The sequence below is a fragment of the Momordica charantia genome (assembly GCF_013281855.1).
Source record: "Momordica charantia cultivar OHB3-1 chromosome 7 unlocalized genomic scaffold, Mcharantia_2.0 BLBB01000007.1, whole genome shotgun sequence".
NCBI classification, from domain to species: Eukaryota; Viridiplantae; Streptophyta; class Magnoliopsida; order Cucurbitales; family Cucurbitaceae; genus Momordica; species Momordica charantia.
The window spans coordinates 9,622,752-9,693,944 of record NW_028275165.1 but is presented as its reverse complement, the minus strand read 5'-3'; the positions used below and the strand labels follow the sequence as shown (position 1 = coordinate 9,693,944).

Here is a 71,193-nt window from a genome sequence, read left to right as displayed (position 1 = left end):
CTAAACAAGAGAATTATCTTCACAACAAAACTAAGCAATAAAGCTACCACGCTTCTCCTGCGCTACTCTAATTTTCAACACTCAGGAGAGCTTGAACAATTAGAACAACAACACTAAAAATTTAAGAGAAACTCACATCCTATACGGATAGACCATTTAATACCGACTTCACAATAACCAAACCCTTCAAGGAAACCTTTACTAACTATAAACCATCCACTAAATGAACATTAACATCTCGAATGGCAATGAAGCAAAAACTAAATCAAGTACGATCAACTTAAACAAATGTATTCATAAATATCCTAAGTAGGTTACAATCCCGTAGTTCAAGAAGCTAACAAAATTAATGCTCTAAAAAGAATAATGAATCAGCAATCTTACAATATCCTTTAGACAATAAAACTAAACCAAACCAACCACTAACAACTCAACTACAAGATTAAATAGCCACAACTATCCTATCTAAAGGAAATTAATTGCACGCAGCATGGCTAATGGTCTTTCCGATCAAGCCTCCTCCTCGCCATCACCATCCCAGGAGCTAGCTCGATACCTACAAACTGGAGGGGAAAAAGAAGGATGAGCACAACCACAGTACTCAGTAAGCAGCCCTTATCTGAAGGGTCACGCACAAACGGCATACTTATCAAGAAACAACGTGTCATGCTCATTAAAGGATCAACACACACACATCATGCTCAACCAAATCATGAAACATTCATAGTCATGTTTTTCATCACATTATGCATCAAAACATAAAATTCGGTGACAACCACAACCAGGAACACATTAACTACAAATCTCTAGCCTCTCTAACCTCTCGAGTACCTCTACGCTTATCACAGCTATCCTAGCCTTCCACAGTTAACTCCTTCGAGTAGAGTCGGCCCCTGACCATTTTTATCGAGAGCCCCGACACTGCTGCATCGGCCCTCGACCATTTATACCTGAGGCCCCGATGACTTCACCATCTATTGGCCCTTGACCATTTATACCCAAGGCCCCAATAGTATTCCTTTCAAAAGACTCCTCGCATCGACCCTCGACCATTTATACCCGAGGCCTCGACACTCATCCTTATCAAATATTGGTGTATCGACCCTCGACTGTTTTTACCCGAGGCCTCGATACCCAATTAGTGGCGTATCGCCCCCGACCATTTATACCCGAGGCCCTGACACCCACCCATTCACTTTCTCCAAGAATCCAACTCTCACCAGAGTCTTACTATATACTTTCTTAAGCCACTACCCCTGCATCTTTCAACTCACAAATACAATCCAGCATGCTTCCACAACATAGACAATTTTCTAATAATGAGATAATAACCCAATCATGCTTAATATCCAACATCATTATTTAACAAGCATTACTAAGTATAATAACTCACAATACACGCCGAACAATTCATGCATATCCAGGCAACAAACATTACCACAGCAATACTCAACAGTTTGGCAAAGCAGAAATCTCACCATTTTCATCGACAAATATCCAACACTACTCCAAGTATATCGACTAACACAACGAGAATTATTTAGCACAATGACGTAACAAAATTAGCATTAAACGCCATAAAAAAATCAGCACGTTAGAGACCATTTAGTATACATTAACGCACGCACACGCCCCTTGTCTACTTACTTTGTTATGTCTCAAAACTCCCACAATAGTCCTACTTGCTACTACGCCATGCCTCATGCATCAACAATCTCATAACAGTCCAATATGCGACACACCAAAATGATCATATGTAAAACCAATCAATTTAAATAGTCCAACGTGACCAACGGCTCCAACAGGCTTTGTTCACAGAAAAGGCACAACCAACAACTTAACCAAAATATAATTGATAGATACCCGGCATACATCAAACACACCCGTCTTCTCATAAATATTCAATATGCTTTCGAAACAACAGATTATAGTACCGGTATACCAATTTCATCATGAAAACCAATTAGAACATAACAACAATTCAATCATAGTCATCCAAGATTACTTGGCTAAAATTTATTCACACAACCACATAATTTTCCCAAGATATATCAACAGTTTTATCAACAATGACGTTTACTAAACGATAACAACGACAAGCAACATGCAAATATCACGCATGGGCACACGAGCAAACAACTATATCATATCAGCACACAACAACCAATCCCTCCAGTAAGAAACTACTTACACAAGGTCCCAAACTGCTACTAAGCTCGTCGAAGGGTTCCTAAATCCAAAAGCATCCAAACTTGAGTAGAGTTCATACTAGAAACACTTAGTTTGCATCAAAAGTAAGTTTAGATGATCCGTTGCCTACTATCTCACCATAAAACCTCTTGGGTAAGGAGTGGGTCGACGCCAAGGAGGTTCGGGTTCCCAAAATCGAGTTCCAAAGGCCAAAAGCTTGTTGGTCCGACGCCAAAAAGTGATGGGTAATGCTGACTTGGGGTCTGATTTGAGGTCGGTCAGCGCCGAACCAATGCCGAATAGAGTGGGTATCTTGAGTTGAGCGTCGGTTGAGTGTGGGTAGGGGTCAAAAGTTGTTGGAATGAAGAAATCCTCACCAATCCACCAATGTTTTCGTCAGAACCATAGCACAGGTCGTTGGAGACGCCGATTCGTGTGCTGGCCACGGAATAAGCATCGCCACCGTTGGGTTCGAGGTCATCGAAGTTGCTGCATGCAAAGAGAACAACACTGTGGGTCGTGGGTCGTCGGGTTTTGGTGCAGACCAACTTCGGAGGAGCTGTCGCGTACGAGGCCGTCGGAACCAAGACGCGCCACCGCGAAACTGGTGCAGGACGCCGGAGTTGCCGTGAAACTGGTGCAGAAGTCGCCGCTGTCGCCGAAGGGCGTCGGGTCTGCTCTTGGAGGGCGGCTCCTCTTGGAGAAACGCCTCAAATCGACGTTGGCTGAGGCTTCCAGTCGCTGCTGCAGGAAGACGTCGGCCGCTCGAGCTGTTTAGCTGCAGTCGTCGAAATGCGTCGAATGTGCTGCTGCTGCCGTGACGCCGTGAGGCGCTGAGTCGTGAGGTTGCCGCCACCGTGGAATCGCCGGAGAAGAGAAATCGGGGGAGTGCGGCGGCTGGTTTGGGGAAGAAGAGGAAGAAGAAATCGGGGGGGGGGCTACAAGGAGAAGAAGGGGGAAAAGAGAGGCCACTTAGGGTTTTCTTTGTTTTATGTTTATTTTATTTAATTTACTTTTAAACCAAAAAGCCCACATTCCCAATTTTTAAAGAATCATTTTAATTAGCTTTTAAAAATGAAAAGCCCAACTCCCAACTCTAATGGAAAGCCCATGGGCTAGAGCGAACTAGAATTCTATTTTCAAATAGTTCTAACGGCCCAATACAAGAAACCCGAAATTTCACGTTAGTAGTTAAAATAAAACTCACAATAATTCGAGATAAAATAATTAACTTCAACTCTAAGACCCAAGAATAATAATTCAAAGAAAAGTAGAATTTATGAAGGAAAATCCTAAAACCCCTGAATTTAAGATTTAACTAAAAATCTCCTACACGATCGAGAACTCAAATTATCTTAATCCAATGAAATTAAACTTAATTCCAAAGTTAGAAGATCCAAGAATTAAAGTTATCAACTTAGGGAAAAATTCAAAGACACTATTTATCTCTTAAAATAAACGAGTCATAGAACGCGGGACGTTACAACTTCTCTCTCGTTCAAGCTCTCAATCAAACTCTCCCTCACCTTGAAAATGAAACGCTCCCACAATCGTGTTCTCGAAACCCAAGAGGATAGCAAGGAAGACTCGGTGGTGCTGTTCGGGTGGAAACCATTGAAGAAAAGTTCTTCAAAGGTAATGGTTTTCCTCTGTATTTTTTCTTGCACTTTGTGATTTTGTTTCCCAAATTTCATGAACAACGGTCCACTTCCGCTCCGGGATTCATATCCCTTCAGGGACAATCTTGAAGAGGGGCATTCTCGACACGAGCATGTTCGCCTTGGGATAAATGCACGCTTTGATCGCCATTCACATCTTTCTGCACGTTCTCTTCATGCACGTCTTGCTTGCACAACAAGTCACATGCATGTTGCTTCAAATATGACACATGCAGACCTCATTATTACCGGATTAAGAGTTATAATTTGAAATGGAAAAGTAATAAAATGTAGCTCTCATTCTGGTGTGTGATGGCCACCCGATGTAGCTTCCAATTCAGCTTGCTCCCCCTCATGATCACAATGAGGTGATTCTTTCTCATGCACGCCTAAATCCGAAGGATCAATGTTCATGTCATCGGTATATTCTTTAAAACCATCACCACCACTGGGCCATCACCGCGTCCATCGTCACCGAGCCCATCCAGTCCGTCACCCCGTCCGTCACCTGATCCAGTCTGTCTCTTGTCGTTCGGATCTACAGGTAAACCCTAGAAAATGTACTGGCATATTAATAAGAAACAAATATTCAATCGTACGTTAATTATTATAAATGACAAAATACATTACCTTAGCTATTCGGCGAAGAACTTTTCGAATGGATTCAATTGAGCCCTCCATACTACCCATCCGATCGTCCATACGCGTGTCCATGCGCTTCAAACGTTTTTCCACTCTCCTCAGACGCACACTGGACATGCGTCCCTTCTTGTCACTCTTACTCCTCTTTGTCTCATTCTCCTTAACCTCCACATCGATGTCATCAACCTTCTCCCCACTCTTATCCTCCTCATTCGCCTTCTCTTTCACACCCTGATCAACATTCACACCTCGTCCCCCAACGACGTTCTCATTTCCTCCGTGTGGGGTATAGATTTTATGGGTCCATTTCCATCTTCTAATGGTAAGCTTTATATATTGTTAGCAGTAGATTATGTTTTGAAATGGATAGAAGCCATTGCAACTGCTACCAATGATTCCAAAGTTGTCATTCGTTTTCTGCAAAAGCACATTTTTATGCGTTATGGAACCCCGCGTTGTCTGATAAGCGATGGGGGGGCTCATTTTGTGAATAGGTCTATGCAAAAGTTGCTGACTAAATACAATGTGCGTCATAGGGTTGCAACAGCATATCATCCTCAGTCAAATGGGTTAGCCGAAATATCTAATAGGGAGATAAAAAACATTTTAGAAAAAACTGTAAATCTTAACCGTAGGGATTGGTCTTTTAAGCTTGATGATTCACTTTGGGCATATAGGACAGCATTTAAGACTCCCCTCGGCATGTCCCCCTATAGGCTAGTTTTTGGAAAAGCATGTCATTTGCCTCTTGAGCTAGAATATCAAGCATTTTGGGCTACTAAGAAATTAAATTTTGATTTGTTGGCTGCAGGTGAAGCGAGGAAGTTACAATTGTTGGAATTAGAAGAACACAGGCACTTTTCTTATGAGAATGCTAAGTTGTTTAAGGAAAAAACTAAACAGTGGCATGATAGGCGTCTTCGGCCGAACAATCTTCAAGAAGGTGATCTGGTTTTGTTATTCAATTCTAGGTTGAAACTTTTTCCTAGGAAACTTAAGTCTAGATGGTCTGGTCCCTTTCAAATTTTTAAAGTCTACCCATATGGGGCAGTGGATCTAGTTGACTCTAAGGGAAATGTTTTTAAGGTAAATGGGCAGAGACTTAAGCCGTATTTTGGAGAACCAGTGGATAGAGGAAAAACCTCTATTCAACTTTCAGGTCAATAAATTTTTGCGAAAAATGTTTTTTCCTTCTTATCCGTTTTTGAAAGAATAAAAGTAAAGGAAGGAAGTCTTTGTATCTTGTATTTTATTTTTGTTTAATTATAAAGTTTTTCTTATTAAGAGAATGTTTTTGAAAACGTTGAAAAAAAAAGAAAAAAAAACGTTGAAAAAAAAAAAAGAATTACGCAGGCGCCTGGCGCCTGCCCTTTGTGAAAAATAAAAATCACGCAGGCGCCTGGCGCCTGCTCTGTTTTTCAGAAGTTCGAAAATATTTTCCTTCACGGTTTGGGTTTTAATTTTGAATAATATGGGCTTTATTTTGGGTCAAACATTAATCCTCTATGATTTAACTTTAAAAACTTCTCTTCAAACTCAAATTTTGTTTCCCTAATCCTATTTTGTATTCAAATTTGTTTTCTTTTCCTTTTAGGTTTAGGAAACTTAGTTGAACTTAAATGTCAATCCCTTTCCATTTAGGATTTAGTTTGGGGAAAGCTTAAATAGACCCATTGCCTAAGCTTTACAACTCCACCAAAACCCACACAACTTTCTTCTTCCCCTTGTTTTTTTCGGCAAAAGCCACTCCCTTCATCACCCTTGTTTTCGATTTTCAGCCACCACCAAAAAGAAGAAGAAATTTCCAGCATTTGCTTACATCTATGGCTTCTTCTTCTCAACATACTTCACTTCCTACCTCTTCTACTCAAGCTCCAAATGCCACAAGCATTCCTTTTCTACCATTGGAGAACTTCCAACACCACATGGGTTCAGATTCTAGGCTAGCTGCTGTTAGGGGAGGAAACCCGCTTCAAACATTTGAATGTCCTCCATCCCAAGCTCCTACACAACATCCTATAATGAGCCCACATGGTTATGTTAATTTTCAGCAACTACCCACCTTTAATATACCTCAAAACAGTGAGTTTAGGGCTGAAAATCCTCAACAACTTCCTCCAATGATCAATCCGGGTATGTACCAACCGTTTATGTTTAACCCGGTTCCTTCCTATCATTTTCCCTTGTCCCAAATGCAAATTCCAGCTAGTGTTCATCCTTATGGAATGCCAAACCCATCTACTCTATTTCCTAGCCTTCCACCTTATTATGGAATGGGTCATTGGGTACCTCCACATAATTATGGTATGATTTCACCTAGAGTTTCTCCACCACCTCAACTTCCATTCCTAGAAAGAGGACCTCAAGCACTCCAATTGAATCCTAACATATTGAGTACCTTCAACATGGGACAACTAAAACCCTTAGAGCCTCATAGGATGCCAACCCCAACCAATATGCCAATGGATGCAGGAGATGAGCATGGAGGAGAGCAAGACAAGAGCCATAGCCATAGGCTAGAGCCCGGGGTGTTGATAGGACAAAAGAGGGAGGGCAAGAAGGTGATGATAGACCCAGAAATTGAGGAAGATGGGAGTAGTAGGCGTCTGACGCCTAAGGATTCGACTATGGAGAACAAGGACGAGGAGCAGTCTTATTCATCTCCATTGATTATTACACCGGAAGATGGTAATGATGATTTTCTACTGGTTTCACGAGGCAATTGTTCAAATATGCCGGAAACAGAGGATACCGACAACGAAGTGGTGAGAACAGATACTCAGGAACCTTCCCCACTGGATACACCTACAGAAGGAGCGTTTTGTAGTCACCAAGAGTTGCCTACTGGGGCAACTGGATCTACTTCGTTGGCAACGGATGAATATGTCACACCGATGGCCACGCTACCAGGGGTAAGGGATGCTCACACTATTCCTTCTAATACAGTTAACCCGCTCGGGTGTGATACAGGTAGATCCAAGGTTGGGGAGAATAGTACTCAAGAACCTACCAGCGAAGAAGATCTTGAGGACACGCAGACGATAAGGGAAATGTTCCAATACAAGAGGCGGGAGAGAAAGAGTTCAAAACGTCGTGCAGTTCAGGCTAAGAAGCCGACAGTGCCCGTGAATGAACCTAAAACGAGAGCTGCGAAAGCTAAAGCAGTTGAAGCTAAGAAGAAGGTAGTGGCACCTTGGCCAGTTGATACAATTGAACTGGACTTGTCTGAGGGAGAGGAGGTCGAGACGAAATGGAACGCGGCAAATTTAGCCACTCAAACTTCATTAATGAAATCCCGTAAGATTATGACAGAATTGGGATTCGATCTCACTCTAGGAGATGTGCCTGATGATTGGAGGGAGACCGCTAGAGACAAAGAGTGGAGACCACTCATTCAGCCCATACAATGTGAGGCTTTGGAGTTAGTTAGAGAGTTCTATGCTGCTGTCCATCCCCAGTCACATATAGCCATAGTGCGCGGGAAGGAAATACGGTTTGATGCCACTCAGATCAACTACACCTTCAACATTGAGAATATCAGAGATGCTGTGGGCAATAAGATGTTAGTGACTCCGACTCTAGCACAGCTTGATGAGGCTCTAGCATGTGTTGGGAAGCCCTCTGCTACTTGGGATTTGACTACTTATGGCAAGGTACGACTAAAACCCGAGGATGTTTCCCTAGCTGCTGCAGGATGGTTATACATAGTCAAAAACAGAATTCTGCCAACGGAGCATGATGAGCATGTCACTCAGGATAGGGCACTGCTGGTTTATGCCATGCTAAAGGGCATAGATGTGAATTATGGAGAATTGATCAATACTAGTATCCATGAGTGTGCCCACCGAACACGTGGTAAGCTTCATCACCCACGATTGGTCACTTCTTTATGCTTGCGACAAGGTGTACAGCTTCCTGAGGATCAAGTTAAGAGAGATGCCCCAATTGTGGAAGAGAAGAATATTTGGCGTATTATCGCCCATGCGTTACAAAGAAGGGAAGGTACTGGGATGTCTCCTACATCAGAGATCCGTCGTCTTCGAGAGGAGAACCAACAGCTGCGAGATCAGGTTCGAGAAGTCGTGCAACATATCTACAACTTAAGGGCTTCATTGGATTTTGCGGTTTTACCTTCATGGCCTCCAGCGCTAGCTGCTATCCTTGGTCATCCATCTCCCAGTACTGACACTGACCCTAGTCCACAACCTCCGACTTCATGAAGGGGAGGTTCCTTCTTTGCTATTTTTTGTGTTTTATTCTTTTGGTTAATGACGTAGTTTGCATATTCTAGCATTACTACGCATGTTTTTTTTGTATTGATTATGTTTCGAGCTCAGTTGAAGCATGAATAAATTAGTATCGTTTATCTTCTGATCACTTAAAGTATGCCTTCACTTAACCTTAGTTTAGCTTTTCACATGCCTATTTTGAAGCATCTGTGCTGTGCATGTGATTTCATGTCGATGATGATTATAAGAGATTGTTGAGTTTTCTGTTCTATGCCTGACTAAGCTTTGAGCTATTTCCTTTGTTTATGTGATAAACTCATTTTCTTTTATGTCTTTTTGATCTTTACAGACTTTAAGCTTTTTCTTTGCCCCTATATAGGAAGTCCTTGTCCTTTTTACTGTTAAGCCTTTTTCATCCGATGCAAAAGTCTTTTCCCAGTGAGGACACTGTCTCTCTTAAGTTTGGGGGGGACAGTCGTTGTGTCAGTCGTTGTTTTGAAAAGATAAAGTGTTATTTATATTTGAAAAATCATGCTATTTTCTTTTGAAAAAGAGTCAGTTGGAAAAACAACAAAAAGAAAGTGTTGAAAAGCACTTTGCTTAAAAAAAAAAAAGAAAAAGAAAAAAAAGTTGCAAAAGAGTAAAAAGAGTCTTGTTGAGAGAAAATAAGAGTAGGGAAAAGACTTGTGTTAGAAAGAAAAGAGTGGTAAAAACAATGAGAGTTAAAGAAAATGTATTTATGATTTCCGAGTCCTACTGTAGACACCCATTTAGTTTTAGGTTGGGTGTTGACTTTGAAAATAGCAATAAAGATGGTGATAAGTGACTTCGTGTTTCTCATTGTCGTCGTCTTATGACCTAGCTGTTAGTTTCAAAGTCTTTCTACGAGTAGCTGTGGTTGAAACCGATGTTAGTGTGTGGAAACCTCAGGGGCTAGTAGCCGGTCTTTTAGATGTAAAAGTCTTAGTGTAAGGAGGGAGTGTGCAGATTCCTTAGGGGTATTTGAAAACGTTTTCTGTTTTTGAAAGGAAAAAGGATTTTGAAAGAGAAAGTTTTTATCATTTCAAACTTGGTTTATAGTGACTAAGCTTACAAAGGCAATAGAATGGTAGGCTTTGACATCATTTCCCTGAGACAATTTATGATTGAACATCTCGGTTGCTTTTGCTTTTCCTTGTCCATGTGTTAGAAAGCTGATTAAAGTTGCTAAGTTTTGCTTGAGGACAAGCAAAAAGTTAAGTTTGGGGGTGTGATTACGCTTGTTTACATGCGTAAAAAGAAGGTTTTAGATGCTGTTTTTACTATGTTTCAGCTTTGTTTCGGATTTTTTTCGGTCGTTTGAGTTCCAATTCATGCAAAATTCATATATTATGGTTTGTGGTTGGCTTATATTGTATTTATGACATTTTAGGATCATTTGGGAGTGGAAATTAATCAAAAGAAGCAAAAAGACGAAAAAACATCATGGGAGGCGCCAGGCGCCTGGGAAGCCTGCAGAAAAACTGGTTTTCTTCCAACTTTGCCCTTAATGAAACGCGTCTTCCAATGCGTTTTGGTGGTTCCAACCGATGCATACGTGTAGAAGAAGTGTTCCACTATCAGTTTGAGCACGATTTGGTCAGTCAAAAGAGTTGGAAATGGGTGATTCACCATCGTTTTAGGACCTACCTAACCAATTCTGCACAGCTATAAATTCCAGCAGCTTCTCCACCAAATGCATCAAGCCTTGCTTCCTTCTCTTGATCACTTTTAGTGTTTCTTTGTTGCTTTCTAAGTACTTTTTAGTTGCTTTCATTAGTTGCTTTTGGTTTTTAAATCCCGAGCACTTTACATTCCTTTATTGAGATTTGTTTTGTTTCCATTTGTACTTAGTTATTTTCTACTTATTCAAATATATAAAAATCCAGCACTTTGCTTATCTTCCGTTTGCCTTTACTTATTTTTTAGTTAAGAGAGTTGTGTTTTTGGAGGAAAGAGCACGTGACATTCCCCCTTGCTTGAAAGAGAAGGGCGAAGCTCTCAATCCCAATAAAAACTCTCTGTTAGTTAACTTTTGTTTTTCACACATGCATTTCAATTTCAACCACTCTACTTGCTGTATTTTCTTCAATATGTCTTTCTAAATTCCCGTCTCTAGCCCGGATATGGATAGTTCGCCATTTATTTCTAAAAAGGGTTGCTAAGAAGTAGTGTTTTTGCTTTCCATTCATTGCTCAACATGTTTTCTCAAAAAGTTAGGATTTAGAGAAGGCCACTGTAAGTCTTAACAAGTCAATACTGAAAAGGTTGCTTATTTGCATTGTTGAGTGGTTAAACTGAGGAGAGGAGCGCCTTAGACATAAGGGTTCCGCTTAAGTAGCCTAGACATAGGACCTTAACCCGAGGTTGCGACTATTTCCATCCTAAAACTAAGATATATCTCATAATAGACATATTAGAGAATGTCTTAGGACTTTGAACTTGCTTAGACATAAGTCAAGTGAGAAGCGTAGTCGTTGGTTTCTAAAGTAAAATGCATATTGTCCTTAGCATGTCCTTGATTCTTTGTTGGCTAACTTGAAGTAATTCGGGCTAGGTTTTATCATTATAAGTCCAAATCCCAAATCCAAAACCATTATTTGTGACCACTTCCCATTTTACAAGAATCACTCATTCCAACATTCACTATTCTTTAAAATTTTAGAGTTTGGAAATTATTTAGAAGTCCTTGAGGATCGATACTTGGACACTCCATCCATTTTATATTACTCTGACAGGTGTGCGCTTGCATCTATATAATTGTTACCACGCTTAGTGCGTGCGTTCAGCAAACCGCCAGTCAATGTCATCAACCTTCTCCCCACTCTTATCCTCCTCATTCGCCTTCTCTTTCACACCCTGATCAACATTCACACCTCGTCCCCCAACGTCGTTCTCATTTCCTCCGTGTGCTATCGATGGTTCAGCAACATCACTTCCATGCAAACCTTCGACCATAACTTCGTTGTCCTTCGCTTCGGGTGGATCGAAGGGCCTATTAAGGAAGTTCGTCTCCGCATCGGTTGGATTTAATGTTAGCGTTCTTGGCTACAGAAACGGTAAGTTATCGATGGAGTGAACATGAGAACTAATTAATAAATAGTTATAACGTAAATTCAACTTACAATAGAAGATCGAAAAATCTCTCTGGCCAGCACGTGATATGCAGTCGAATGGCCACACCTCCACCAGAGAATGCGTGGCACGACGTCCTGACTTACTATAGTCGCAACACGCCCCGAAAGAGAAGATATAGTCTCGTACGCCCATACCTGTACAAATACACGATGGATGTAATAAACCACAACATAGAAAAAAAAACAGCGAATAATAGAGTTTTTATGTCCGTACCTGGAACGCCCATGGAAAACCATAAAGACTATATGATTTCCTCAATCCTCCCTTCTTCAACTTCTTGGATGTGCCACGCTGCAGACTATAGATTGTTTTCTCAAACGACAACAATGCCCAATCGTGGTTGCATCAGGCTTCCCAATCATCTACTATTCCCAGCAAATTATGGTCAAACTTCATGCTTCTCTCTCTCCCCAACAGTACTAACTCTACGAAGTACACTATTGGCACCTTGACTGCATTAAAGTCATCCTCGAACCGAATGGATATATACATCTTCTCCAACTCACTCAACAACAGGTTCGTGCTATTATTGAAGTATAGGGTCCTAAGTCTTTGAGGATACGTGATTTTCCTAACTGGATTCCTAGAATAATTTAGACCGCTAATGATGTCAAACTCTCTCCGACCGAACGACACCTTAGTCTAAAAAAGGTTGAAGCTAATAGTGTCTGGCGTACTCTCTTCAACCTCTCGAAGCAATACACTATGTATCAGGGGCCCGTTAAATACAAGGTCCACATTAAGGAGGTGGCCGAAGACAATTTTCCTAAACATAGCAAGCTGTTTTGGGGTCAGTTTTGTCTTGATATCATTGCTTGTTTATGCTATATACGATAGACAAGTTAGGTTGGCAGAGGCGTAGGTTGCAGGATCGATTTTAGGAATCATTTTACAACACTTGGACGAAGAGTCAAGAATAAAAACAACACAATAATAAGAAAGAACCCAGAAACAACCAAGTAAATAGTTGACATATCAAAAAAAACCAATTTTGTTCACGTGCTGATAAGTTTCTCAGGGTCGACCTCGGGTGAAATCGATCCCGAGAATTAAAACAAAAAAATACATACTGTACACTTCCTCGGGTCTAAATTCGGGTGAAATCGTCCCTGGGAATTAATTTGCAAACGAAAAAATTCCCGGGGATTTTCGGGCGACGTGTTTCACGAAGAACCTCTAAAAAAATGGAAACCTCGGTCTTCCTCACCCAAATTCGTCCCGAGAATTTTTCCAGAAACTAAACCCCAATTAATAAATTCGAATTCACCAGTTTCCTACCCCATTCCGCTCGAAATCGCCCCGATTCTTCACCTTCTTCAACTTAAAACCACTTCAAACCCAACATTTACAGACCCATAACCCTTCTAATCGTAACAGATAAAGACGATGAGCATAAAAACCTTTCAATCGATGAAAACTAAACCCTAAAAACAATGAAATCGATGATAATAGAAAATGAAATTCTTACATGCTAAAATCGACAAACCCTAACTACACAAACTAACGAAATCAACTTACCTCCAATATTGAATGCCAATAGCGAGGAAGAGAGCTTTTTAGTCAGCTTTGGTACTTGAACAGAGGAAGAAACGATGAAGAAAAAAACGGAAAAGGAGAGGAAGAAGAGAAAGAGGGGGAAACGGGGGAGGCCAACGGTTGTTTTTGAGGCAAGGGTAAATATGTAATTTCGTTTAAGTTTAATTTAACTAAAATAATAGAATGAGTCATCCAAAACATTTATTTAAATGTGGTTATTTGAGCAAGAAGTTCTTCTGGGAGGGTCATTTGAGTCAATATCCCCGGCAAGAGAGGAAGAAGGGAAGATGATTAGATAGAGACTAGGGTTTGTTTTGCTTTCTTTTTACATTCCCTTTTTTGTCTTTTCTTTTCTTTTCTTTTTTTTTAAAGAGAAAACCCACCTTCAAAAGGATTTGAAAATTTTATTTCAGAGATTAACTTCATTTTAAAACCTAAGAATAAAATCTAAATAGTGAAAATTAAATTTCTAAAACTTTGAATTAAGATTTAATTAAAAATATTCCAAAGTTCAAAAACTTAATTTATCTTAATCCAACGAAATTAAACTAAATTGATCTAATTTACCCAAAATTAGAATTCCAAGAATTTAAATTATCGACTTACGTGGAAAATCCAAAGGCACAAATTCAATCTTATAATAAAACTAACCCGAGAACGCGGAACGTTACATTTTCTTCGAACTTTGACCATGTTTTTCTCACATTTTTCCTAAAGTACCATATATTCCAATTTATCCAAAAATGTTCTATGCATGTTCTACTTTAAGAATATGTAATCTTGTAACGACCCAGAATTTCCCACACAATTCTAGGTCACGTTAACTACCAAACTAATTAAACTTAACCCCCAAATACGTCATGCCAGCTCCCTATACAAACGAATTTATAAAATCAAAATTTCCAATTCTCATCAATTTAACGACAAATCAATCTCATAGTATATCATTCAACCACATTCGTGGATCACCTCACGAGACAAGTTTATTATTCAAACTAGGCAAAACTCAAAGTATGGAATAAAACTAAAATAGGCACCCATCCCGAAATGAAACTAACAACAAGGGGAAATATCCCAACTATTCAAATACGAACAAATAGTCTATTGACCCTAACATAATGTCTTAACTAATCACTTAAGCTAAGCAAGAGTGACTAAGCAGCCTATGGTCCTCGCTCGTCATGTCTCCTCCGTCCCATCACCATGGTCGCCCACGAGTCCTTCACCTGAAACAATCATTGTAGATGGGGGGTGAGTATATAAAATATACTCCTCATGCTCAACTACCGTTTTACCCTTGAATTACATCTCTCACCTTAAGTACCATTGATCCACTAATGAACAACCTGTTTATGGTCCGATCATTAAACATAAGTCCCTAATCGGTCAGTGGGAGGGTGAGACCCCTTGTTCAAGTCCTGGAGTCAGCACTTAAGAGAACACTCATCTACTTACCCTAACGTGGGGAATGAGTCAATTCCATCTTGTGTAATTATGTTCTTAGCTCCCCACTCAATCTCGTCCCCAAAATGAAATGAATATGGAGTCGGCAACCCAGGTCACTCTCTCACTAAATTCCATCTTGGGTAGTTTGTTAAACTCCACACGTCATACCAACTTCCCACTCCCCTGCAATTTTGCAGGGGAGTTTAACATTAATATTAATATTAATGATATATAATTAATATATATATATGTATATATCAAATAATTAATTAACCCTTAATTATTTATCACATGAATACAATCATATTCTATAACATTTCTCTCGTATAACCTATAGTTCTAATGTACATCTTATACACATTATTTTTAACCTATAGTCTTAATATGAATCTTATTCATATTAGTTTTATTTGAATCTCATTCAAATAATTTCTCTCATAATATATAGTTTTAATTTATAATTAACTATATATTATAATGTATCAATATACATATAATCCCTTAAGTAATTTGAACAGTTCAAATTCTTCCAAAAACTTGATCCTCGTTTTACCCGTTATGAGCTAGCAAGGGGACCTAATGGACCTACATATCCGAAGCTCCAACGATACGAGATTAATCGGTCAAACTCATTGACCGAGTTAATCAATACTCGTTAACTTCGGGTCACTCCACTAAAGACCCGCAGTTGCACTATTCTCATTGCAGAATGTTTTCGTGTCCATGGATATACGACCATTAATGACGAGTCAATTCTTCACGAGTGCTCGTAACTCAAGTTGGGTCAAATTACCGTTTTACCCCTGAGTTACATCTTACTCCTTAAATACCATTGCTCCTTTAATGAACAACCCAGTTATGGTCCGACCAATAACCGGAAGTCCCTCTCGGGCCAGTGAGAGGGTGGGGCCCCTTGTTCAAGTCTCGGAGTCGGCATTTAAGGGAACACTCATCTACTTCCCTAAAGTCGGAGAGGAGTGAATTCCATCTTGTGAAGTTATGTTCCCAGCTCCCCACTCGGTCTCGTCCCCAAAATGGTAGGAATATTGAGTCAGCATCTCGGGCCACTCTCACCCATACAGATCAAAGGACGAGCCCTCACGGGCAAGAGTCCATAACTCCCTCAGGATTGAGAATGAGTTGCCTGGTCATCCTAAGAAACATCAATCTATTAGTTAACGATGTTACATCTAAATATTGGCTATTTCGTGGTCTGGTCTTATACAAACTCATTGTATAGGATACCCCCACTCGCATGTCTCCACACGAACGACCTAGATCGAGTCGTCTGTAACCTTTAAATAGTGGGCCGTATCCATAGTGTTGGCAGGATAAGGTACCCAGCCTTATCCATATACTATAGACCCTTTAGGTTATCCACGGGACATTATCCACTTGTATATCAGGGTATATCAAATATATACCTGGTATATCAGGGGTATATCAAATATATACCCAGTATATCAAATATATACCCAATACATATACTGTTCCGGTTACACTAAAATAACCTCGGATGTTTAGTTTATTGGTTTTGGACAATGCAATGCTATGAATTCAACAACGAATTTATTGAATATACATTTGGTTTTACATCCCCTGATATACAAGGTATATATTTGATATACTGGGTATACAATTGGATAATGTCCCGTGAATAACCTGAAAGGTCTATAGTATATGGATAAGGCTGGGTACCTTATCCTGGCAACACTATGGATACGGCCCACTCTATAAAGATTACAGACGACTTGATCTAGGTCGTTTGTGTGGAGACATGCAAGTGGGGGTATCCTATACAATGAGTTTGTATAAGACCGGATCATGAAATAGTCAAACTTTAGATGTAACACCGTTAACTAATAGATTGTTGTTTCTTAGGATGATCAGGTAATTCATTCCCAATCCTGAGTGAGTTATGGACTCCTGCCCGTGAGGGCTCGTCCTTTGATCTGTATGAGTGAGAGTGGCCCAAGTTGTCGACTCAACATTCCTACCATTTTGGGGACGAGACCGAGTGAGGAGCTGGGAACATAACTTCACAAGATGGAATTCACTCCTTTACGACTTTAGGGGAGTAGATGAGTGTTCCCCTTAAATGCTGACTCCAGGACTTGAACAAGGGGCCCCAGCCTCTCATTGGCCGGAGAGGGACTTCCGATTATTGGTCGGACCATAACCGGGTTGTTCATTAGAGGAGCAGTGGTATTTAAGGAGTAAGATGTAACTTAGGGGTAAAACGGTAATTTGACCCAACTTGAGTTAGAGTACTTGTGAATGATTGACTCGTCATTAATGGTCGTATATCCATGGACACGAAAACATTCTGCAGTGAGAAGAGTGCAACTGCGGGTCTTTAGTGGAATGACACGTAGTTAACGAATCTTGATTAACTCGGTCAATGAGTTTGACCGATTAATCTTGCATCGTTGGAGCTTCTGATCTGTAGGTCCATTAGGTCCCTTTGCTAGCTCATAACAGGTAAAACGAGGATCAAAATTTTGGAAGAATTTGAATTGTTCAAATTACTTAAGGGATTATATGTATATTGATACATTATAATATATAGTTAATTATAAATTAAAACTATATATTATGAGAGAAATTATTTGAATGAGATTCAAATAAAACTAATATGAATAAGATTCATATTAAAACTATAGGTTAAAAATAATGTGCATAAGATGTACATTAAAACTATAGGTTATACGAGAGAAATGCTATAGAATATGATTCTATTTATGTGATAAATAATTAAGTGTTAATTATTTGATATATATATATATATGTTAAGTAATTATTAATTAGATTAATAATTAATTAATATTTATTAATGAATATGATTAATTAATTAATTATATATATATTAATTATATATTATTAATATTTATATTTATATTAATATTAAACTCCCGTGCAAAATTGTAGGGGAGTGGGAAGTTGTTATGACGTGGGAGTTACCCCACATCATTCTTCTTTTTCTTTGTCAAATGGGTTGCAGAACTGTTCCGCAATTGTTACAGAACCAGAAAAGAAAGAACTCCCATTTTCTCTCTCGATCAAGCTCTCTCAATTAAACTCTCCCTCTCGTTCCAAAGAAACACTCCCACAATCGTGTTCTCGAAACCCAAGAGGATAGCAAGGAAGATCGTTTGGTGGTGTTCGTTGGGAAATCGTTGAAGAAACGTTCTTCAAAGGTATTGTTTTCCCCTGTTTTTCCTTCTTGCACATTTTGATATTGTTTCCTAAATATCACGAACAACGGTCCGCTTCCGCTCCGGGATTCACATCCCTTCAATCATCCATGTGTCATTAGTGCTATAAACTGCAAGAACTCAAGCATCATTGTTGAGCCTCTACCTTCATAAATAAAAGAGTATGTGTAAGCGAACATAGCCACGAGTAATACAAGGAAATTTTTTTTCAAAGTTCGTATCCATTCAGACTTCTTAAAAATAGTTGTGAAAAACTCTCAATTGCAATCGGTTTTCTTGGCCCCACGAAAAAGGTAAGTTGTTGCGGTGTTTCTGTATTAAATTCAATAGGCTATCAATTAAGGACAACCCCTCTACTTAATGCCTTAATTTCTAATGTATAAACATAAGTTTTAAGCATAGCGGTGGACAATATTTACACTCTAATGCAAACGAGTTCTAGTACTATCATAGGCTATTGTCAGCTGCTTCAGTGCTTAGACCAACCATTGCACATATGTGTCTACCGGTAGTTATGACCTAAAGATTACTAACCAACTTTAGTTTTATGGATAAAAGGTCATATTGAAGGGGATGTGAATCCCGGAGCGGAAGTAGTAGAATATGTTCTTGAATTTCTTTTGAAATTTAAAACACATAAAAGTATAAAATAGGGAAAAATGTTGGATTTTACCTTTGAAGACTCTTCTTCGTGTCAACCCAATGAGACAACAACACCACTTGAACTTCCTCGCTAAGTCTCTCAATCGAAAATCCGGATTGTGAGATCTAGTTGCAAGGGATTGAGAGAGTAAGAGAGTTGAGAGATTTTTTTTAGCATACCTTTAGGGTTTAGCTTAGTTATATTTATAAAAGGAAAATCATAAGACTATCACAAAATCTTATCATTTTGGATATAGGATATCTTCTCCTGAATATAGGGGAAATCCTAAGACCATTAGGATATCTTCTTGTTTTGAATTCCTAAAATAGAAAATAGGGATATTTCTCATCCATAACATTAGCCCCAGTCTCGAAATACATAGTATTAATTTTGAATCTTTATCCAAAATTAAAATATATTTATATAATGTATCAATATACAATATATACATTCGGTTATATAATTTGAGCATTTCAAATTATTTCATAGTTCTTTATCCTCGTTTTACCCGTTGTGAGCTAGCAAGGAGACCTAATGGACCAACAGATCAGAAGCCCTAACGGTGCAAGATTAATAAGTTAAACTCATTAACCGAGTTAATCAACATTCGTCAACTGCAGATCACTCCACTAAAGATCCGCAGTTGCACTCTTCTCACTGCATAATATTTTCGTGTCCACGGATGTATGACCATTAACAGCAAGTCAATCCTTCACGATTGCTCGTAACGCTAATTGGGTCAAATTATCGTTTTACCCTTTAGTTACATCTTGCTCCTTAAATATCACTACTCCTCTAATGAACATCCCGATTATCGTCCGACCAATAATCAGAAGTCTCTCTCGGACCAATGAGAGGTGGGGCCCTTTGTTCATTTCCCGGAGTCAGCATGTAAAGGAACGCTCATCTACTTCTCTAAAGCCAGAAAGGAGTGAATTTCATTTTGCGTAGTTATGTTCCCAGCTCCCCACTCTGTCTCGTCTCCAAAATGGTAGGATTATTGAGTCAGCAACCCAGGCTACTGTCACTCATACAAATCAAATGATGATCTCTTATAGGCAGGAGCCCATAACTTGCTCAGGATTAAAAACGAGTTACCTGGTCATCCTATGAGATAACACTCTATTGACTAATGTTGCTAGAGTCAATTATTGATTATTTCACTATACGGTCTTATATAAACTCATTGTATAGGATACCCCCACTCGCATGTCTTTACATGAATGATTTGGATAAAGTCGTTTGTAACTATTACAAAGCAGGTCGTATCCATAGTGTTACCATGATAAGGTACCCAACCTTATCCATGTACTATAGAACATTTAGGTTATTATTGGAACATTATCCACTTGTGTATCGAATATATACTGTATATATTGTATATCAAATATATACACTGCATATTAAATATATATTGTATATAAAATATATATTGTTCTAATTACATTAAATAATCTTGGATCTTAGTTTAGTGGAATACGAGTAATTCAAAGAAATAATTAACTAATTTTTTTTATTAATAAATAAAATGTTTACAAATTACAAACTCGCGAACTCAGGGTACTAAACCCAACACGTATGTCTTGGGTCTTGCTTTACGTGCTTATGCCTAAGCTACATTTTCATATTAACTCCTTGACAATTATAATCTTTTCATATTAGGTTTCAACTTAGCAGATTACTTCATTGCCAACTTAAAGAAATCATTTAAAAGAATTAATTGAAGAAAGTTAAACTGTAAAGGTGGGCGCTACCTGCAACTTACTACTCGTGTGATTGAGGGATTGTAAAACTAATTTAGGTCATAATAGAAATACAGAAAACACATGTAAAACGAGTAAAAAAATTGCCTTTGATTGAAAAGAAAGTTTAACAAAGCTTTAAAAAAATAAACAAATACCAAGCTTTCATATCTTAACCATTTTCTCTTTCAAGCTTCGACACGGAGGAAAAGCTCATTAGATAAAAAAAAAAATGCAATAAGAACAACTTTGAAATAATTAAGTATCAAATAAGCTGGAAAATTGCAAAAGACATATTCTAAATCATCCTATATTATCCATGGCCTAGGATTAGATGCCTTATTAATTGATTGCTTGGATATTTTTAAGGGGTTGAAATGGTCGAGCAGTTGGAAGAGAATCAAGGCAATTAGGTCTAACTTCAACGAGGCTTTTGTTGCACATATCTTCGGCCTTTGAATTCAGATTAAAACGACTTCAACAATCCTTGACTTGAACTAGTCCAGACATGCGAAATGACCTCATTGTCTAATGTTTAAAACTGTACGTTTTACGAGATAATACTAACTTTACACTCGACGCATTCCTTGACAACATTTTGCTGTTGTGAACTATGCGCTCGCTACGATTGCTTTGACAAAGTTCTGTTTCACTCAAAAGTTAAGAGTTTTGCTTAATTTTTCCTCTAAAAGCACTCCAACTCATATTTATGCACATATATGATGTCCGAAGTAAATATGAACAAAATGAACTAATATGTGCATGTTACAAAGTGAACTAACTATGACTCAAAATATACTACTACGATCTACTTTTAACCCTTGAAATCAAAGGTTAATTATCTATATGTTCAGCAACAACATTTGACCGGCTTCGTTTTCTTAATTTTCATCGAGGTCTTGCAATTTCTCTTCAAGTGTCCCGTCCTACCACAATTCCAACCCTCAAATATGTTGTTCTAGACCTACTTTTGTTGTTTTCATACTTGCCTTGATTTCCATAACCACTATTATTTTTTATTCCTCTCTCCACTTTCAATACTGAAACAGAAATATAAGTGATACGAAGAGTCCTTTATTCATCTCTAACATCTTCAAATTTCCATTTCTATTTCTCCAAGAATTTGAAATAACATCTCTCATGGGTTCCAATTATCACGAAAAGATCTTAATAATAAAATAGCATTAACTTTGATGTCAATTTGTTAATCAATGCATGAAACTCGTTTAAATGGATAGTAACACACGTACCGTCATTTTCAAATTAAAAAATTTAGTAGTGAGATACACCTTATTGTTTACCGATAATTTTTCGTACATGTTAGCCAGAGCGTTCATCAGCCTCATTGTGGTTGTCTCCTTCACGACGCTGCTATTAGCACTTTTAAGTTAATATCAATCGAATTGTACCCAACATTTCCTGTGTACAACTTCTTCCTTTCCTTTTCTCCCATATTATACGATTTTTCTTCTAATTGCAATTTCAACCCTTTAGATGGAAAATTTGATCCATTAAAAGTGACAAATTTGTCCTCTCCTACCACTGTTCTTCAACCTTGCTCCGATACCACTTGTTAGTGGTAAAAACAAGTAACATTATCTCAACCACAATTCCATACAAATATATGTTAACTAATCCTAGATCACATTCTGGTTCCAATTATAATATAATTAAATAAATTGGAACGAAGCTCAAAAAGTAGATGAACCAACCTAACCTCAAGCAACCAAACACAAAAAAGTTCGGGAAGAGAAATTGACACCGAATTTATACTAGTTAACCCAATGTGAGCTACGTTTAGTTACCTGCTACCGTTTCAAGTTGCTTTAAGTGCAAGGGAGAATCTTCCAGAGTTTACAAAGGCATACATCTCTCACTCTTTTTCTCAAACAAGAAAAAACAAAAAAAAAAAACAAACTACGAATCATTCTATAAACTTCCTGAAGCTCTTCAATAGAGATTGGAATTTCTGACACAAAAATATCACTCATGGAGCTGTACTAAAAGCTTCTCACGACAAAACTCTCTCTCTCTCTAAAACTCTAAAAACCCTCACCGTATATAGGGGTGTTCAAAAAACCCAACAACCCGACGAACCCAACCCAACCCAGGGTTGGGTTGGGTTCAATTAAACCTCGGTTTGGGTTGGGTTGGAAAATTCCCAACCCGACCGGGTTGGGTCGGGTCTCGGGTTAGCCCTTTAAAAATTCGGGTTAACCCAACCCGAATTAGACTTATATAATTATATATATATATATATATGTATAATAAATATATAATATTTTTATTATCTTTAATCTCAACACTTCCTTGAACTTTAATCTTAGCCATCCATTTTAGGGTTTTCACTCCTCTTTACTCACCTTCCTCCCTCCCTCATTTTGATTAATTTCATCATCCATAGTCTTCTATTCTCCATAGTTCTCTCTCCTCCATTGTTGTCTCCTCACTCAAGCTCCACGCTACACCCGTCGCCGCCCGTTATCCGCTACATCCGTTGTCGCCCCTGCATCCCGTGGCCGCCGCCGTCGCCCCTGCGTCCCGTGGCTGCCGTCGCCGCCCCTTGTCCTATCGCAGATCGTCGCCGTCGCCCTTGTGTCCTATCGCAGATCGCCGCTGCCGCCCCTGTGTCCCGTCTCGGCTCGTCACCATTTGCCGTCGCAGGTGTCTGCAGTAGCTACCATGTAATTTTTTTTATATTTTTTTTATAACGTGACAACCCGACAAGCCAACCCGATCCAACCCGAAATTTTTGGGTTGGGTTGGGTTGGGTTGACCATCAATTTTTAACCCGTCGGTTCCCCCATATGGCCAACCCGAAAATTTGGGTTGATCCTAAAAATACTCCTAATCTGACCCAACCCGACCCGTGAACACCCCTAACTGTATATGTAAAATATATGTCGGCTGAAACTTGAAGGAAATAGGTTTTGGCCCTTTTCCTATTTTGGGCCATTAAGCTATATTTCTTTAACTTGTTGCTCCACACTATCTTGACATAATGTCATATCAAATAGCGAACAGTTTCCTTTTTTTGTTTGTTAGTCTAACCAAAATCAGGAATATGAGAATTTGAACTTCGACTTCAAGAAAATGAGCAAGTACCAATTATTGATAACTAATACTCAAATTAGGGCCAATATTTTCCTTATTCACATGCTATATCATTACTCGATTAGGAAAATTAATGATAAAAGACTGCATCAAGCCATAATTGAAGGTTTAATGATACTAAAAAGTTTTACGGTTGGGTTTTCAAATTAAAGAGAAAAAAAGTTTTATGGTTGGGAGGTAGGCTACAAATTTGACTTTGGGAGTTTATTTAATTGCCAAGATCTTCGCTTTTGTGCCCACTTTCCCAACACTACGTCAAACTCAATTATATTGACTTGAAAACTATTTTAGTTTTTTTTTTCTCGAGTTTTTACTTTTTGCTTTCTGTTTTTCTGTTTTCTTAAAAAATTATAAAGACTTCGATAACTGTTATTTGTTTTACATTATTTATAAATAGAAAATCAAATACGTTAGGACACGTTTTGTAACGTTTCCGTTTCTCGTTTCTAATTTTCTTAAGAAATTTAAACATTTTACAAATAACTATGTTTCTTGCTCCTCATTGTTTGGGAACATTCTCAAAATTGTATAGAAATTTTGAAAACAACCAAATTTCTTCTTTCTTATTTCCATTTCCAATTTGTTCCAAATTACAAATAAAAATATTTTTTTTAACATACTCGAGTTCTTGGATGTTGGAGTCGTGCAATTAATTTTTGTTCATTGAAAACAAAGAAACAGCGACAACGAACTCTTAATACTTGTTTTATATTTTCTATTTGTAAAAGTATATGGAGGCTGAGGATTAGTTATAAGAGGGGGAGCAAATGTAGAGAAAGACAGAAATATTTTGGGAAAAAAGGTTCCAGAGGTAGAGACATGGGAGAAGATATTAGTTAGACAAATAGAAATAAATGTTAGAGATAAATAGTGAAATTTAAGAGAAAATTTTTTGTAGAGAATAGATTTTCTTTGAGAGAGAATAAAGTAAGGGAGTATATAATATGTTAGAGAGAAAATTTAAATCAGAAAGCGAGAGAAATTATAATGAAAGATGTTTGAGCTCGAAATTGGTGAGCTCGGGTACGAAGTAGATCGGAACGGTCAGGACAAACTACGGCCAACTGCCCAGCACCCCCTCCGAACACTCTCGAGACCTGCAAAACAAAGTTAGCACTCCGACGAGTAAGTCAGTTCTGGTCCGAGCTAAACTTGCCGGTCTACCTAGGATTGCGTACCTTGCATTTAAGGCTAAGGTTTCTATTTATATAAACTGGGCTCGACAGGAACTCTGACACACCCTAAAAATATAGCGTGTTGTCGGGTTCGGAAGAGACACGTTTACGGACTTCATTCTGGTCGGCTCGTCCTCTTAGCTCGGTCCGTAACCGCTGACCTGAACAATCCTTAGGAAAATTTCTAATTCCATCCGCACGTCAAATCAGCTTACCTCTCTTACCGTGACACGTGGCAGGTCCAAACTCGCATCCAACATTGGCCCCCACTTCGGCGGGGCGGAGGTCGGCTCGACAAAGTAGTCCGAGCTAATCTGAAGATGGGTCGAATCCACATGTTCATGTGTGACGTCATGGATGCGTCAGCCCTAGCTTCTACTTCGAGAACCCAAACGTCGTCATGGGGATCGCCTGGCGTGGAAAAATCCTGTCTGTTGATCCTTCCTCGATCGGACGGCTCTCGCGCTTCCGGGCTGTCCTATAAAAGGCGAAAGTCTTTCACTTTTCACTTTTGAGTTTTCGTGTACCTCGGCCGTTTCCAAGTCAGGTACTCTCTCCTTCTTTCTTTAGGTAGTTCTCTAGATTCTTTCTTTAGATCTGACGATGAGTAGCTCGTCTAGTGAGTTGTCATCTTGGTCGTCCGGTTCCTCTAGTTCAGGTGACGTCTTAGGGGATCCGACCTTAGCTTCTACCTCAGGGAACCCCTATGTCGAGGATAGATCGGGAAACCCCAATATAGCCTCCACCTCGAGAAACCCTAACCTCGGTTCAGTAGTTGAGCTTCCCCCCTCGACTTGCTCGGTAGGTAAGTTAGCCGAACTCCGCAAAACCTACTCAATCCCCAACATCATAAAGCTCAGGGTGCCCAACGTCGGAGAGTCTCTTGACGACCCTCCTCCGGGCTTCGTCAGCTTCTATCCCCAGATATTCAGTAGGGGGGTTAGGCTTCCACTTCACCCTTTCGTACAGAAGTTCCTTACCGCAATCAACCTCGCCCCAGCCCAGCTCTCCCCTAATGGTTGGTCTACTGTGCTCGACGCCTACGTCCTGTGGTGGGTCCTTCAGGACGAGGATGAGGACAAGCTTACGGTAGATCAGCTCTTAGCGACCCACACCGTCAAAGCCTCCAACGAGGGAGAGGGTCGGTACTACCTCTCAGCTCGGCGGAATGTAGGTCAGCTGATTAGGAACCCCTCCTCCAACAAGAACGGGAAGAAGTGTTGGTTCCTCGTCTCTGGCGAGTGGCTTCGGAGGGATGGAGAGGGCGAGCCGACCTGCCAAGTCCCAGTAGAGTTCGGTGACGTAGGTGAGTGTTCTAGGTGCGAGCTAGGGTTTTTTTTTTGTCTTAACTTGAATAACCTCGCTGCTGACGTTGTCTTGTTTTGCAGCTCTTCCATCCCCCGTTCCGAGGATCAACAACAAGTCCTGGGAGATCATCAAACGAGCCCAAGGTCGGAGATTGAAGTACGCACTGTGGGGTGAAGCTCTAGTTTCCAACTCCCACCTCTTCTCTTGCGGCCTCAATCTTCGCGACCAACCGGACGAGTTCAAGAAGTTCCCCAAACCTCAGCAACGCAGCTCACAGAAGCGAAAAGCTCCTGAAGGTAACTTGCTCCCAACAGTTTTAGCTCATTCATTACTAACCTCGTCACCTTCTTGCTCGTTAGTTTACTGACCTCGTCCCTTTTTCAGAGATGGCCTCAAAATTCCTCTCACTCAGCAGCACGAAGCGAGCGAGCTCCGGCCCCGTTTGCTCCGTCAGCACCTCCTCAGGCTCGTCATCGTACGAGCAGTGCCGACGACCCGGCCCCCGGGATGGCGAACTTGGCCAAACTTCAGGCCCTTCAGGCTCAGCCTCTACAGACCACCATCGTCGGTGGCGAGGAGTCAGCTAATCCACTGCAACGAAGGAAGAGAGTGAGGGAGACACTTTCCTCCGACGAGGTTAACTCCAAATCTCCGCCTCTTCCCATCATGGTCGACTCAGAGGACGGTTCTCAACAGGGTCAGCGGCAGTGCGACGAGCTTCCTTTGCCATCAAGCTCGCCTTCTCTCATCTTAGCATCCACGAGGCAGCAACGAAGGTCAGATCCTCCAGCTCCCGCCGTGTGGAGCGAGCTGTTCAGGCGCCTGAGGATCCTGTGGAGGCGGTGAGGAAGACCATAGCTCTTGCTGCAGAGGTAAGCTCGTGCCTACCCTTCCTTTTTTTCCCTTTCTCCTTTTTATATCTCCTTTGATCTGACCCCGAGCTTTTGCAGCTGCACTACCATGCTTGCCTCTCAGCATCGATGATGAGCTTGGAGCTCGGAGGGCGAGCCTTGAAGGAGGAGGAAACGCATGCCTCCTACGAACGGCGGATCGCCGAGCTCGAGCTGAGAAGGAAGCTGAGGTCGACAGATTGAAGGCTCTGATAGCCCAAGCGTGTACTGACCTGAAGAATGCCAGACAACGAGCCGAGATTGCTGAGAAAGGTTGGAACGAGGCTCGGCAGAATCTGGCGAGTTGGGCTTACTTGGAGAAGAAGGTCAAGGAATTCCCCGAGTTCGATGGCTTGGCTCGTGATCTAGCGGACAGGGGCTTCTACTACGCCGTCAACAAGCTCGACGCCGATTGTCCGAAGGAGGCCATTGCCGTCGTCGAGCAAGAGTACGAGTCCATCTGGGCCGACCGACCTTCTGACGTCGATAAGGAGGCTGAGGCTACTGAGGTCGCTACAGTTGTTGATGCCAATGCGGGCACTAGTAGTCCTGTCGACCCTCCGCAAGAGTAGTTCGGCTCCTTCTTCTGTCGCTTCTTCTCGTTTCATTATCATTTTTAGAATCAAATTACTGTACCGAGCAGAGGGATATATACCTCGGCTCTTCATCGAACTTTCAATTTTTAATGAAAACAAACTTAGCTCAGACTTGAATTATTCTCTCCGAGGTCCCCGTACTGAGAGAAATTTAATTAAGTTTCAATTCTAGTTTTGGTTTCGTTGTTTGAGTTTCTCAAGTCTTCATGATTCCTCGCCTACACAACGGCTTACGGGCTGAACAGTTCAGCTCGGCGGTGTGTTCAATAGAAATATCAGGGATAACTAGGTTCCTACGAGCTTACCATTGCTTCGCATGTTTGTAAAAATATAACTTAACTTATTGTAGGCCATTTAGCATAGGTCATACACATAGTCTTCCTTGGCCCCCATTTGACGTAGCTCGGTAGTAGTAACAACTTTAACGAATAAAGTCAAATTTTGCACGAGTCATTGGAGATCGGCTTTCATTAATGAATGAAACTTTACATATCGGATTACACACATCTCATTGATAATAAACTCGTAAATGCTCGGCATTCCATGGGTGGGGGAGTTGTCTCCCATTGAGGTCGGACAGCAGATACACTCCAGGGCGGAGTATTTTCAACACTTTGTATGGATCTTCCCAGTTCGGCTGGAGTGCTCCGACATGCTGCATTACCTTCCTGAGGACGAGATCACCAGGCTTGAACGTTCTGACTTTTACTCTGACGTTGTAGTACCGAGCCATACGGTTCTGATATTCTGCTAGTCTGAGCTGGGAGTGAGATCTTTTTTCCTCGAGGAGGTCAAGATTCACGAGTAGAGCTTCGCTGTTGGCTTGCTCGTCGAAGTTCTCAACTCGGGGTGTTGGCATGCCAACTTCCACAGGGACGACGGCCTTCAACCGGAAGGCTAGGCCATATGGCGTCTCACCAGTAGATCGGCGGGGTGTAGTTCGATAAGACTACAATACCTCTGGTGACTCTTCTGCCCACCGACCTTTCAGAGATTCCAGTCTCGTCTTCAGACCGCGCTTGATGATCTTGTTGATAGCCTCAACTTGCCTGTTAGACTGTGGATGGGCCGGCGACGAGGTGAGGTGACGTATGCCGATCTGTTGACAGAACTGATTTAAACCGGGCACCGTCAAACTGCTTTCCATTGTCGGTAATGACGGCGCTCGATATACCGAATCGACATATTATGCTCTTCCATACAAAGCTGACGACCTTCTTCTCGGTAATAGACGCCAGAGGTTCCGCTTCCATCCACTTGGTGAAGTAATCTACAGCTACTATGGCGAACTTCAGCTGCCCCTTCCCCGTCAGTAGTGGGCCGATCAGATCTATCCCCCACTGAGCGAAAGGCCAAGGGCTTGAGATCGGTGTCATCATCTCCGGGGGTTGTCTCAAAATGCTCGCGAAGCGTTGGCATTTGTCGCATGTTTTGGCAAACTCCTTGTGTCGCAATCAATTATTGGCCAATAGTAGCCCTGGCGAATGACCTTCGCGGCCATGGACCGAGCTCCTCCATGGTTTCTGCAAACCCCTTCGTGAATTTCGCGCATAACATACCTCGCCTCCTCCGGGTCGAGGCACCGCAGCAATGGTAGGGAATATCCCCTCTTGAAGAGCTTGCCTTCTTGCGTCAAGTAGTGAGCAGCTTGGCGTCGGAGCTTTCTGGCTTGGCTCGGATCGGCAGGGACTGAGCCACTAACCAGGAAGTCCTTTATCGGGTCCATCCATGTAGGCTGAGCTGGCCGGACCTCCGTTATCTCAAGCTGGTCGATGGACGACTCGGCGAGTATTTCAACTGGAATTGTTCTCGGTAGGTCGGTCTCGTATGCCGAGGCTAGGCGAGCCAGTGCGTCGGCATTGGAATTTTTGGACCTCGGCACCTGCGGATCACATAGTCCTCAAACTGGGCGAGGAGCGCTCGGGCTTTGGCCAGATACCTCTCCATACGAGCTTCCTTCACTTGATACTCCTTGGTAACTTGATTGACGATCAGCTGGGAATCGCTTAGAATCAGGAGTCGCCTCACGCCCATCCCTCTGGCGACTTTTAGGCCATTTATCAATGTCTCGTACTTGGCTTCGTTGTTGGAAGCTCGGAAGCCAAACCGGAGTGCGTACTCAAACCGAAGGCCATCGGGGCTGAGGAGCAGCATGCCTGCCCCACAACCTTTCTCATTGGATGAACCATCCACGTAGAGTGTGCACTGGTCATGGACTTCGCCCCCTTGCCTGGGTGGGGTCAGCTCGGCAACAAAGTCTGAAGCTGCCTGACCTTTCAACGCTATTCTCGGCTCGAAGGCGATGTCATGCTCACTGAGCTCTAGGGCCCACTTCATCAGTCCACCCGACGTTTCGGGCTTGTAGAAAATCTGCCTCAAGGGGAAGTTTGTCGGAACGATTATCTTGTGCGCCTGGAAGTATGGTCGTAGACGTCGCGCCGAGGTTACCAAGGTTAGAGCCAGCTTCTCAACACAGGGGTAACGAGCCTCTGCCTCGGTCAACGATTTGCTTGTGTAGTAAACAGGGCTCTGTCGTCCTTCCACCTCCCTGATAAGTACTGAGCTCACTGCATTTTCTGACACTGCTAGGTACAGGTAGAGTACATCGCCAGGCAGCGGCTTGGACAACAAGGGAGCCAAGCTGAGGTACTGCTTCAACTGTCGAAGTGCGGCTTCGCAATCGTCGGTCCATTCGAACCGCCCCTTTTTCCGTAGCGTTTGGAAGAAAGGGTGGCACTTGTCAATGGAGCGTGATACAAAGCGATTCAGGGCCTCCAGTCGGCCATTCAACCTCTGCAGCTGCTTAATATTCCTCGGTGCTTCCATCTCGAGGACTGCTCTTATCTTGTCCGGATTTGCTTCAATGTCGCGTTCGTGGACCATGAACCCGAGGAACTTTCCTGACGAGACCCCAAAGGCGCATTTGCTCGGGTTGAGCTTCATTTGATACTTCCGAAGCACACTGAAGGCCTCCGCCAGGTCTGCTAAATGGGAGCTCGTCTGCTCACTTTTTACCAACATGTCGTCCACATACACCTCCATGTTGCGTCTGATCTGTTTGGCGAACATCATGTTGACCATCCGTTGGTAGGTCGCCCCGGCATTCTTCAGACCGAAAGGCATGACGTTGTAGCAATACAGCCCCTGATCGGTAACAAAGGCGGTATGCTCTTGGTCGAGCGCATGCATCCAAATCTGATTGTAACGCCCTACGTTACTCAGGTTAGCTTGCCTCGAGTTCCGGGAAATTTTTATAACAAAATAGATTTTATTTATTTATTTATTTCATTTTATTTTATTTGATTCATCAGTTATCTTTATTTAATTTAAGTGTGGCATCTCGGCTAGTGTGTATTGTTACAGAATTAGTGGTGAGTTAGTAGCGTGTAGTTATTTATCAAGTTATGGTTTAGTACGGTTTCCGCTATGTGACACTTGTTTTGGGCCATTGGGTCATTTACGAAATTATATTATTGGCTTGTTTTAACAAGGAGGGGTTGGGTAAGTGGGCCTTAAACAAAAGGAAAAGAACCCAAGCCCAAAGGAGTTAAAGTTTTAAAACAAAGAAAAAAACCCTAGCCCTTGTTCTTCCCTCTTCTTCTTCCTCCCTTTCCCTCTTTTGTTGAAGCCGTCGGTCACCCCCCACTCGGGTTCTTCTTCTCCGGCGAGCAATCCGTTCAGGCGACGCGACTAACAGCGACGACATCGGAGCAGCAGGTGCAGCGTGGGGCTCGGGCAGCAGCAAGCGGCGTCGGGCAGGCAGCAGCAGCGCCGGAGCAGCAGGTGGCGTCGGGCAGCGCAGCAGCAGCGTCAGGCGTCGGGCAGCAGCACGCGGCAGCGCGTGGTCTCGGGCAGCAGCAGGTGCGGCGGGGCGGCCCGTGGTGGCTGTTCACGGTGTTTTCCCTCGATCCGACAAACTCCAACGACTCGAATAGTTTAGATCCGGGAAGCCCGGTAATTTTCTTTGACCCACCCTTGTTCGAAGTTAGATTTGGATTACCCACACCTAAACGAAATCGATTTGGAATACCCACACCTAAGCGAAATTGTTTTGTAGTAACGGACAACAAATCGAAGCCGTTGGAGGTCATTTTGGGCATTTCTCGCTGCTGTAAAAACGTGGATAGCAGTGTTTTGGGTGGTATCCGATGATTAACTTCATCCGTTCGAAGCCCGTTTTACGCTACCCAACCCTTTGCAAGCTAGATCTAATTTACCCACACCTACACGAAGTCGTTTTGCGGTAATGAGACCCGTTGAACCCTCTTAGAGTTGTTTTCGAAGGCTAAACAGTATATTTATGTTGCTGTATTTTTCTGTTTTTGTGCGTAGGTGTGAGTTCGACGCAAACTTAAGGACGTGGTTGTGTAAGTAGCACCAAGGGGAGAGTGCGTGCGTTATTTAGCGTTAACGGAATGGTTTTGATGGTGGTTTTTTTTGCTAAAATAATTTAATTGAGCATGTAGGGATTGTTAGTTTTGATTTGTGAACTTCTAGTGATTTTGTTGCCGTCTTTCTATTATTGATCACTTATGAGGAAACATGCTTTCTATTCTTATTGTTGTAGGTGATTAGTAGATTCTAAATTGTTGTGGTTAGGAGTAACTAGCTCATGACGTTTTGCAAATATGTTGTAAATGAAATGCTCGCGTTGTTAAACTGATAATTTAGTTTATATTGTTTTAATTGTGAGCTGTTGGGTGTGTCTTGTTTATTACAAGGAAAAGCATGCTTGTGAACTGTGCAGTGAATTGGAATGTGGGAAATTTACCTGTAGGTGGTCATGGGAGGGTTAGTGAAGTGGTGAAGGGTGAAGGGGGAAGGGACGGGTTGGCAGTCCGTTAACTATGGGTGTTCTGATCTGAAAATGCATATAAATCGCTTGGAGGTTCAAAGCCTTGAGTAGTGGCCTTGGGAATAAATGACAAGGCCGAACGTCAAATATCTGTAAATGAGTATTGGGGTCTTGGGGATAAATGTCAAGGACCAATACGCTGGGAAGTCATCGGTACCTTGGGGATAAACGGCAAGGACCGGTGCACAGTTCAGGCCTTGGGAATAAATGGCAAGGCCGAACATCAAGTTTCTGTAGAGGAGTATTGAGACCTTGGGGATAAATGTCAATGGTCAATGCGACTCGAGGAGTTAGGTTTGAAGGACTAAGTAGAGTGGTGCTTGCGAAGTAGTGGTGCTAGGCCTTGGGAATAAATGGCAAGGTCGAACATCAAGTACTGTAAAAGAAGGGGGGGCGGTATCTTGGGAATAAATGTCAAGAGCCGTCATACCTCGAGAAGTTAAACGGGGAGTAACACAGGGGGGGTGTAGAGGGAGGTTTAGTACTGTGGGATAAGGGCTAGTGAATCATGGTTGTATGTAAATGTCAAGTTATTGTTCGCTATCTCTCGCCGTCTATTTAATTGCGTTGCTATCGTTTTATTTTATATGCTGTGACTGTGAGCATGATTTTTGTGTTAGTTAGGAAGTGCTACTTACGGAGTACCTTACGTACTCACCCCCCTTTTTATCCTTATTTGTTTTCAGGTGTGAACAGGGTCGACCGCGGTGATGACGTGGAGAGGGCTTGACCGAGGAGGGATCACTAGTCGAGTTAGTGAGGATAGAGGGAAGGGTCGTTTGGTACGAGTAGCGTTGGGATTTATGTTATTGCTAGGTGTGGACCGAGGAAAAATTTTGTATTATTTAGAACTACTTTATTTTGTTATGGACGTTGCTGGTAAACGCGTCACTGTTGTCGTTGGAGTTTAGGTGTACGGTTGTTTTATTTATTTAAGAATTGTAGCCACTGAGGCGGATATGAGATGTCTTTGTTTTTAAATTGCCTACAGAGAGCGAAGTTTTGGCAGTTTATAAAATTGATATTTCTGGTGGAACGTATGGGAGTCGAAGCTTTAATTCATTTAAATTATTTCCCAGGGAGTTGATTATCTCGTGTTTAGAGTTAAGGCTAGCCAGGTGAATTATTTCGCGTTTCCTAGGATGGTATATAACATCTTGGGGCGTTATACTGATTGTACCCGAAGTAGGCATCCATGAAGGAGAGGAGTTCATGCCCTGCCGTTGCGTCGACGAGCTGATCTATCCGAGGTAGGGGAAAACTTTCTTTCGGGCACGCCTTATTGAGGCTCGTAAAGTCAATACAGACACGCCACTTGCCGTTTGACTTCTTAACTAAAACAACATTAGATAGCCACGCGGGGTAATGAACTTCTCTTATGAATTTAGCTCGTAGCAACTGCTCGACTTCTTTACAAATTACATTACTTTGCTCGGCGTCGACAGGTCGACGCTTTTGCCTCACAGGCCTATAGCTAGGATCTACATTAAGTCTATGTACCATTATACTCGGGTCTATACCCGGCATGTCGCCATGTGACCATGCGAACACGTCAGCATTTGCTTTCAGAAAACCGACGAGCTCTTCTTTTACCTCGACCCCCAGTCTGCTGCTGACGCTGACCTACTTTTCTGGCCCCAGCAGGGGGACAAGTTTTAGCTCTTTAGCTAGGGTACCGCGGCTCGGCTCTGGTTCGTCAGCACATGGGTCTGTCGCGTCTGTGACCGCTGCACAAGCGGCTGATCCCTTCATCGCGGCGGCGTAGCATTCTCTGGACGTTTTTTGCTCACCTCGAACTGTCGCAATTCCGGCCGACGTGGGGTACTTCAAGACCTGGTGGTAAGTGGACGGAACTGCCCTGAGATCATGAATCAAGGACCGACCAATTATGGCGTTGTACGTAGAGCTCCGATCAATCACAACAAATTCCGCAACCTTAGTTACTTGTTGATCTCCCTCGCCGATGGTAACAGGGAGCGAGACGCATCCTTCTGCGCTGACTGACTCCCCTGCAAAGTCGACCAAAGGCGTCGGGCTGAACTTCAGGTGTTTCCTCTCCCACCCTAGGGCCGTGTAGGTCGAGAATGATAAGATATTGGCCGACGCTCCACCGTCGACAAGAACTCTTCTCACCTTCACGTGATCTATGGGTGGGGCGATTACTAGGGCGTCATTATGGGGCATGTGCACTCCCCCACTGTCTTGGTCATCAAATAAGATCGGCACTGCGGGCTCCCTTGGATACGAAGTGCAGACTTCGTGCACGGTTTCTCGGGCTAGGGCTTTCCTCTTCTGCCCAGATCGCCCGCCACTCGGACCCCCATGGATGGTGTTTATAATGGCGGGAAGATCTTCCTTTCGTCTTCGCGGTGGTGACTTCTCTCGCTTCTCCTCCTGAGCCGCCTCCTCGGGCTCGGCCCTTTCACGTCTGCCGACGTATTTTTTCAAATTACCCCTCCGGATCAGATCTTCGACCTGCTCTTTCAGGTGGAAACAGCGTGAAGTGTCGTGGCTGATTACGCTTGTTTACATGCGTAAAAAGAAGGTTTTAGATGCTGTTTTTACAATGTTTCAGCTTTGTTTCGGATTTTTCTCGGTCGTTTGAGTTCCAATTCATGCAAAATTCATATATTATGGTTTGTGGTTGGCTTATATTGTATTTATGACATTTTAGGACCATTTGGGAGTGCAAATTAATCAAAAGAAGCAAAAAGACGAAAAAAGCTTCATGGGAGGCGCCAGGCGCCTGGGAAGCCTGCAGAAAAACTGGTTTTCTTCCAACTTTGCCCTTAATGAAACGCGTCTTCCAATGCGTTTTGGTGGTTCCAACCGATGCATACGTGTAGAAGAAGTGTTCCACTATCAGTTTGAGCACGATTTGGTCAGTCAAAAGAGTTGGAAATGGGTGATTCACCATCGTTTTAGGACCTACCTAACCAATTCTGCACAGCTATAAATTCCAGCAACTTCTCCACCAAAATCATCAAGCCTTGCTTCCTTCTCTTGATCATTTTTAGTGTTTCTTTGTTGCTTTCTAAGTACTTTTGAGTTGCTTTCATTAGTTGCTTTTCGTTTTTAAATCCCGAGCACTTTACATTCTTTTATTGAGCTTTGTTTTGTTTCCATTTGTACTTAGTTATTTTCTACTTATTCAAATATATAAAAATCTAGCACTTTGCTTATCTTCCCTTTGCCTTTACTTTATTTTTAGTTAAGAGAGTTGTGTTTTTGGAGGAAAGAGCACGTGACACTCTCCCTTGCTTGAAAGAGAAGGGCGAAGCTCTCAATCCCGATAAAAACTCTCCGTTAGTTAACTTTTGTTTTTCACACATGCATTCCACATTCAACCGTTTTACTTGCTGTATTTTCTTCAATATGTCTTTCTAAATTCCCGTCTCTAGCCCGGTTATGGATAGTTAGCCTTTTATGTCTAAAAAGGGTTGCTAAGAAGTAGTGTTTTTGCTTTCCATTCATTGCTCAACATGTTTTCCCAAAAAGTTAGGATTTAGAGAAGGCCACTGTAAGTCTTAACAAGTCAATACTGAAAAGGTTGCTTATTTGCATTGTTGAGTGGTTAAACCGAGGAGAGGAGCGCCTTAAACATAAGGGTTCCGCTTAAGTAGCCTAGACATAGGACCTTAACCCGAGGTTGCGACTATTTCCATCCTAAAACTAAGATATATCTCATAATAGACATATTAGGGAATGTCTTAGGACTTTGAACTTGCTTAGACATAAGTCAAGTGAGAAGCGTAGTCGTTGGTTTCTAAAGTAAAATGCATATTGTCCTTAGCATGTCCTTGATTCTTTGTTGGCTAACTTGAAGTAATTCGGGCTAGATTTTATCATTATAAGTCCAAATCCCAAATCCAAACCATTATTTGTGACCACTTCCATTTTACAAGAATCACTCATTCCAACATTCACTATTCTTTAAAACTTTAGAGTTTGGAAATTGTTTAGAAGTCCTTGAGGATCGATACTTGGATACTCCATTCATTTTATATTACTCTGACAGGTGTGCGCTTGCATCTATATAATTGTTACCACGCTTAGTGCGTGCGTTCAGCATAAACGCCCAGTCAGTGGTCGTGATCCTTGTGGAATCGGCAGTAGAGTCGCTTGTCTCGTTTCCCTGGAGGTCGGCGAAGCTTTTCCGGTGCTGCAAACAGGGCTTCCATGTCGGTATCTTCAATGGCTGCATAAATCTCTGCGACCGAGGCGATTAACGGGGTAAATTTGTCGAACTTCGGCCCTTGACGAGCCGAAGAGCCCCTCTCTTCACGCCGACCTGAGCTTCTGTTGTCGTCAGTTCTTCGAAACGTGCCTTGGTCGTCCCTACGCTGCTTCTTGGGCGGGGGAGACCTCCGGTCCCGATCTTTACCACGGCTACTTCGTCTAGCTCCGTTGGCTTTCCATAACTCTAAGCCATCAATATACTGTCGGGCTCGGGCAAGCATCTCATTCAGGAAGGCCGGCGGGCGGCTTCCGAACTCTATTGTCAAATTTCTGTCACTCAGCCCCGTGGTGAAGTACATCATGGCTATGTCATCAGTATAACTTACCACTTTAACGTGCTCGTCCATGAACCGAGCAATGTATTCTGTCAGTGATTCATTGTCCCGTTGCTTCACTGTTCCGAGGTGAGAGGGTGGCAGCTTCAACAACTGCCGAGCTGAGAACTGATTGATGACAGCCTCCTCAGCTGTTGCTAACTGTCGATGGACCGGGGCTTCAACTGTCGGTACCACAACCTTGCCGAGCCTTCCAGGGCTATTTGAAACGCTCGGCACTTTATGGCGTCACTCGGGCCAGGAAGTCCATCTTCCCCTCAAACACCTCCACGTAAGAGATCAGATCTTCAGACCCGTCGTAGGAACTCATGACTGGAGCCTTGAACCTCGGTTGCATCGGCCCTCTGAAACTGATCCTGGAGGAGGTCCACATCAGACCGGAATGAATGGTCGCCGTGGGAGGACCTCTCTCAATCGTCGACCTCTGGGCTCCCCTCCTCGTCGTCAATCCGATACTCCCGATCATCGGGCGCTCCCCCTCGTCGTCTTGGTGGCCCCTCACCTCGGCCCTGACGGGCGTTATATCTATCGAATGAAGCCAAGGGAGCCCGAATTGGTCGGACCCTCGGGCGTCGATCCTCTGCTTGGTCGTCTTGCTGAGGGTGGTCACGTACCTGAGCTCCCAATGTGGCCTTCGCGGAGGTGCTCTAGCTCGGGCCTCCCTACGAGGTCGGAACTTATACTCCGTTCTTTGGGTCGGATGCATCGGCCCCTTTCCTCGAATGGTATCCCTGGAGACAGAAGAGCCGGACACCTCGTTGCCTCTCTCGACCGCTTCGAGCCTCGCCTTGACTTCCGTAAGCTCGGCGATCACGTTAGCTACCACCACGGGGTCCACGCCCGCGTCGGCGCTTGCTCTGGAGCGTGCACCTGTATTCCCCCAGCCGTGGAGACGAGGCGCACGGGGCGGCAACCCATTCCTCTGAGGCTGTAGTGGCGGAAACTGATCTGAGGTGAGGTGGAAGTCCCGAACTGCTATGGGATCGGATGTGGCCGGCCGACCTCCATTTTCCTTCACTACCCTCGCCTGGGGTCGGCGTTCGATGATAGGAGTCCCGACCACCTGAGAGTACGTGAGTCGAGGATGGGCACGGGAAGTGGCAGCATCCCTCAGCGGGGAGCGAATTGGTGAAAGTTGAGATCGTGACTGCTGGGAGCGGGTTTGGGCCATTGGCTCAGCTTGCAAAAGGTGAGACTGACTTCTAGATGTGTCGTCCCCACAGACGGCGCCAAATGTTTGAGCTCGAAATTGGTGAGCTCAGGTACGAAGTAGATCGGAACGGTCAGGACGAACTACGGTCAACTGCCCAGCACCCCCCCGAACACTCTCGAGACTTGCAAAACAAAGTTAGCACTCCGACGAGCAAGTCAGTTCTGGTCCGAGCTAACTTGCCGAGTCTACCTAGGATTGCATACCTTGCATTTAAGGCTAAGGTTTCTATTTATAGAAACTGGACCCGACAGGAACTCTGACACACCCTAAAAATACGACGTGTTGTCGGGTTCGGAAGAGACACGTTTATGGACTTCGTTCTGGTCGGCTCGTCCTCTTAGCTCGGTCCGTAACTGCTGACCTAAACAATCCTTAGGAAAATTTCTAATTCCATCCGCACGTCAAATCGACTTACCTCTCTTATCGTGACACATGGCAGGTCCAAATTGGCATCCAACAAAAGAAGATTTGGAGAGAAGTTTACAATGGAAATTATAAGATATATATGTTAGCAAAGAAAATAAATAGAAAGAAATTTTGGAATTTTAGAAACTATTAAAATTTAAGTGAGAGAAAATTGAGAGATGTTAAAAGTGGAAGAGAAATAAAAATCGTGAAGACTCCGGTGGTGTTAAGAATTGGAATGAAATCATTTGAAATTATAGGATTTGAAATTATTGAAAATATTTCAAATTTCTAATTCCGTTTGGAATACAACAAAATTTGATGGATTTTAAATCAATAGAAAATAAAAATTTTTATTTGGAGATTGCATTATATAATTATATATAATTTTTAAAAACAAAATCGTAACAACCTTCCTCTATATGAAAATAACATAAATTATACCTTCCCAAGCACATCTCATTGCCTTCATTCTTTTCTGCCTCCCTCCCTCGAATTTGTTTATCTCCCTTCTTTATACTTCTTCTCCATTTTCTTAATTTGTTCAATTTTTATTTCATCTCCTTCTCCATTTCTATTTCTCTCTCTTTTCTCTCTTAGTTTTATACGTCATTCTCTATTTTCTTTACTCTCTTTCTATATCATTTCATTCTCCATTTTCTCTCTCTCTTTTTATCTCATATCATGATCTGATACAGTACTGTAGCACCACCTTCATCTCAGAGTTTTTTTTTTATTCGTTTGATTTCTTCAATTTAACCAATTGTAAGGGTAAAATTGTAATGTGGTAAAGTTTAAATTAAAATCGTACCAAATCCGACCTATTTTGAAATCCGACCTATTTTTGGGATGACACGAGATTTCAAATCAGATTAGATTTCAAATACTATTTTTTTAATTCCAACCAAATACTGGAAATGATTTTAAATCATTATGATTTCAAAATCCTTACAAATTCACGCTTCCAAACACGGTGTAAGAGATAAAAAATTGAAACAGATAAAATTTGTCGGAGAGATTGTATGCAAATAGAAAAGAAATGAAGTATTAGACCCATGATGAAATTTTGAAAAACATAAATCTATTTCTAGAAATTATATGCCTCATTGATAATTATTTTTTTTTTAATATTAAATTATAAATATTACTTTCACTTATGTATTTCTTTAATTTACTTTTCAAGAGTGTTTTCAAAAGATAATCAAATTTTTGAAAACTTAAAAAAAAAAAGAAAAGAAAATACTTTGTAAAAAATAAAAATAAAAAAGTTGAAAAGCATACCACACATTTGCAAAAATTTTAAAAACGGGAAAGCAATAATGAAATTATTATCAAACATTGTCTTTTTTTTTCATAAGAAAATAAATCTTTACTTACCATTTAAAAAAAAATTGTTTTAAACAATTGAAAAGTACTGAATCTCAAACAGTTTTTTCATTTTTTTCAAAACGGAAACAGAAACAAACAATATAAACTGAAAATGGGTTATTAAGGTCTGTTTGACAACTATTTTAAAATTGTAGCGTAAGTTTCAAAAAATATATATATAGTTTTCAAAAACATGTCTTTTTTTTTTCAAAATCTCATTTATTGTTCTAATACTCAACTTTTTTTTTCTTTCACATATTTATCTCTAAAAAATCTATTTTTCACTCTAAAACTTTTTTACTTCTAAATTTCTCTCTATAAATTTTATTTTTTCTCTCTAAAATTTTCATATTTTAAACATTTATTGTTATTTTTTATTTTTTCTCTCTAAAATTTTCATAATTTATTGTTATTGGTGTCTCTCTAACATTTTCTATATTTTTGTTTTTTTCTAACAGATCAGTTTCATTTCTCTCCCTAAAAATTTAATACTTTTTCTAATTTTTTTCTCTCGAAAATTTCATATTTTATAACTTTTATGTCTCTATGTAATCTATTTTTTCTTCTAAAAATTATATTTTATTTTCTTGTTCAATTTTCTTTCACTGTAACTTTTTATTTATCTTTATATTTATTTATTTTGTGTAAAAATTATATTTTGAATCTTGTTTTTATGTCTAAATTTGTTTCTACTATAATTTTTTTCCTTCTTTATAATTTCTTTTTTTTTCTTTAATATTTCTTTTCCTATAATTTTTTTCCTTCTTTATAATTTCTTTTTTTTTTCTTTAATATTTCTTTTCCTCTCGACTTTATTTTTGTCTCCAAAATTTTTCTATTTTTGTCTTTAACTTTTCTCTTACTATTTTTTTTGTAAATATTTTTATTTATCTGTCTAAAATTTATCTTTCAAAAGTTTATTTATATCTCTATTTTCATGTCTCTACACCAGAGGAAGACAAAAATTTCCACAGGGTCTTGTCCACAAAAATAGAAAATGCATGTCCCGACCCCATCCCCGTCCCTGATTCCATTTTTTAAATAAATAATATATATTTATTACATTTTTTTATATTTAAATTCTAAAAATAATTAAAAACAATTATAAAACCGATAATTTTTCTCAAGAACATCTCTTGGACCCAAGAACGAGGTGGAGCCGGAGACTAAAAATTTTCACGAGCCCGAGAATGAGGGAGAACATCCTCACTCGCACTCACACTATCTCTACTCTACATAAAATTTTCTCTCTCTAATATGTATTTTCAATTTTCTAACTTTTAAAAAACAAAAAACTAAAAATGGTTATCAAAACATGTTTTGGTTTTTTGTTTTTTAAAAAAACAAAAAACCAAAAACTAAAAACAAGAAAAACCAAAAATAAAAAACTAAAATGATTATCAAATGGACCCTAAATGGTTTGGTAACTCGAGTATTCTCTTAGGAGATAAATAATTATGTGCATTGGCATTATTTTTAATAACATATATGTTTATATTAGACTAAAAAGGGGATTTGAACTCACAACTTCTTGATTTGAACTATATGTCAATTACCGTTGAGTTATATATTTGCTTTGGCTTTATATTATACTATATAATACCACTTAGTAATAGTTTGTTATTACAGTGGTTGTATTTCAGTTGTGCAAGTTACACCTGTACACATAAGGTCTATTTATATGACCTCGATAACCAATGAATATCACTGAGGTTTTATTTACCTTCCAGTCTTAATATGGTAACAGTGGTAACTGAACACCTACTGATTTATTTAATGTTGGAGTTTCCAACCCCAATCTATTGTAAAAAAAAAAAAAAAAAAAAAATTGAGTTTGGTGTAAAATACAAAATTTTTACAACGATGCTGCATTTCAAAAAAAGTATTTTAAAATGTTTCTAGAGAGTATTTAATTAGTATTTTTTCATAAGTATTCATGAAACAAATTGTTTCTTGAAATTAATTTGTTAACTAATTCATAAAAAAGCAATAAAATCTGAGTATAGAATCCAGTAAAAAAAGTAACCATTACCTTTCTAAGGTTACTGCAGATTCAATCTTTAATCTCTTGTATTAATTAAAACTTTAAGCATTTTAATAAACAAAAAAAAACGCTAAATTAAATGGTCCATTTGATAAACTGTTTCGGTTTCTCATTTCTCATTTTTAAAAAACATTATTTTACAAATTGTATAGAAATTTTGAAAACAATACAATCAAGTTTCTTCTTATCTTCTTCCTATTTATTAATTTTCTTTTCAAAATATAAATAAAAGCTTTATTTTATCATTAGTGGCTTTCGAAATTCATAATAAATATTTAAAATAAATATAACATAAAAATGTAAATATTTTGTTAAATAATTAATTTCATGTAAAAACAAAAAAAAACAATAAATGATTATCAAACACATGTTCTTATTTCTTTTATCAATAGAAAAAAGAAGGAAAAAACGAGAAGCAATATTAACAGTTACTACTTGCACATCTATTTTCTTTACTAAAATAAACTAAACGAGAAGCAATAAATAAGAAATAAAAACGTTGTCAAACACTCTAAAAATATTCAATCCCAGACTCACTTTTCGTAGTACTGCAAGAAAGGCAAATAATACAAAATTATGGAGCCTACAATCGAAGGGACCATATATATTAGGCAGCTCCATCAAACTTTCATTTGAGAAAGAGAGAGAAGAAAAAGTGGTCCCAGGGAGAAAACCAAATTTGAGAAACAAAAGTAGGAAAAGTTGAAAGAGGAAAGGAAATTGTTTTGGTTGACAGCCTTAAAGGAAGGGCTATAATATAAAGGGAGGTTTTAGGTTAGTGTTTAGAGTAGGCAATGAAGAGGGAGTGAAAAGTAATTATATAAAATTACAAGTAGGAAACCGACTTAACACAGACAGGTTCAGTACTACCGGCAGGGATTTTTTTTTTAATAATGTTAATTTTTAAAATATTTACCAAAATATACCTCATCTCAAACTAATTACAAGAATAATGTTTTGAAATTCATAGGTCGTCTCTTCAGGACGACCTATGAGCTGGCATAAGTTGGGCGTCTCTTCAAGAGACGACCGACAAACGTGGCGCTTACTCAGCGCCACGTTAATTTTTTTTTTTTTAAATTAACCATGGTCGTCTCTTGCATGCCTTTTTTTTTCTTTTTTTAATAACGTAACATGTCGTCTCTTGTTAGGTTTTTTTTTTTAATACTTTGGTCAATTTTTTTTTAATACTTTGGTTGTCTCTTTCTTAATTGCTATATTTATTTATATTTAAAAGTTTGTTAATACCATACTGCAATTAGAAAATGATATTTTTAATTTATCAAATTAGAGAATTATAATTAATTTAACAATACTATCATTCGAGATATGAAAAAAATATTAATTAATATGTATAATTACAGCTGAATAACCATAATCAACCATTATAGTCTATCAATCAATCTAATGTGTCCCACATGAGGGAGGTCGTCGATGACGATGCGGCTGTCGACGACGAGCTCTCGGTGCCTCTGGTGTCTGTTCATCCTCATTAGGGTTGATGTATTGTCCATACTCACCACGCCCACGTCCATGACCGTCATAACCATACTGTACTGGTGTGTGAATCTGACTCGAACCAGGAGTCGGTATAATAACCATAGGTGTGGATGGGCCGGCATCATCTTGTGTCTGTGTGAAAGGTGGAGCATCATCGAAATTATGATACATAACTTTAGGTTCAGGAATGTCAGGTTCATCTGGAGCATCCTGCTCTATTTGACGACGTCCTCTACGCCTGGGGCCCTGAGTAGGTGTAGGTACTCGATACAACTGATGAAGCCTTTGAAGATATCTCCCACCAGTGGTACATAAGCTATTAATATCTTCGGACGATGAGAGGATACTAATTTGTTCAAAACATGCAGCCTGCATAGAAAATGAATTAAAATAAATAGATATTTAACTTGAAATAGTTTGTAAAGCCAAATTGGAAAACATACCGTGGCACCAAACGCTGCTCCTTCTTGAGTGATATAACGTCTAGTAATTGATAAATACCAGCTCATGTATCCGGGATCGCAATCACCATCATCGTCCACCAGAGGACTAATGGCAATATAATCTCTACGCATGCGCCACCTAACCACATAAGGTCTTGTATGGTCTTGCCATCCCCGGTGTCGAAGGTCTATGTCATGTATTTTCGGGTCCCAACTAGGAACATCTGGAATCGACTGTTTCATCCTGAATTGCCTAGCAACTCTATCTGGATGATGCCACTCAACAACATGAAAACAGATGAGTGGACTTACTGTGCACCATATCTCGTGGCCGTTACTGCAATAATCTGGTAGAGATGCTAATTCCTTATTGTATGGTTCCCAAATCAACTGAAATATTTGGGCAAAAAATATTATATCAAAATTCAATCAAGTTATATTTATAAGTTATAATATTTAAACACATACCGATCCTGGTGTCAGAAGATCCAACATGTATCTGTACTGAACCAATACATGTGTCGATAATTCAGTGACACAAAACTGATATCTCCACCTACAATAATACTCTAAATTTGTAAAATTATGTATATATTAAAAGAATTAATGTCAGGGCACAATGAAATAGTTAGATAGGCATACCGTGCAGCTAATGGTCTTCCCACAAGTTCATGTTCCGTGATGTGGCGACGAGCTGGAGCCATGCTTGGGAACCGATCCCAGGCCCATACTTGAAGGAGTATGATCGGACCAGCAATGTCTCGTGGATCAGATCGACATGCCTTGCATAAATGTCGATACAACCATGCCAAACATGCTCCTCCCCAACTGAATCGTCCAGCAACCTCAAAATCAGCCAACAACGGAAGGAACATCAGGTGGACCAAGTTATTAGACTTATCGGCAAATAGGCTTCCACTGATAGGTTGCAAAATGTAGGCACGAGCATATCTAGCAATGGTATGCTCGTCAGCATCGTCATCTAAGTTCCGGAACTGTGAAGTCAACCATGGTAAACTGAGTCTAGATCCTCTAATATGTGAGTCGTCTGGCGTCATACCAAGAAATAACTGACATGTGGCTTTCCAATCATAATTTACTGGCCCATTTACTAGCTCACCATCTACCGGTAACCCGAATTGCACCGCTACATCTTGGAGAGTTATCGTGCATTCACCATCAGGCATGTGAAAAGTATGAGTCTCCGGCCTCCATCGCTCCACAAGCGCAGTGATTAAGTGCCAATCTAATTGAATAAATCCAACTTTGGCAAATCCATAAAAACCGGAAGCACGAAGTGCTGGCTCAATCAAAGGATGTAATGGAATAGTGCGATCAAATACTGCCTCTCTACGCCTACAGTGCAACTCCTCGTTACACTGACCTTGCCAAACTAACTCTGATCGATGACGCGCTTGACAATACAACACTGATCGATCCATCGGACCTGGATTTAGCTCCATGTTCTATCTCTATAAAATATGTCATTATGCAGAATAAGAATCATAATATGAAATCACTAAAAATTTAAAGCATAATGTAATCATTAAATAAATAATGTCATCATTCACAATTTGAACAAAAATAAATCATAATGTCATCATTCAAAGTTAAACAAAAATCTAAAATATTACAGAGACAAAAAACAATCAGAAGTACAAGATGCTATGACGGTGTTTCCCTCTGTCTTGAAGGACAACTTCTTCGATTGTGACCAAGTTGATTACACAACCCGCATCTTTGTTGGGCATTCGGTTCTCTCCAATCCATCTCATTATGAATACGGGAACTTCTTGGTCGACCAGGTTGTCTCAATAATTCTGGATCGGGATGCAGAATAGGCATATTTGGATGAGCAATCCAGTAATCTTCGTGTGGAACTAGTTCAAATTGATGAGCGTAGCATGCAACATACTTTGTAAGTTTGTAACAATCATTGACATAATCTTCGTAGTTTAAGTTTATATGGGAGCAAACTGCCATGAAATGAGAACATGGGATGTCAAATGATTGCCACTTGTTGCATGTACATGTACGTTCATTCGCATTGAACCTCACTATTTGTGTGTTTCCTCCTTTTGAATTGTAGTAGTGAATTCCTGTCTTCACATAAAACACACCAACAACTCGATCATAATTCACTACTGTGTGTTTGCTAGATCTCATTGCCCATTTAAGAAGTTTATCGTAAGCATACCTGTTTCAATATATATCATCATAAGCATACCTATTTATGTAGTATGTCGAACGTATTAACAATGAACTACAATTTACCTTGTATATTTTTCATTTCTTGCTTCATCCCTTCTCTTCTCAAAGTATTTAACAGATCTGTAAAATGTAAGGTCCGCCAATGCAGTGATAGGTAACATACGAGCTCCTTCAACACCCCATTAATACACTCTGAAAGATTGGTAGTCATTCACCCATATCTGTACCCACTATCATGTGATTGAGTCCACTTTTCAATTCCAACGTTTCGAAAAAAATTCATGCAAGTGCTATTCATTTGATTAACCTCTTCAACACACTTATTGTACTTTCGAACTTGGGATTGAGAACCAGCACGATATACCAGATTTTTCAATTTCTTACTCTTGTATTTTTTATTGAAGTTGCTCACAACATGTTGTAAGCAAAATCTGTGATGAGATTTATGCCCTGTCCAACCATTATCTGGATTATTAAAGGCTGATATAATACCTCCGTGTCGGTCAGATATCAAACATGTTTCCTCGTGCGTAACAATCTTTCGTAGGTTTTTTAAAAACCATCCCCAAGTCTCGCGATTCTCCTCGTCAACAATGGCAAAAGCAAGTGGCAGCAAATGTCCATTTGAATCAACTGATGTTGCAATCAAAAGTTTCCCTCTATACTTCCATAAAGGTGAGTTCCATCAATTTGAAGTACGGGGCGAAACGTTTTAAAAGCCGCAATACAAGGACCAAATGCCCAAAAGACGGAATGAAGAATGACATGACCCGACGTCCCATAATTCTTGAGTTTCCACTCAATGATTGTTCCTGGATTTGTGTGTTTCACCATATACATCCACTTCAATAAACGCTGATATGACTCATTCCAATCACCAAATACTCGAGACAATGCCTTCGTTTTCCCGTCCCAAACTCTTCTGTAAGAAACATGATATCCAAATTTTTCTTTTATCAAACCTTGAAGTGTCACTATTTTTATGGTAGGGTTGTCTCTCACTACATCACAAATTTCGAGACTAATCATATTTGAATCCAATTGAGGATGACTTTGATTGAGTTCAGAGTAAACACAAGAATGTTGATCTTCGTACTTCGTGATTTCCCAAAGGTTATAACATTTGTTTAGGATCGCACGGAGTCGCCACTTGCATCCATCTTCCCACTTCTTGCATCTAATTACCCACTTCGATGGTGCCGACTCAACAACTTCATATGGGTGGTGACTTTTAATAGCAAACCTTTTCACAATATGTTGCATTGTTTGTTTATCTTTGCATCTGAATCTCTTGTACAACAGATCATGTTCTACAGCCACTGGCTCAACGACCAGATCATGTTCTGTAGTACTATTCATGATGTCCATTCCCAGGTCGTTGAACATGTCTGAAGGGATATTGTGTTCACGATCCTCAAAATCCAACTCATCAAACTCATCATCTGTTGCCGTTCTCAATTCAACAAAATTATTTTCAGCAGGTAGGTCTATATCCTCTCCTACATCATCACTTTGGGGAATAGTTTGTTCAGTTTCAGGGTCAAGGCATTGGCACTCGCTGAGACATTGACTAGGTGTGTCATTAACTATGTTTCTAACACACACAAATAATTCCACTATCTCTGGGGAGGACACTGCAATTGAGAACATCAACTCTAACGCATTGTGATTCGAAATAGGAATAGGAATGTACTTAGTTGATCCTGAGGGTGTGAGAGTAGGGTGTCTATAAACTATGTCTAATTCATTGCCGCTCACATTTATGTTCAATGATAATCCAATCATTTCAACAAAATGTCCAAAATCAATACCACTATTAACAGTGAAACTTCCACATGGCGGTCGATTATATTCAATCCCATTTACACCTTCCACCATACAACCATTCATATACAAAACAACTGCCAAAGCCATATTTTATCCTATAACAGAACAAACAAAAGTTAAATTTGGTAACTAAATCTAATTACACAAGTTAATAAATAATAAATTAAAAAGTTTTAGTTTTAGTTCACTAACTAAATAATAATAGTAATTAACCAATTAATTACATTACTTAATAATATTTAAATCCAACTTTTTTAAAACATGTATAGACTATCTATCTACTAATGTAATTCTAAATTTATTAATGTTACGTAATTCATTTATCAATACAACACAATTATAAATTTAATATAATGAAAAAATAAAAAACAACAACATAAACAATAGTCTTACATAAAACTATTTTTAAATAATTGAAAATCATTTCATTTTCATAAACACAAAACGACAAAATTAGTGTAATTCTAAATTTATTATTGTTATGTAATTTATTTTTCAATTCAATATAAATATCAATTTAATATAATAAAATAATAAAAACAACAAATTAAAGAAAAACAGAAAATTTGTTTAACAAAAAAAGTAATGGAAAATCATAATCATGCAATAAACATACAACAAAAACAAAGAAATAAAAGTAATTTAATTTAATATAATAAAATAATAAAGAAAAACAGGAAACTCGTTTAACAAAATAAAAAATTGAAAATCCTACCCTAAACGACAAAATCAATGTAATATAATATACATATCCTAAAAATGAAATATCATCATCATATGAATAAAAAAAACCATGAATAATAAATAAATCCAAAAAATAAACTAACCTTTTCCGTAGGTGGTCCCAAATTGAAATTGATGAAGTGATGGTCCCTATATTTTGTTAAAACTAAATTATTGCAAAGAAAACAAAACAAAACAACAAAAAAGAGTGAAATATACTTACCAAAACAGGTTGTGGCGGCTAGACGGTGGACTGATCGGCGGAGACAGCGGCCGCGGTGGAAAATCGGCGGCGGCGGCGATGGAAAATCGTATTTTGGGAGATATGGGGATAGGGGTGAGAGTTAGGGTTTTTAAAACGAAGGTGGTTTTAAAAACCCACCCTTGGTCGTCTCTTGGCGCCAGCTGGCGCCCATGCACAAGGTCGTCTCTTAAAGAGACGACCAAGCGGGATTTGAAAAAATTCCGCCTAACATGTCGTCTCTTGATTAATTTAAGAGACGACATGTTAGATTATTTTTAAAAAAAGAAAAAAAAGGCATGGTCGTCTCTATGATTAATTTAAAAAAAAATTAAAGTGGCGCTGAGTAAGCGTCACGTTTGTTGGTCGTCTCTTGAAGAGACGACCAACTTATGCCAGCTCATAGGTCGTCCCTTGAAGAGACGACCTATGAATTTCAAAACATTATTCTTGTAATTAGTTTGAGATGAGGTATATTTTGGTAAATATCTTAAAAATTAACATTATTAAAAAAAAATCCCTACCGGCAGTGGCTTATTCAGGATTTTATGTCGGAAGGTACAAATACATGTAAACATAATGGAAATAAATTAATTTTTAACATAAATTTTGTAGTTTGTAATATGTATCAATTTACACTTTGCATTTGGATTCTCATTAAATTTAGGGTGCATAAAATTTAATCTAGATAGATTTTCATTTGAAAATTATTGGACAGACTATTATACTTATCAAATAAATTAGAAAGTATATATTTGGTATGAAATTGATCGAATCTAGACAGAACAAACAAACACATTACTCAATTGTTTTTATTTTTTGAAAATATATTATAGTTGGATTTTTTACTTAAATTTGTAAGTTTTTGTAAAATTAATTAAATTGGTTTATTTTGTGCATTAATCAAGTTATTTTATAAACTTTATTTTTCTTTTTATTAAATTAGTGAGATTTTTGTAGAGTTTTTTTTCTCTTTTTTCAAATTAATTGGTGCAGTGGTAGAAATGGAATAGCGATGTTTAAATTATGAATCTAATCTAAAATTTTTTTTAGTACAACATGATTTGGGAGAGGAATTTTTGGTTATGAATCTAAATTTATTAAAAGAAATATTGTCGCTAATATAAACTTAATTAGATATAAAAATAAAATTATTTATTTTTAAGTGAAAATTGTTATTTTCTTGTAAATATATTTATAAAACTAAGCCTAAAGAATCAAAGACTCGGGCACTGTGCCAAGGTGTGGGGAGGAAACTAGGGATGGCAACAGGGCAGGGTAGGGTAGGGCCGGGGAGCCATCCCATCCCCGCCCCCGTCTCCGAAAATTTAAGGGCGGGGACGGGGAGAGGATTCCCCGATCGGGGAACCCGTCCCCGTTATAAATATATTTTTTAATTCTTTAATTTAATTTTTAATTTTTTAATTAATTTTTTTATTATTAGTATAAACAGTGAATAAAAAGTAGTTAAATTGGGTATTAGCTTGAGTTTTTTTTTACTTAAAAAGTATTTATAAAATTAATATATATTAATATTATTATATAAAAAATAGAAAAATAATAAAAAATTAAACGGGGAACCCGATTGGGATCCCCGGTTTGACGCCGTCCTCGGTCAAATCGGGGAATCCCTGACCCGCCCGCGGGGATCGGGTCCCGCGAGTATTTTTGCTATCCCTAGAGGAAATCAACTGACCATCAGCAATTTTGCCCGTCAAACTATACACATATATTATTGAATCTAAATTATACACATATATTATTGAATCTAAATTGGTGGCACATGTCTCTGGTTCCTTCGTAGATCCGTCCCTGACTACGAGAGTACAAATATTCGTTCCAAATTATATCAGTATCATGTGAAAAATTATGTAGAGTCCACTAATATTTAAAAATTATTTATTAAAGTAAAATCATAGTATGAACACATAACAGAATTAGTATAGTGCTCTCGTAGTACTAGAATTTGAAAAATAATTCTCCTACTCCGAGCCTTTGTGTTAATTTTTCAATTACGTCGTTCCATAAAAATAGATGGTTAAAATTTTCAAGAGAAATTGATTCTTAGTTAAATTGATGATTTAATTAACATATTTGAATATATCAATATATCAATGTATCAATTGAATGCTATTAGACACATAAATTCAACTTATTTTCATTCTTTCATATTTGACTTGTCTATCAATTTGCGAAAGCGAGAATAGTTCAACGATAATTGACATATACATCCAACTATGAGATTATGAATTCGATCCCCCACCTCGATGTTATACAAAAGAAAACGCCAATTTCTTCCAAATGTCACAAACATATGTATTTAAATAAGTCAATAAAGTTTTAAATTAATAACAAAAAAAATTGAGACCTTATTGAAAATTTTAATTCCATTAAAGGTAAAATTAAGATTTTTTAAAGATTAAAGATGAAATTAAAAATTGCCTACAGTTTTAGAGAGCATGTGGTATATTCAGCCTTAAATTTGCTTATAATATTTTTAAAGGTTTCGATTTTGCCTTTAATATTTCATTTTCGTTTAGAAAAAATTGGGCAACATTGAGAATTTTAAAATATTAGAGGTGTAAAATTGAAATCAACTCGACTTTGTACCATTTTATTTGGTTTCAATTCTACCGTCAATGTTTTAGAAATTTTAATTATAACATAAATTTCAAATCGATTGGCATTTTTTGTCAAATGAATGAAAGTTGATATTCACAAAAAATCACAATTATTCAAATATTTTCAGATATTTTCATAAATTTTTCTTACAAAACAACCTAGCTTTCACATCACTTCTACGAATCTTGCATGTCGAAAACCTAGAGATGTATATCTAAATTCCCAACAAACAAACATCCATTAAGTTTCACAAATATAATATGGCTAATTTTATGGTAATTAATAATCTTCTCAAAAAAAAAAAAAAAAACCTTTATGGTAATAATTTAAATTTGTCCTTAATATCAATTTTCAACTTGTCATAACTCATAGTACTAGCGAGCGAGAACTTAGATTGTACCTTTGACTGACCTTTAGAGTTCAATTTTTTCTAAAGGTATAATTCATACGTAAGTCTTTTAGGTAGCTTGATTGACCATATAAAATCTTCATTAGTATCATTAATATAAACTTAATTAACAGCACATTTATTATTACCCAATCGATAAAAACATCTACTCTTTTTATTGAAGTTGAAAGTTCCAATTCCTACCTCCTATTTGTACTTAAAAATAAAAGGAAAAAAAAACACATTGACTTTTATGGTTTCATTTAAATTATTTTTAAAATTTAAGAATAATATGAAATCTTTCTTAAAGTTAAACAATCAAACAAGTATATTATATTTGTCTGTTTACTTTATATATTAAACTTGTGTCTACAAATATCTGGTTGATGAAGCATGTTTCCGTCTGCTACTACAAAGGGTCCCCACAGAGAATATATGAGGATACTGGTAAAAAAAGTCCACTTTGTAGTTTTGCAATAAATAATATCTTTTAAATTAATTATTATATACAATTTGGTGATTTAATTATACGGACCATTCTCTTTTGCGTCCGAGGCTTCCAACAGGGGCATGCATGTCAATTTGATTCCTTTTCCTTTTTCTTTTTTTTTTTCCAGTTCTTTTAACCTGAATTTCCATTATCATATGTATTCTTTTTTAATTTGGGTGGAACATGTGAAACTATCTTAATAAATATCTTAATAAATTTATTGTGGTAGTTATTGTTGGAGGCGAATCCTGGCCTGCCACGTGTCATGATCGGAAAAGTGAGCTGGGTGGACACGCGAACGAAATGTAGAAATTGACTTCAGAAACACTCAGGTCAGCCGTAAGGGTAGGACCTACAGTGCCGAGCCGACCTGAGGCAAAGTCCGTAACAATGTCTTTTCCGAACCAGACAACATGCCGTGATTTTAGGGTGTGTCAGAATCCCTGTCGGGCCAAGTTTCTATAAATAGAAACCCTTGCCTTAAATGCAAGGTACGCAATCCTGAGTAGACTCGGCAAGTTAGCTCGAACTAGAACTAACTTGCTCGTCGGAGTGCTAACTTTGTTTTGCAGGTCTCAAGAGTGTTCAGGGAAGGTGTGGGACCGTTGGCCATAGTTCGTCCTGAACGTACCGATCTAAATTGTATCCAAGCTCATCAATTTCGGGCTCAAACATCTGGCGCCGTCTGTGGGAACGACACATCTATAAGTCAGCCTCACCTTTTGCAATCTGAGCCAATGGCCCAAACCCGCTCCCAGCAGTCACGATCTCAACTTTCGCCTATCCGCTCTCCGATGAGGGATGCTGTCACTTCCCGAGCCCATCCTCGACTCACGTACTCTCAGGTGGCAGGAACTCCCGTCGTCAAACAACGACCCCAGGCGGGGGTGGTCAAGGAGAATGGAGGTCGGCCGGCCACATCTGATCCAGTAGCAGTCAGGGACTTCCACCTTGCCTCAGATCAGTTCCCGCCACTGCAACCTCAGAGAAACGGGTTGCCGCCCCGCGCACCACGCCTCCGCGGTTGGGGAAACACAGGTGCACGCTCCGGGGCAAGTGCCGATGCGGGCGTGGACCCCGTCATGGTAGCCGACGTGATCGCCGAGCTCAGGGAAGTCAAGGCAAGGCTCGAGGCGGTCGAGAGAGGCAGCAAGGTGTCTGGCTCTTCCGTCTCCAGGGATCCCATTCGAGGAAAGGAACCGATGCATCCTACCCAAAGAACGGAGTATCAGTTCCTACCTCGCAGGGAGGCCCGAGCTGGAGCACCCTCTCGAAAGCCACAACGGGTAAGGACAGGCAGTGCCCTGGATGCACAGGTTCGTGACCACCCTCAGCAGGACAACTGGGTCGAGGGCCGGCGCCCGAGGACCCGACCAATTCGGACTCCCTTGGCATCTTTCGATAGCTCCAACGCCCATCGGGGCCGAGGTGACGAGACGCCGAGGCGACGAGTTGTGGCACTCGGAGATCGGGAGTATCTGGTTGACGATGAGGAGGAAAGCCCAGAGGTCGACGTTCAAGAGAGGTCCTCCCACGCTGACCAGTCGTTCCGGTCTGAAGTGGACCTCATCCGGGATCAGTTTCAGAGGGAGATAGAAGATCTCAAGCGACAGTGCAGGCCTGTAGATCCGCATCGTGTGGCCGAGCAAGAGGAACAGCCTTTCTCCCAAGCGATTCTGGACGCACCTATCCCACCGAGGTTCAAGGCTCTGGTCATGAGTTCTTACGACGGGTCCGGAGATCCGATCTCCTACGTAGAGGTGTTCGAGGGGAAGATGGATTTCCTGGCCGCAAGCGACGCTATGAAGTGCCGAGCATTTCAAATAACCATGGAAGGCTCGACAAGATTGTGGTACCGACAGTTGAAGCCCCGGTCCATCGACAGTTACTAACAGCTGAGGAGGTTGTTCATCAATCAGTTCTCAGCTCGACAGTTGTTGAAGTTGCCGCCCTCTCACCTCGGAACAGTAAAGCAACGGGACAATGAGTCCCTAACGGAGTACATCGCTCAATTCATGGATGAGCATGTCAAAGGGGTAAGTTGCACCGATGACATCGCCATGATGTACTTCAACACGAGTTTGAACGACAGGAACTTGACGATAGAGTTCGGAAGCCGACCACCGGCCTCCCTGGACGAGATACTCGCTAGAGCTCGCCAGTACATCGACGGCTTGGAGTTGTGGAAAGCCAATAGAGCTCGGCGAAGCAGCCGTGGTAAAGACCGGGACCAAAAGTCCCCTCCTCCCAAGAAGCAGCGCAGCGATGGTTGGGGCTCGTCTTGGCGGGCCGACGACAATAAGAGTAGAGGCCGCCGAGATGAGAAAGACCCTTCAGACCATCGAGGGCCAAAGTATGACAAGTTCACTCCGCTGAACGCCTCAATCGCGGAGATCTACGCGGCGGTCGAAGATACCGACCTGGAGGCGCTTTTCGCAGTCCCAGAAAAGCTCCGCCGACCTCCAGGGAAACGAGACAAGCGACTCTACTGCCGATTCCACAAGGATCATGGCCACGACACTTCACGCTGTTTCCACTTGAAGGAGCAGGTCGAGGATCTGATCCGGAGGGGTTATCTGAAAAAATACGTCGGCAAGCGTGAAAGGGCGGAGGCAGAGGGGTCGGCTTGGGAGGACAAGCGAGAGAAGTCACCACCGCCGAGACGGAAGGAGGATCGGCCCGCCATTATAAATACCATCCATGGGGGCCCAAGTGGGGGACAGTCGGGGCAGAAGAGGAAAGCTCTGGCTCGGGAAGCAGCACACGAGGTCTATACCTCGTACCCCAAGGAGCCCGGGATACCGATCCTATTCGACGACCAAGACAACGAGGGAGTACATATGCCCCATAACGACGCCCTAGTAATCGCCCCACTCATAGATCACGTGAAGGTGAGAAGAGTCATTGTCGATGGAGGAGCGTCAGCTAACATCTTATCGTTCTCGACCTACACGGCCCTGGGTGGGAGAGGAAGCATTTGAAGCTCAGCCCGACGCCTTTGGTCGGTTTTGCAGGGGAGTCAGTCAGCGCGAAAGGATGTGTCTCGCTCCTTGTTACCATTGGCGAGGGAGATCAACAAGTAACTAAAGTCGCAGAATTTGTTGTGATAGATCGAAGCTCTGCGTACAACTCCATAATTGGTCGGCCCTTGATTCATGATCTCAGGGCAGTTCCGTCCACTTACCACCAGGTCTTGAAGTACCCCACGTCGGCCGGAATTGCGACAGTTCGAGGTGAGCAAAAAATGTCTAGAGAATGCTACGCGGCCGCGATGAAGGGAACAGCCACTTGTGCAGCGGTCACGGGCGCGGTAGGGCCGTGTGCCGACGAACCAGAGCCGAGCCGTGGTACCTCAGCTGAAGAGCTAGAACTTGTCCCCCTGCTGGGGCCAGAAAAGCCGGTCAGCGTCGGCAACACACTGGGGGCCGAGGTGAAAGAAGAGCTCGTCGATTTTCTGAAAGCAAATGCTGATGTGTTCGCATGGTCTCATGACGACATGCCGGGCATAGACCCAAGTATAATGGTGCATAGGCTTAATGTAGATCCTAGTTATAGGCTTGTGAGGCAAAAGCGTCGGCCTGTCGATGCCGAGCGAAGTAATGTAATTTGTAAAGAAGTCGAGCAGTTGCTACGAGCTAAATTCATAAGAGAAGTTCATTACCCCGCGTGGTTGTCTAACGTAGTTTTAGTTAAAAAGTCCAACGGCAAATGGCGCGTCTGTATTGACTTCACGAGCCTCAATAAGACGTGTCCGAAAGACAGTTTTACCCTACCTCGGATAGATCAGCTCGTCGACGCAACGGCAGGGCACGAGCTACTCTCCTTCATGGATGCGTACTCCGGGTACAATCAGATTCGGATGCATGTGCCCGACCAAGAGCATACCGCCTTTGTTACCGACCAAGGGCTGTATTGCTACAATGTCATGCCTTTCGGGCTGAAGAATGCAGGGGCGACCTACCAGCGGATGGTCAACATGATGTTCGCCAAGCAGATCAAACGCAACATGGAGGTATATGTAGACGACATGTTGGTGAAAAGTAAGCAGACGAGCTCCCATTTAGCCGACCTAGCAGAAGCCTTCAGCGTGCTTCGAAAGTATCAGATGAAGCTCAACCCGAGCAAGTGTGTCTTTGGGGTCTCGTCGGGAAAGTTCCTCGGGTTCATGGTCCACGAACGCGGAATTGAAGCGAATCCGGACAAGATAAGAGCAGTCTTCGAGATGGAAGCACCGAAGAATGTTAAACAGCTGCAGAGGTTAAACGGCCAACTGGCAGCCTTGAATCGCTTTGTATCTCGCTCCACGGACAAGTGCCACCCTTTCTTCCAAATACTAAGTGAAAAGGGTCGGTTCGAATGGACCGACGATTGCGAGCTGCAATTCGGCAGTTGAAGCAATACCTCAGCTCGACTCCCTTGTTGTCAAAGCCACTGCCTGGCGATGTACTCTACCTGTACCTAGCAGTGTCGGAGAATGCAGTGAGCTCAGTACTTATCAGGTAGGCGGAAGGGCAGCAGAGCCCTGTTTACTACACAAGCAAATCGTTGACCGAGGCCGAGGCTCGTTACCCCTGTGTTGAGAAGCTGGCCCTAGCCTTGATAACCTCGGCGCGACGCCTACGACCATACTTCCAGGCGCACAAAATAATCATTCCGACAAACTTCCCCTTGAGGCAGATTATCTACAAGCCCGAAACGTCGGGTCGTCTGATGAAGTGGGCACTAGAGCTCAGCGAGCACGACATCGCCTTCGAGCCGAGAACAGCGTTGAAAGGTCAGGCAGCCGCAGACTTTGTTGCCGAGCTGACCCCACCCAGGCCAGGGGGCGATGTCCGTGACCTGTGGACACTCTATGTGGATGGTTCGTCCAATGAGAAAGGTTGTGGGGCGGGCATGTTGCTCCTCGGCCCCGGCAGTCTTCGGTTTGAGTACGCACTCCGGTTTAGCTTCCGAGCTTCCAACAACGAAGCCGAGTACGAGGCGTTGATAAATGGATTGAAGGTCGCCAGAGGGATGGGGTGAGGCGACTTTTGATTCTTAGCGACTCCCAGCTGATTGTCAACCAGGTTACCAAGGAGTACCAAGTAAAGGAAGCTCGTATGGAGAGGTATCTGGCCAGAGCCCATGGGCTCCTCGCCCAGTTTGAGGACTATGTGATTCGACAGGTGCCGAGGTCCGAAAACTCCAACGCCGACGCACTGGCTCGCCTGGCCTCGGCATACGAGACCGATCTACCAAGAACGGTTCCAGTTGAAATACTCGTTGAGTCGTCCATCGACCAGCCTGAGATAATGGAGATCACGTCAGCTCGGCCTACATGGATGGACCCAATTAAGAACTTCCTAGTCAATGGCTCAGTCCCTGCCGATCCGAGCCAGGCCAGAAGGCTCCGATGCCAAGCTGCTCACTACTTGATGCAAGAAGGCAAGCTCTTCAAAAGGGGATATTCCCTACCATTACTGCGGTGCCTCGACCTAGAAGAGGCGAGGTATGTCATGCGCGAGATTCATGAAGGGGTTTGTGGAAACTATGGAGGAGCTCGGTCCATGGCCGCGAAGGTCGTCCGCTAGGGCTACTACTGGCCGACGATTGAGCGCGACGCCAAGGAGTTCGCCAAAACATGTGACAAATGTCAACGCTTCGCGAGCATTTTGAGGAAACCCCCGGAGATGCTGACGCCGATCTCAAGCCCTTGGCCTTTCGCTCAGTGGGGGATAGATCTGATCGGCCCACTACCGATGGGGAAGAGGCAGTTGAAGTTTGCCATAGTAGCTGTAGATTACTTCACCAAGTGGGTGGAAGCGGAACCTCTAGCGTCCATTACCGAGGCGAAGGTCGTCAGCTTTGTATGGAAGAGCATAATATGTCGGTTCGGTATACCGAACGCCATCATTACTGACAATGGAAAGCAGTTTGACGGTGCCCGATTTAATCAATTCTGTCAACAGCTCGGCGTATGTCACCTCAGCTCGTCGCCTGCCCATCCGTAGTCTAATGGGCAAGTTGAAGCTATCAACAAGATCATCAAGCGTGGTCTGAAGACGAGGCTGGAATCTTTGAAAGGTCGATGGGCAGAAGAGTTACCAGAGGTATTGTGGTCTTATCGAACTACGCCCCGCCGATCTACTGGTGAGACGCCATACGGCCTAGCCTTCGGGTCGGAGGCTGTTGTCCCTGCGAAAGTTGGCATGCCAACACCCCGAGTTGAGAATTTCGACGAGCAAGCCAACAGTGAAACTCTACTCGTGAATCTTGACCTCCTCGAGGAGAAAAGATCTCACTCCCAGCTTCGGCTAGCAGAATATCAGAACCGTATGGCTCGAAACTACAACGCCAGGCTAAAGGTCAGAACGTTCAAGCCTGGCGACCTTGTTCTCAATAAGGTAATGCAGCATGTCGGAGCACTCGAGCTGAACTGGGAAGGCCCGTACAGAGTCTTGAAAATACTCCGACCTGGAGCGTATTTGCTGTCCGACCTAAATGGAAAACAACTCCCCCACCCATGGAATGCCGAGCATTTGCGAGTTTATTATCAATAAAATGTGTGTAATCCGACGTGTAGAATTTCATTCATTAATGAAAGCCGATCTCCAATGACTTGTGCAAAATTTGACTTTATTCGTTAGAATTGTTACTGCTACCGAGCTACGTCAAATGGGGGCCGAGGAAGACTACGGGGTATGACCTATGCTAAACGACGTAAGATAAGTTGCATTTTTACAAACATGTGAAGCAATGGTCAGCCTGTACGAACCTGTTTATCCCAAAATACACACCTCCGAGCTGAATTGTTCGGCTCGTAAGCCGTTATGTAGGTAAGAAATTACTAAGACTTGAGAAACTCAGATAACGACCAAAACTAAAACTGAAACTTAATTAAAATCTCTAAGTATAAGGACTTCAGAAAGAGTAACTCGGGTCTGAACGAAACCTCATTTCATTGAAATAAAAGTTTAATGAAGAGCCGAGGTGTATATGCCTCGGCTCAATACAATAATTTGATTCGAAAAAGGGAGAGAAAGCAAGAAACAACAGGAGGCCGAGACGATCTACACCAACAGCCTCAGCCTCTTTACCGGCCTTGGCAGGTCGCTCCACCCAGATGGATTCGTATTCTTGCTCGACGGCGGCGATGGCGTCCTCCGAGCAGGCGGTGTCGAGCCTGTTGACGGCGTAGTAGAAGCCCTTGTCTGCCATATCGCGAGCTAGGCCGTCGAACTCGGGGAATTCTTTGATTCTCTTCTCCAAGTAGGCCCAGCTCGCCAAGTTGTGTCGAGCCTCGTTCCAGCCCTTCTCTGCGGTCTCAGCTTGGCCCCGGGCATTCTTTAGGTCGGTGCGTGCTTGGGCTATCAAGGCTTTCGACCTATCGGCCTCAACCTCTTTCTCAGCTCGCGCCTTGTCAACATCGGCCTGGAGCTCAGAGATTCTCTGCTCATAGGAGGCGTTCGTCTCCTCCTCCTTCAAGTCCCGCCTCCAAGCTCCAAGCTCATCATCGAGGCCGAGAGGCAAGCATGGTAATGCAGCTGCAAAGGTTCGAGGTTAGATCGGAAAAGATAAAGAAAAAGGAGTGAAGAGTAGGCACGAGCTTACCTCTGCAGCAAGAGCTATGGTCTTCCTCACCGCCTCCGCGGCGTCCTCGGGCACCTGAACAGCTCGTTCCGCCAAGTGAGAGCTCGAGGACCTCACTTTCGTCGCGGCCTCGTGGATACTGAGGAGGGAGAAAGAGAGCCTGAAAGGGAGTGGGAGCTCGGCGCCATGACCCCGACCATGTAGCGACCCCTCCTCTGAGTCGACCACGATGGGGGGAGGCGGAGATCGGGAGTTGACCTCCTCGGAGGGAAGCGTATCCCTCGCTCGCTCCTTCCTCACTAGAGGGGTAGACGATCCCTCGCCCCCAGCGACAGTCTGCAGGGGCTGAGCTTGGAGGGCCTGAAGCTTGGCCAAGTTGGCCAGCCCTGGCACTGGGACGTTGGCACTGCTTGTGCGATGACGAGCTTGGGGGGGCGCCGGCGGAGCAACCGAGGCCGAGGCCCGCTGCCGCTTCGTACTGCTAAGCGCGAGGAATTTTGAGGACATCTCTGAAAAAGGGACGAGGTCAGTAAATCAATGAGAAAAAATGTAACGACCCAAATTTCTGACACGTTTAACGAAGTAACGACCCTATAACGCTTACTGAACCCTCATATTTAAGGTAACGAAAATGTAATGTTCTCCTAATGCAACATGCAAAATAGAGGTACACAATGATGGAATATCCAGGAGATAATACCCGCCTCAGTGGTCAGGAATTCAATCAAAAGAAAATAATCATTTTGTCTCGTAATCCCAAATACATCAATAATTCGAATAGTAAAAATGCCCATAAAGCAATAAGAGAAAGTGTCCTTTGAGTTAACCCAATGTCTAATTCCCCTTTTATTTCTTAGCAATAAGATTTTAACGATGTCTGCAATGCACGACATTATTCCCTAGCCTAACCAACACAGCTAGTGATCCCTCCTCGGTCAGACCTCCTCCATGTCATCACCACGGTCGGCCTGGTTCACATCTGAAACAAATAAGATAGACGCGGGGGGGGGGGGGGGTGAGTACATAAAATACTCCGTAAGTAGCCCACCCTAACTAAACACCACAACACGCTCGTAATCACAACCACATCAAATGAAACCAATAGCAGAACAAACAGATAGACAACACGGGATAATAATAATAGATTAACATTTCCATACAAGCAACCCAACGCCTAGACTTCCGGGACTCCAACCACACGACCCACTAGCCTTTGTCCCTACTTGAACTAACACCAACTCCCACCCTATGTTAGTACTCCAAGTCTAACTTTTCGAGGCGTAACAGCTCTTGACATTTATTCCCAAGATACCAACCTCCCTCTACAACACTTGGTGTTCGACCTTGCCATTTATTCCCATGGTTTTGAACTGTTACTCATAAGCACCACTCCACGTTAGTCCTCCGAGTCTAACTCTTCGAGTCGTATTGGCCCTTGACATTTATTCCCAAGGCCCCAATACTTCTCTACAGAAGCTTGAAGTTCGACCTTGCCATTTATCCCCAAGGCATTGAACTGTGCACCAGTCCTTGACATTTATCCCCAAGGTACCGATGACTACCTGGCGTATTGGTTCTTGACATTTATTCCCAAGACCCCAATACTTCTCCATAGAAACCTGATGTTCGGCCTTGCCATTTATTCCCAAGGCAGCCACTCAAAGCTTTGAATAACCATGCGACTAGTATGCATTTTCAATTCAGACAACCCACAGATTAACGAACCACTAATCCGACCCATCACTCTTGACAATTCCCACTAATCCTCCCAAGCCAACCTATAAGTAAGTCTTCCACATTTCAATTCACAGCACAATTTTACCAGCATGCTTCTCTTTGTACCAAACAATACACTAACCCAGCAGCTTCGAACAAAACAATATAAAACTATATAACAGGCTATCAACACATGCATTTCGTTTTCGACATGTTTACAAACGTCATGGGTTAACTATTCCAACTACAATACTCAGAACTGATCAATCACAACCAACAACAAGAAATCATGCATTCTCAAAATGTCTAGCAATGAAAACAGTAACACGTAACACAACGATAATCACTAAGAGTTCACAAACCAAGACTAACAATTTTCTAATGCACGAGATGAATTATTCTAATTAAAAATCAGCACCGAAACCATTCCGTTAACACTAAATAACGCACGCACTCGCCCCCTGGTGCTACTTACCCACTGCTATGCTCCTATATCTTGCGTCAACTCACCACCTAAACAACAATAGACAACGAAATAATTAATACAAAATTTCCAGCCATCTAAATTCATTCTAAGAGATCTTGCAATGTCCATTACCGCAAAAATCGACTTCGTCTAGGTGCGGGTAACTCCGGCCTAACTCGAATAAAGGTGGGTTGCGTAAATCGAGCCTCTAATGGTTATGGGTAGGTGCCGGGATCGAAAACTGCTGCTGTCCGGACTATTTTAGCAGTAAAAATTCACCAATACGATGCCCCCGACGCTGTGTGCAGCAAGGACTCGCGCCACGACCCACTACTACCGGAATCCGCGCCACGACCCACTACTACCGGAATCCGGGCACCACCGCTGTTGTCTGACGCCCGCGCACCACCGTCGCTGCCCGACATCCGCGCACCGCTGCTGCTGACGCCAGCGCACCGCTGCTGCCCGACGTCCGCGAACTGCTGCTGCCCGACACCGCACACCGCCGCTGCCCGGAGTCGCCGCCGCCGTTGCCTGCCGTGCCGCCTGCCGCGCCGTCGCCTGCTGCTGCTGCTGTCCAAACCGCCGGTGGTCGGCGTGTTTCGGGGAGGGTTGAGGCGCTGGTAGAAGAAGGAAAATGAAAACTAAAACGGGGGGGGGGGGGGGGGGAGAAGAGGTTCACGAATGGGAGGGGTTTTTGGGAGCTAGGGGTTTCTCCTTTTGTTTTTACAAGAAGGGACCCGCTTGGGCTAGGTTCTTTTCTTTTTTCCCTCTTGTTTTAAAACAAGGAAGGCCCACTTACTTAGATACTTAATTTGGGCCCAACGGACTAGAACAATTATAGAGAAAAACAATTCCCTTGTTACCGAATAAATAGATACGTAAGTATATTTCAACACTCATAACAATTACCACAGTAGCTCGAAATAAAATGAAATGAACAATGAAATTAAATAAAAAGAAATTTTTAAGAAAAGAGGCCCGGAGACTCGAGGGTAAACTAACCTGAGTAACGCGGGGCGTTACAAAAAAGGTGACGAGGGCTAAACTGAACGAGCTAAAAGTGTTCAGAGGAAGTCACCTTCAGGGGCTTTCCGCTTCTGTGAGCTGCGTTGCCGAGGTTTGGGGAGCTTCTTGAACTCTTCCGATTGATCGTGAGAACTGAGGCCGCTGGAGAAGAGGTGGGAGTTTGAGACGAGTGCTTCACCCCACAGCGCGTACTTTAGTCTTCGACCCTGGGCTCGTTTGATGATCTCCCAAGACTTGTTGTTGATCCTCGGAACGGGGGATGGGAGAGCTGCAAAACAAGCCGATATCAGCAACGAGGTTACTCAAGTTAAGAAGACAAAAAAAAAACCCCTAGCTCGCGCCTAAGACACTCACCTACGTCACCGAACTCTATCGGGACATGGCAGGTCGGCTCACCCCCTCCGTCCCTCAGAAGCCACTCGCCAGAGACGAGGAACCAACACTCTTTCCAATTTTTGTTAGAGGAGGGGTTCCTAATCAGCTGACCTACGTTCCGCCGAGCTGAGAGGTAGTACCGACCCTCTCCCTCGTTGGAGGCTTTGACGGTGTGGGTCGCTAAGAGCGGATGTACCGTAAGCCTGTCCTCATCCTCGTCTAGGAGGACCCACCAAAGGACGCAGCTCCGAGCACGGTAGACCACCCATTAGGGGAAAGCTGAGCTGGAGCAAGGTTAACGGCGCTAAGGAACCTTTGAATAAAGTGGTGAAGTGGAAGCCTAACCCCCCTACTGAACATCTGGGGATAGAAGCTGACGAAGCCCGAAGGAGGGTCGTCAAGAGACTCCCCGACGTTGGGCACCCTAAGCTCTATAGAGTTGGGGATCGAGTAGGTTTTGCGGAGCTCGGCTAACCTACCTACTGAGCAAGTCGAGGGGGGGAAGCTCAACTACTTGGCCAAGGTCAGGATTTCCCGAGGAGGGGGCTATATTAGGGTTTGCCGAGCTATCCTCGACGTAAGGGTTCCCTGAAGTAGAGGCTAAGGTCAGATTTCCTAAAACGTCGTCTGAACTAGAGGAACTAGACGACCCAGACGACGAAGCCCTAGACGAGCTATTCATCGCCAGACTTGACTGGGAAGACTTAAAAGAACTATCTAAAGAAAGAGGGAGAGAGTACCTGACTTGGAAACGACCGAGGTACACGAAAACTCAAAAGTGAAAAGTAAAAAGTGAAAAGTGAAAGACTTTCGCCTTTTATAGGATAGCCCGGAGGCACGAGAGCCGTTCGATCAAGGAGGAATCAACGGACAAGATTCGTCCACGCCAGGTTGTCCCCACGACGACGTTTGGGTTCCCGAAGCAGAAGCTAGGGCTGACGACATCCATGACGTCACACATGCACGCGTGGATTCGACCCGTCTCCAGTTAGCACGGAGGACTTCGCCAAGCCGACCTCCGCCCCGCCGAAGTGGGGGCCAGTGTTGGAGGAGAATTCTGGCCTGCCACGTGGCATGATCGGAAAAGTGAGCTGGGTGGACACGCGAACGAAATGTAGAAATTGACTTCAGAAACACTCAGGTCGGTCGTAAGGGTAGGACCTACAGTGCCGAGCCGACCTGAGGCAAAGTCCGTAACAATGTCTCTTCCGAACCCGACAACACGCCGTGATTTTAGGGTGTGTCAGAATCTTTGTCGGGCCCAGTTTCTATAAATAGAAGCCCTTGCCTTAAATGCAAGGTACGCAATCCTAAGTTGACTCGGCAAGTTAGCTCGGACTAGAACTAACTTGCTCGTCGGAGTGCTAACTTTGTTTTGCAGGTCTCAAGAGTGTTCAGGGAAGGTGTGGAACCGTTGGCCATAGTTCGTCCTGAACGTACCGATCTAAATTGTATCCGAGCTCATCAATTTCAGGCTCAAACAGTTATAAATCTGACATAATTTAAATAATACATTAAAAAATAGCAACTAACAAAGGCAGTTGCACATATAACAGAACACGAATTGTAATTATGTAAGTAAATTATTATTGTTTTGTTTTTAGTTTTAAGGTAATAAATAGTAATTCTATTTATATGTTCTCTGGTTTCCTATCTACTTTCTAAAACGTCTTCAAAATCTAAGCCAAGTTTTAAAAACTAATCAGTATGACCTTAGCCACACAAGCTTTGATACTTAATTCAAAATCAGAATAGGAAGAATAAGGTATTTTTTGCGTACCTCAGTATTTGCTTTTATAATATCTTCTTCTTAATTTAAAATAAATCCTAAGGCAATTAGGATATCTTCTTTATTTTAATTCTTTAAATAAATGGAATTCAATTTGTAGAAGGTTTTTACTAATAGACATATTAGGACATATTTTATTACTTCGAGTTCACTTCGACATAAGTTGATTAAGAAGCATAATCATGCACTACAAGAGAGAAGCGTCTGGCGCCTAATCGTTTCCCAGATGTGTTTTTTTTTTCTTTCCGTGATTTGAAGTAACTGGGTTGGGGTTTATCATTCAATTGTTTTAACCTAGATCCAACATTATGTCCCATCGTTTTATCCATCAACTCAATTACACAACCAACATTTCACCTATACTTTGTTTTTTAAAGAGAAACATTTAGTCATTGTGGAGAAACTTGGAAGTAATTTCTATTGCTACCTGTGAGGGGTGTACACATGCACTTACAACTATTTTTTACTGATTAGGCGGATCGAGTTATCCCAAACACCGAACAAGGTAAAAATGACACCACCAAACTAATATAAAGATTGCTACTTAAATAGAAAACAACAAAACTAATCAAAATAGAAACAAAGCAACATGTTATCAAAGAGGAAATAAGGGTCATGACACTCCCTTGATTCATCTGAAGACTCAAAGATACTACCAAGAAAAGCGCTCACTTCTTTTTGTGGGCATTCTACAATCTGGTTCTTTTTGCTCCTGAAATTTATTAAAGGATAGAAGTTAACCTAAAAAAGTAAAAATAAAAATAAAAATAAATTAGTTAAAAAAATGGAGAAATAAAATTAACAATAAAATAACTCCCCCTTTTCATTATATAAAACAATGCGAGGGTCACTTATTTGCTAAAATCTCCTCCCATCAAGGTGGTTCCATTGTGAAGGTTGACTGGCTTCACCCATTTCGTCGTTCAAAGCAGTTGCCACTTTGATGCATTCTTTCTTGTGGCGAAACACTCGTTGCCTTTACATCAACCTTGCTTATTTTATTGGGAACTTCCATCATATAGTAAGAAATACAATTATCAAAACGTTCAGAAAATAAAAAAAATGAAAAGTAAATAATCATGAAACTAATGTACGAAACTTCCATCCTATTAATGTGACTTCAAAGAACATTGGAGGCTTTCATCTTTTACTCATTTGCTTGAGCTCATTGGATATTTCTTCTACTAATGTCATGTTCCAATTTTGCTTTCTTGACTCAATATGCTTAATGGTCCAGCTTGAAGGGTAGGTGATTTACTTGTATGAATTTATTTTTGACAATTGGAATTGCGGTCACCGCATCGGTAAAGAATCCTTCATTGACGTATTCTCCTATTTCTTCCTCTAAATTCTTGAAATGTAGGGTCAGCTCTTCCTTCTATATATCTTGATTTTTCTTTGATAATCTCAGAGGGAAATAGACGAGTGGTCGAATATCGACCAGTGGTGGATTTAGATCAAATCTTATGTGCACCTTCCTTTGCACTTACCTCTATTGGTTGTTTAGGTTCGATTTCCTTATTCTTCTTTACCTCTCCAATTTTGATCGCTATGTTGTGTACGGCTGCCTCATTTCTCACCTTATATTATATCATCATCTCTTTAAGGGTACTGCTCTGTGATGGTTGCACATTTGATGACATCCATTGTTGATCATAGTGTTTTCTTATATACCAGGTTCTTAAAATTTAGAGCATCCTTAAGAGGCTGTACGAACGTGATAAAACTGGTGTAAATCAGTTATTGCGTAGTTACACGCTCTAGGGCATCCTGAGCAGCTTCAGGTTCCTGCATAAATGCATCTTCCTGCCATGCTACAACAACACTTTCATAGCCTGACAATACTCCTCTTATTCTCAGTTTAATTCTATCATTCCTCCCTAAACCATCCATAATTGAGCATAAATCGTTAAAATGGAAGAAATTTGGAATTGCAGCAGCTTTGAGTCCACTCGATGTATTCTCACTTTTTCTTAGGTTTATTGATAAGGATCCTTAAATTTTCGCACAACAAATGTCCCAAATAGCCTACAAAACACTCACTAATTGAGAGTTATCACACCCCTTGTTGGGTTTGTAAAGGAATGCAAACAAAGTCCCACATTGGTTAGGGAAAGGGGTGATCCATGGTATATAAGAGAGAACAATATCTCATTGGTATGAGACCTTTTGGGTGGAACCATAAGCAAAGCCGTGAGGGCTATGCCCAAAGCGGACAATATCATACCATTGTGGAGATACTCGGATTACTAGGGTACCGTTGTCTTTAACAAGTGGTATCACAACCCCTGCATACCATTACTATGAAGGGGTTATGAAATATTTCGAAATTCATTTTCCTTTCAAAACATTCGTAAACAAAAATATGAATAGATCAAAACTTATAATGTCCTTTAAAATATTTAATACAATTTTCAAAACATTCAAAACAAATTAGATTTAAAAAACAAAGTCTTCAAATAAGATGAAAATTTCAGTCAATCAAAACAAACTTTCATTCTTTCAAAACAAACTTTCATTCAAAAATGAACTTTTAATGATTCAAAACAATCTTCCATTCATTCAAAACAAACTTTCATTCGATCAAACTTCAAATCCTTCAAAACAAACTTTCTTTCAATCAAAACTTTTAAAATTCCTTATAAAACATCTGGTACAACATTCAAACTTTCGAATAACTAAATCATTCAAACATTCAAAACAATCTTACATTCATTCATACTTTCAAAATCAGGGTGGAAGGTTGCATTATTTGGGTAGCCTACAGAACATATGTGGTTACCCGTCGGTAACACCAATCAATCAGAAGCTTCTATCAGAGCCGTCGAATTAATATCGACCAAAATAGAGTTGTCGAATTAATATCGACCAGAACAAAGTTATCGCAATAATATTGACCAGAACAAACAAAACGATTACTTAAGTGTGAGGCCATGTGAGTGAATAACACACACATGAATCTTCATTCCCAAGGAATGCCAAACCACAAAAGTGTCTTCCCACAAATAAGCCAGAATAGAAATCTATCCATTCTAAATTAGGCTACTACCCTAAATAAGCAAAACGTTCCTCAAAACAAAATCATGACATATCCGGATAGCCCTATCAAATCAATCAAAATATCTTTCAAATAAAATGCAAAACGAATACTTACTTTCAATATTAAATTAATTCAAAATATTGAAATAATTTAAAACAAACTTTATCAATCCTCCAAAACATGATTTCAAATATTTCACAAACAAACAAAATATCAATTTCAAACCTTTAAATAAATCTAAACAAAACTTTATCAAATCATATAAGAATACTTCAAATACTTTGCAAATAAACATAATTTCAATTGCCAAATTAGTTTTCAAATCCATAATAAAATTTCAATTTCATATGCAAGATATCAATTTCAAATCTTCCTATCAAATCCAAAATACATTTTAGTTTTCGAAGCGATATGACAAGTTACTTACAATACTTTTCGAATGGAATTTGGGTAAATCACTTACAATAGGATTTGGTAAATCACTTACCTCTTTCAGATATCCTACGAATCTAATTAACTTCTTCCTTGGTAGTTGTCAACTTAGAGGTCTAGAAACAACCAATATCCAAAATCAATCCTTAAATCCTATCCAAGGATTTAAAATTCAACCAATTACTAACCAAATCTTATCTACCCAATTTTTCCATTCAAAACACTTTTTTATGCAAAATAATTAGGAAACTATAGATTTGGGGCTACAAAACCAGATCTGAAAACTGGTTAAAAAGCCTCTAAAATCAATAATAACAACCTTTAAAATTACAAGAATCGGTATAAATTAATATGGACTAAATTTACAAAAAGTTTCTCAACAAAACAAGTTTAAAAGCCTTATAATCAATTGAAATTTTGGAGATTTTAAATCTGGAAAATTTTCTGTTTTATAAAATAAAACTTCCAAGAATTTCCATAAAACAATTAACAATTTACTAATTTTAATAGAAAAATCAGATCTGAAAATTGTATAGAAAACCTTTAAAACTTGGTAAAAACATATAATTTTTCATATAAAAGTCATAACAACAAACTATAATTTACATGATACAAATAGGTAAACTTTTTATGCAAAAAGAGTCTCAAAATAGCCCAAAAACAGTCTCATAAACAAAAAGATTCAAACAAAAAATTCTGGAAAATTTTTAGGGTAAAAAGTCCTTAAAATCCTCTATTCTAAAAAACAAAGACCTCAAAACTTTTCCTAATAAACTGAATTAAAGAACTACAAATCAAGAAAAATAAAACTAAAACAATGAGGGAGAAAAACTTACCGATCTTTGAGAGAAAATACCAAAACTCTTCTTCTTTTCGTTTCCTTTTCTCTTTTAGAGAAAACTAGGTCTAACAGTTTAAGAAAAATAAAACTAGGGTTTAAGGGTTTTTATAACAAACCCTAATGCATCCTTATTTAAAAAGGATAATAAAAGATAAAGATTTAATAAAACTCTTTCTTATTATTTTTTTAGTTATTTAGATGCAGGTAAAGGATCTTCTTACATGCAAGAAGATACACAAGACTTTACGGGAGAGACCAACAGGGATGAGAGACAAAAATTGGAATGAGATGGATGAGCAGGCGATTGGGAATATCATAATGTCGTTATCAATGAATGTTTGTAGTCTAGTGGCGAAAGAGACTACAATGAAGGAGTACATGGAGGAGGGAACCTCGGTGAATTCCCACATTAACAAGCTCACCGATATCTTGAACAAATTATAACGGATGGGTGTCAATATTGAGGAAGAGGTGAAATCTATGAGGCCGTTGACGTCTTTGCCTGATAGTTGGAAGACGATGAAGACCGCAGTGTCGAACTTGCTAGGGAAAAATAGCTTGAAATTTTCAGCTATTTGTGATGGCCCTTTATCTGAGGAAGCCCGAAGAAAATTAGGAAAAGTGTGTAGACCAGTGGGTAGTAGACACTACAGCATCAACGCACGTTGTTTCAGACAGATGTCGCAACGTCATCGTGACGCGAAGCAACCAACGTCATCCTCTGAAGGGTCAATATCCCCTGAAGGCATTGAATTTTGTTTAAAAAAATCGAAAAAAAAAAGAAAAAAAATCTTGTATTTAAAATAATTATTTAGTAAAAGCAATGGTAAAAAACAAAATAAATTTAATTTAATTTTAAGGCTTGTAGAGACTTGAACTTAGTTCATGTATATTAAAACTTAAGCATCTTACCACTATGCCAATACCCTAAGATACAAATGTTAATTCTACAAAAACAAAAGTTTTAATTTATTTTTTAAAACTAAAAGAAAAAACATAGGAATTTTGTTAAGTTAAAAAAAAAAATATATATATATATATATATATATTTAAATAAATAACTTTTTATTTATTTCGATATTAAAGAGATTTAAAAAAAACTTTTATTTCAAAATAAAGTCAAATTTACTTTAAACAAAATTTATTGGCTAAAAAACTGATTTTTTTTGTTAAGATTATTTTCCGACCCATAACCACCAAACTTGTTTAAAAGATTTCAAACAAGTGGTATTTATAAAAACTGAAAGATCATCTTCAAATCCTATCTTTTTATTTCCTCGTTTTAAATCTTTGCCGAAGTTAATTCTTTTTAAAATTAAAAAGAAACTCAATGTCAAGCTTGGAGAAAAAAAAAAGTCAGACTTGGAGAAAGAACAAAAATATTTACTTCTGCACTTCTCAAAAAAATTATTTAAAAATAAATCTTACCTTTTAAAGCTCTCTTTATTTACCTTAAAAAAACTCATTAATTTTAAAATAAATTCTATTTATT

At 40.8% G+C, this 71,193-nt stretch overlaps 6 protein-coding genes and 1 long non-coding RNA gene across 9 annotated transcripts; 1 reads left to right on the top strand and 6 right to left on the bottom strand.

The window, feature by feature from the left end:
• Positions 1-323: 323 nt before the first annotated feature.
• On the bottom strand, positions 324-3,111 carry LOC148210295 (uncharacterized). Its single transcript, XR_015792328.1, has 3 exons — positions 2,329-3,111; positions 2,192-2,230; positions 324-563 (listed from the first exon to the last, which is right to left on the bottom strand). It is a non-coding gene; the product is annotated as an uncharacterized LOC148210295 (long non-coding RNA).
• A 24,937-nt stretch (positions 3,112-28,048) lies between these two features.
• LOC148210294 (uncharacterized) lies at positions 28,049-28,919 on the bottom strand. Its single transcript, XM_088126273.1, has 3 exons — positions 28,743-28,919; positions 28,499-28,639; positions 28,049-28,423 (listed from the first exon to the last, which is right to left on the bottom strand). Exons 1-3 carry the CDS (start codon positions 28,917-28,919, stop codon positions 28,049-28,051), a joined length of 693 nt encoding a protein of 230 aa, XP_087982399.1.
• Positions 28,920-34,018: 5,099 nt separating this feature from the next.
• On the bottom strand, positions 34,019-34,579 carry LOC148210293 (uncharacterized). Its single transcript, XM_088126272.1, has one exon. The coding sequence runs from the start codon at positions 34,577-34,579 to the stop codon at positions 34,019-34,021; it is 561 nt and encodes a 186-aa protein (XP_087982398.1).
• Positions 34,580-43,294: 8,715 nt separating this feature from the next.
• LOC148210292 (serine/threonine-protein phosphatase 7 long form homolog) lies at positions 43,295-45,405 on the bottom strand. The gene is made up of 3 exons (XM_088126780.1): positions 44,585-45,405; positions 44,411-44,498; positions 43,295-44,332 (listed from the first exon to the last, which is right to left on the bottom strand). The coding sequence occupies exons 1-3, from the start codon at positions 45,403-45,405 to the stop codon at positions 43,715-43,717; spliced, it is 1,527 nt and encodes a 508-aa protein (XP_087982906.1). The 3' UTR covers positions 43,295-43,714.
• Positions 45,406-46,798: 1,393 nt separating this feature from the next.
• Positions 46,799-48,067, bottom strand: LOC148210291 (uncharacterized). Its single transcript, XM_088126271.1, has one exon. The coding sequence runs from the start codon at positions 48,065-48,067 to the stop codon at positions 46,799-46,801; it is 1,269 nt and encodes a 422-aa protein (XP_087982397.1).
• A 9,087-nt stretch (positions 48,068-57,154) lies between these two features.
• On the top strand, positions 57,155-58,014 carry LOC148210290 (uncharacterized). The gene is made up of 2 exons (XM_088126270.1): positions 57,155-57,445; positions 57,511-58,014. The coding sequence occupies exons 1-2, from the start codon at positions 57,155-57,157 to the stop codon at positions 58,012-58,014; spliced, it is 795 nt and encodes a 264-aa protein (XP_087982396.1).
• Positions 58,015-59,354: 1,340 nt separating this feature from the next.
• On the bottom strand, positions 59,355-69,216 carry LOC148210289 (uncharacterized). Of its 3 annotated transcripts, none has more exons than XM_088126255.1 (3): positions 63,201-69,216; positions 60,035-60,522; positions 59,355-59,967 (listed from the first exon to the last, which is right to left on the bottom strand). In XM_088126255.1, exons 2-3 carry the CDS (start codon positions 60,518-60,520, stop codon positions 59,905-59,907), a joined length of 549 nt encoding a protein of 182 aa, XP_087982381.1. In that variant the 5' UTR covers positions 60,521-60,522; positions 63,201-69,216; the 3' UTR covers positions 59,355-59,904. The 3 variants fall into 3 exon arrangements, with proteins under 3 accessions (XP_087982381.1, XP_087982382.1, XP_087982383.1); XM_088126256.1 differs by having other exon boundaries at positions 60,035-63,492; positions 63,579-69,216; XM_088126257.1 differs by having other exon boundaries at positions 60,035-63,492; positions 66,061-69,216.
• Positions 69,217-71,193: the final 1,977 nt, after the last annotated feature.

Coding starts and splice junctions, on each gene's coding strand:
- LOC148210294 (XM_088126273.1), bottom strand. CDS start 28,919: ATGATGACACCGATCTCAAGCCCTTGGCCTTTCGCTCAGTGGGGGATA. Junction 28,640..28,742: donor AGAAGAAGGTCGTCAGCTTT/GTATGGAAGAGC, acceptor TTCTGTCAACAG/ATCGGCATACGTCACCTCAC. Junction 28,424..28,498: donor GGGCAGAAGAGTCACCAGAG/GTATTGTAGTCT, acceptor TTCCGGTTGAAG/GCCGTCGTCCCTGTGGAAGT.
- LOC148210293 (XM_088126272.1), bottom strand. CDS start 34,579: ATGCCCCATAATGACGCCCTAGTAATCGCCCCACCCATAGATCACGTG.
- LOC148210292 (XM_088126780.1), bottom strand. CDS start 45,405: ATGGAGCTAAATCCAGGTCCGATGGATCGATCAGTGTTGTATTGTCAA. Junction 44,499..44,584: donor GGAAGACCATTAGCTGCACG/GTATGCCTATCT, acceptor GTATTATTGTAG/GTGGAGATATCAGTTTTGTG. Junction 44,333..44,410: donor ATCTTCTGACACCAGGATCG/GTATGTGTTTAA, acceptor CAAATATTTCAG/TTGATTTGGGAACCATACAA.
- LOC148210289 (XM_088126255.1), bottom strand. CDS start 60,520: ATGTCCTCAAAATTCCTCGCGCTTAGCAGTACGAAGCGGCAGCGGGCC. Junction 59,968..60,034: donor CCATAGCTCTTGCTGCAGAG/GTAAGCTCGTGC, acceptor GAACCTTTGCAG/CTGCATTACCATGCTTGCCT.
- LOC148210290 (XM_088126270.1), top strand. CDS start 57,155: ATGAAGTGGGCACTAGAGCTCAGCGAGCACGACATCGCCTTCGAGCCG. Junction 57,446..57,510: donor CGTTGATAAATGGATTGAAG/GTCGCCAGAGGG, acceptor ATTGTCAACCAG/GTTACCAAGGAGTACCAAGT.
- LOC148210291 (XM_088126271.1), bottom strand. CDS start 48,067: ATGGCTTTGGCAGTTGTTTTGTATATGAATGGTTGTATGGTGGAAGGT.